Genomic DNA, 71,754 nt, shown 5'->3' on the forward strand with positions numbered 1-71,754 from the left:
ATTATAAAGGTGGTGAGCACTGCAGCCGGCAGGCTATTATTATATTATTATAATATGTCTGAACAGCGGGAGTTCGTTCTATCCACTGAAAGAAGAAAAACCTTTGCCACGCAATCCCAAATAGCTGTAAAATAATCAGTGACTCGCGGATTTGATTTGATAATCGGACAGTTTCTTGAATAACATATAAATGCAAAAATATTATCCTAAAAGATTTCAAGCGGCGCGCCGGTCTCAACTCTCGCGAGATCCCACATTCTTGTGCACTTTGTCAGCAGCGGTCCTCCACCATTTCGCTGCGTAAAGTCTCCTCCCCGCAACCGCTACATTCTGCGCCGAAACCACTCTCTCCCGGACCGTATTTTAACTTCTTCCCACGGACCTACATGTACCTCGTTGGGTACCGAGAGACGGTTTGGATTGTTAGCACCACGGATTGAGTTCGATTTTATGCGGATGACGACTCCTTCAGCAAGAATTTAGTAAAAGAAAATCGGTCGGAAATATCAGGTAGGTGGGAACTTAAGATGGCGGCCTTGAGAGGGGAGGGGGTGGGGGGGTTGTGGAGGAAGTATTAAAGGGGGGCGCTAGGGGGGCTAATACTGAATAGGGCCAGAATAAGACTGCATCATTGCCCTTCGTTTTTTGCAACAGACAAGTCGGAAACGTATGCATATTTAGGTGTCGCTCCACGAAACATCAAATAACAACACAAACACATTGAACACATTTGATTTGAAATAGGTGAGAAGTTAACATAGCCCTGAACAATCTTACCTCCAAGTCACTGCTAAAGAGGCACCTGTGGGGTTCCTTAAGCCCCCCTAAGTGGCCCTTTATAGTCATTGCAAACATTCACATGGAACTTTGTAAAAAAAAATATATAATATTTTTTGTACACTTTCGTGTTTCACAAGGAACATTGGCTGTTAAAGTGTAACAGAATAATGTCATGGCTTTTTTTAATTATTATTATTTATTGTAGCTTTAGTGAGTTGACCCCGCGCTGTGACGTCACGGGCAATTGTTCCCATCAGCCGTGCATGTTGAAGCGGGTTATAATAATGCGACTTTTGGGGACGTTTTTGTCCCCTGTCTTCAGTAAGTTGTTCAGTGTGTTGGACTCGCTAGCATTGTGGAGAGCATTACATTACATAACTGCGGGTGGGATGGATGGATGGGGGCGCCTGCGCACCCAACCAACCAATGCACCCACCACACCATAAGTGACTGTTGGAGCTCGCTGCTTAGCAAAATCATTCAGTTGTTCTGACTTCCAGGCAGCGAGCTACCAGCTAACGTTAGCTAATGTCTAGTCAACTCAACTACCTTAACCAGCGGTGTTGAGCGTTTGAACCATAACCACGTCTACTGTAATACATTAACAGGACTCTGCTCCATGGTGTCATTGTCACCTCGAGACAAGAATAGAAAGGCGGTCGCAGACAGTTTGTACCGCCGCCAATGCGTCGCCACCAAAATAAAAATGCCATTAGGCTTTTCGCTGTAATTCACAACATCATGTGGTTAAGAGTAGCCACGGTGGCTAACATTTCCATTGATGAGTCCATGAAATGAATGAGTTGGGGGGGCCCCCGCGCTTGGTCGCCGGGTGTAACGCCGAAATCGGTTAACTATCGACTATTGCGACGCCAGATGTCGCTGCCGACGAAACAATAGAGAGCACAAGGAGTGAATGCTTTTAAACAGCTTTCGATATCGGTTATTAGGTCACGTTCCCTGTAGCACATGAAGAACAAAACCCAGACACTGTCATCTAGTTTTTTCACTTGTGCAGTAGTATGGATTTTCCATAACAGTGACCGCTGGCGTTACATATCCCGATAGGTAACCAGTTTAGGTGTACCACCGGCTCTTAGCTTTACAGAGCGTGCTGCAGAATTCTAAAGTCATGAAGAGTGTAGTGCAGGAAACTGTGCGTCTACCTCACACAAGATTAAAAAGGTCAGTTGCCTGGTCGTTCAAGCTGAGCGAAAATAAAACTACGCGCTCACCTCATTTTATACAAAGAATCACAATGCTAGCATTAGCCAGCTAATATGCTAGCCACCTGGACACTGTGCTCCTCGCGTGACGTGACAGGATACATACTGTACCGTCCCACACAGTAGCTAATATTTTTGTTTACTAATACTCATCAGACACCCATTTGAACTGATCTGGCTGTACTACGTGAATTTACCCAACCCAAGTAATACAAGCGTAATTATTCTGCCTAAACAATGAAACCATTCATTGGTGCTACCCAACTAGCGTCCAGGTTCAATGAATTGTGGAGAGTTGTGTGTTGCTCATTCGTTTTTCATGAATTGTGTCACCAACCGTAGTGTCTCTGTCTGTTTCGCAGAACATGTGGAAGGGACCCTAATCTCAGCATCCTGGAAGTAGAAAGCACAGAAGATCTGTGTCTCACACCACAGACAGGTGAGAAGTTGTTTTTCTCTGAAAAGATAACATGCATGCTAATCCAAAATGTACTGATAGCCAAGTGGTGGATTCAGACAATGCAGGACAATAGCAGAACATTATAATTATATGTAAGCACTTGGGTTGTGATATTTCATGGTTTGCCTGATGCTTCAGGGTTGCCTGAAGTTGTTACTCACTGCAGCCGCTGACAGTTGAGTGTGTAAAGTTGTCTAAAGTTTTACTGCTATATGGTCTCAATGATTAGTTTCACTTAGGCTGTTGGTTACACCCTGCCTCCTTTGTCTTTACATGTTTAATACTTAATTTAAATATGAGTAACTCCTATAAGTAGTGTAGCTGTTGCAAATATTCAACCCAAATGCATTATTTGATCAAAAGACTCACTAGCTATCACAAATGATGAAGTAGTTTGATTCATAAATAGACAAAATTAGTTTGCTTTTATTTTTTTAAATGTTTGTTTTGTTTGCATTCTTTAATACATAGCATGGTAGGCTTTTAGCGTCAAGATACTGCTGTTTTGTAAAAGTGTCTTAAAGGAAAATACAACAGAGCTTCTGTGCATTCCCTCTCAAGTGTTTTTTTTTTCTATTCCCCCATCTGTCCCTTGTTAACTTGGAACAAGTTGCCTGCTTTATCCCAACATCTTAGTAACATCCTGTATCACCCCATCCAGGTGCAGTGTGTAGCCGGGGAAGCACAGGGGGAGGAAGCTCTGGGGAGGAGGCGGTGCAGCAGTGCGCCCCTCCGGCTGTGGATGTGCTGGGTGGTGACCCCCAGGCTGCACAGAATGTGGCTGGGTTGTCACCTCAGCATGCCCCGCAGCCGGTCGCAGCTGCCTCCCTCCTGGTCCCACGGCTCGCCAACACATCCACCGTGCCGCCGCAGGAGAGTGCCAGCTTGGCACTGGCCGGTGCAAGGAAGACCCCTCCAACTGCCTCACCAGAGATCCTCTCGAACAATAGTGAGGCTAAGGTTCGCCCCCTGGAAGAGGGACCCACGGTGGAGATTACTGCCGAAGGTGTTCGAAGTGGAGGTCCACTGCCATCGTCGTCCCTCGTCAAGGACTGCAGTCTCTCTGCCGAGACACAAAGGAGACCTTCTCCCTCCTCCGACCGCACAGAGCGAGATTTGCATTACGGGTCGCAAACTGATAAAGGAAGAAGCCAGACAAAGCAGACTGACTGTGTCCAAGATCAGGCTCAGGCGCCAGAAGTGGCTGGTGGATTGGTGGTTGTCACGGCCTCAGGTGTGGAGGAGGGACAATCCCTTTCAGACAGACATACATTGGAATATAAACAAGAGACTGGAGCAAACCAGGAACTTGAAGGAGGAGAGCACACAGTCGGAAATATCCTCCCACAGCCCCACTTTCAATCCTGCCCCACCACGCCACCTCCCCTTGTCCCCTGCCCTAGCGCAGATAGTACAGTCAAAGACAACACAGAAGATAGTGGCATGGAGCAATACCGGACGGCTCCTCTTGCTCAGGCCAATCAGGGCAGTCATATACCTCTGTCTAATGCTAAGGAGCAATTGCACCAAAATTTGGAAGAGCCTTCACTCCCAGTATCCCTGTCAGACAATAGTCCTAGCAAACAAACTGACCTCTCGACACAACTCGGACTTATCAAACAGTTCTCGAATGATGACCAGGAGATGCTGGGAGAAAGCACCACAAACGTGGGAGGGAACCTACTTCAAGATCCTTCAGTGTCAAATGAGAGACATGGGCACATTAAAGACCTCATTGACACCTCTCACATAGAAGAGCAACCCTCAACAGCTGAAATACTTGAGACTCCAAAGCTACCAGACACCAGTTCTGGAGTCTACATCTCCTCCCACAATGAAAGCTCCAACTCCGGCAGCTCTGCTGACAGGGTTGTGAGTGAAAACATAGAGAAGAATCAGCATTCGGAGTGGAATGATGCGGAGGAACAGGCCACGGCGGCCACTTCCTTGGTCGACTCTTTCCAACAGGAGAGCTCCACAGAAACACTTTGTGCTCCCTCCCACTTTGAGGCAGAACTAGTAGGCTCAAGGCAGGTGGTACAGTTTGTTGAGGCTGAAACATGTAATCCTCCTGACCACGTCCACACCATTGAGACCCCACTGATGTCTGAGCTTGTACATTCGGCCGGAACACCAGGTATTGTGATTGTCAGGGAGGAGGCTCACATTAGCGGGGAATGGTCTGAGGTGCATGTGAATCAAAGTTACCTTGTACAGCGGGAGGACGGCAGTGTGTGTGAGGCGGCTGTTGTCGATGAGCTGAGCTCCGAGCTTTCTACTGGAGAACCAAAGATGTACGGCGAAAACCTTCAGTCGCACATCGAGATAGACTCCCAACCCATGGAGGTGTACGAGATTTGCCATTTGGTGGAGGAGGTGGCCGAAGAAACCATCTGCGTGGGTAGTGGCGCACAGATGCCTCACTCCCCGGGCTATGAAGTGAACCTATTCAACGCGCTGCTGGACCACTCAGAGGAGTACGTGGACTTCCCCTCATCAGGCGACACAATTGAAACGGAGGTTTGTCCTAATGTTTCCCACAGCCTGTCCACACAAACGGTAGTCACTGTAGGACAGCACTTAGTATTAGATGCAAACCAAGTTGACGTGATGGACTCGGGACAGGTTTGTGTAGTTCAAGCTGCTGTCCTTACATCAAATTCACCCTCTTTCCAAGAGACTGACAACAGTGCTCAAACGGTGGCACCTGGTTTGCAGTCAAATATAGCACTCTCAGATCAGGCAATGCACAGCGTTTCTGCTGCCATTCAAATGCTGCCTGAGAAACGGGAAGCGGAAGTAACAGTTGATGTGTCATCTCTCGTTCCCACGATGGAAGTAGTCGCACAGGAGGAGACAGTGGCGGACTCGTCCCTTCCTGTTTCTCTACCTGCTTTCCAGGCAGGGCAGCAGCAAACTCTAAGTGTCACTGTTGTTAGTGCCACAAAGCCTGAGCCCCATGTTTCTTCACCCGAAGGGACCAAAGAAAACCCTACTTTGACAGAGACTCCATCACAGAATATTCAGAATGTTGCTTTGATCAGAGAGACCAAACCAGAGGACTTGCGTTCCACTCCCTCTGGTGTTATAAATCCAAAGTACCTCCTTCTCAAACCAGGATGCTCTCCTCTACTCAAAACGCCACCCTCTCTTTTGGCACAGGTGTCCAAGCAGCAGAATGTGGCCGTCACGCTGACCAATGCCCATAGCTCTGGCTCTGGCACGGTGGCCGTCGAGTGCCTTCCCCAAACTGTCTCGGCTGCCGAATCTGTGGCTGTTGGCAGCCAGAAAGATCGGCTGCAGAGTTCTGTCAGTACAACTTCTGCACCCACTCCTCCGACCAAGGCACTGCAGCCTAGTATTGCTACTACGAACACCCCACCCCTGCCCGCTCAGCCTGTACCAGATCCCTCCACACCTTCACAAAGCGAATCTGACAAAGAGGCCTTAATTGTGACTAAAATATATACAGTGAAAGCGGGCCCCGTGCCACAAATTGTTGTCACCCCTAAAGCTAGCACCCCTCCTAGTAGAACACAGCCCTCTGATGTGTCCGCTCCATCAGTAGAAGTAACAGACACATCCCCAGCTTCTGCTACTACCACAGCTGTTGTCAGCCAGGCTGACTCCCTTTGTCAGCATGTGGAGGAGGAGGTGGAGGAGGAGGAGGAAGAAGAAGAGGAGGAGAGTGAGGAGATGGAGCAGGGCCGGTCACCAGGAGCAGCAGAGCACAGGGAGGCTGACCCGGGGCCGGACAGCAGTCCAGAGGAGGCCAGCGATGAAGAGGATAATCATGATGACACAAACGAATCTGGCATGGTCACCCCCAGCCCCGCAGAGAAGGTATTTCAAGCTCTTGAGTGCATATGGTCAATCCACTGTTTTTATTTAGTCAAGAGTGCAACAACGCTGAGATGGCTACAGAATAGGATAGATATAGGAGAAGGTTTGGGCAGTCTTTGATCCCAGAGGAGATTGCATATGGTGGGTCCCAAACAGGCAAGAACACATTTGATGGTTCTTAGTTTTCATTACCAATGCATGCTATAGGTATGAGTTTGAGTATGGATGTCAAGCATCATCATCAGATAATGCAAAGTTGACCAGAGGATACACAAGGATTTGACTGTGTAGCACCTGATGGCTTTAGGGTTATAACAGTAGTTAACAGGTCATCTCCTTCAGGTGCCTATAAAGCAGCTGTTGTTTTATCAGATGCAAGAAAGACTGAAGCAGTGGAGGTGACGAGAGTTATTTATAGTTTCTGGCATGGAATATACTGATCCTGGTCATTGGGCTGTGTTTCTATTCTGACACCATCCAGGTCATTAGTTTCTGTAACTTAGCAGTCTGTTTGATCTAATATCATTATTATTATTTGTTTTAAATCTCAATGATAAATTACATTTCCCATAATCCTCACAGAACTAGAGGCAAGTAATGGCTATACTAGTTTGTCTGCTCTGACGAGGCAGGCTGAGGAAAAGGTGTGTGTGTGTGTGTGTGTGTGTGTTTCTTTAATTTATTTTTTCTTTAATTATTTTTCATTTCTTTTGGAAATGACTGTCTGTGTTAATGGAGTTTCCTGTATATTTCTGTATAGTAACCTATGACAGATAGGTTTCCCTCTTGATACAGTTCTGAGAAATTATTTTGAAAAAGAAAAAATGATGGACCAGAAAGTCAAAATCATTCAGATTAGTTATTTGTTGGTTGAAAACAAACGCAATAAAGCAAAACCTTAGGCATGACACAAATATATTTCACACTCCCTTTTATTGGGCATTTTCTTTGTCATGCTGGCATGTTTTGGTTTCAATATTTAGTGTAAGGTATTCCCAGGCATATTTCCAAATGGTACCTTTTATTTTTGCATGTACAGTAGTGCTCTTACAAATACCACAGATAAAAAGTGTCTTTTTTTATTATTTAGTGTTACTTATTTTTATTTAAATTGGCCGCATGCTAAGCCATATGTGTTTTCCAGCATGGAAAGGACAGCACAGACAGAAAGGCACTGTTGCTAAAGGTAAGTGGTGGCTGTGAGACACCCAGATAGGCTAATATTCACGGACACATCTTAATTTGGCACTCTCACTCTGTATGACGCGTGGGGCACTGACTTACTGTCTGACTCTGTATGACATCTGATAAGGATTGAGGCTCTGCATGCCATAGCAGTTTTAAACAGCTAGACACAGGAGATTGATAGATGTCAGAATGATGTTGCGCTGCAGCATGTTCCAGCTACTGCTTTTACCATTTGGCTTTCCTCTAACCATGCATGTCTGCCCGCCCACCATTTTTTAAAAATCTCATCACAGTCACATTATGGTATATCATCATAATAATATACATTGAACATGTATACAGTACATGTAAAATTTACTCTTGGTTCTTCTCCCTTTGCCTTCAGGTACGACAGTGGATAGCAGACAGGGTCACGGTGAGTTCATCTCCTGTCTCGCCGTCCACTTCGTCTCCTTCCCCCTACCCATCATCCACCAGTGACTGGTCCGCCTCGCTGAAAACATCCCCTCTCCGAGGTCCACATGGCAAGTTCCTCTCTCCCTACTCCATGGGAACGGGTAGCAATTTGTCATCACCCTCCCCGATAGACCAGTCGACTCCCCAACGACCCCGCGGGGAGAGACACACCGATATGGCAGAGCTGGCTAAACATGTGAGTGGGTTTTAAGACAAAGGGCACTGACTCAACTTTCTTCTTCAGAAAATGACAGGGACACGGATGGTGCTTAAAGTGTAAAATTCAAGATAGAAAGTTCACAAATCTGCGCCAGAAGGAGGCATGCCCTAACTAACAGTAATACTTACACCTTCTGACGTAGTAATGTTAAACTGCGTCTCTCTCCCTCTCCCCGTCTGTGTCTTCCTGTGCGTGCGCATAAGTGCACAGGGTATGTTGTCACGTTTAGTATGTTTGTGTTCTCTCTCTCCAGCTCTCCATCTCTTTCTCTGTCTTAGCGTGCATCAGTCTGTGTCAGTGTAGGATCTGTGTGCAGGTGCACACAGATCTTACCTTTAGTAAGTTGTTATTAATCAGAGGTGGGTTTTAACTGAACAGCAGGTCTCTTTGTGCGTGTGCACATGCGCCTCATAGGTGCGCAGTCTCACTGTGTCCATCTGGTGCATGTGAACGCATGTGCATCATAGGTGCATGTGGTATGTTGTTATGTTTGTTTTCTCTCTCTCCGTCTCTCTGTTTGAGTTTGCGTCACTGTACGAGCTGCGTGGAATAGACAGATGTATTGATTAGGGGTGTGCCGATATATCGTCCCACGATATATCGCGATACGTTTTCGTGACGATATGTATCGTTTTGGGGGAAAAAAATATCGTTTTGAGAGAATTTTTTTATTTTTTTTAACAATCATAATAATCAGGCATGCAAACAGCCCCGAGGTGAAAAGGGTGACAACATGTTTTTTTTTTTCGGGTCAGGTGTCACACTATTGCCCTATTTGGATTCAAAACGGCTATTGTAGCTGAAAAGCTACAAGTTTGCATGTCTAAATAATGCAAAAACAGAATTATTTGTTTGCATTTGCTTTTTTTCTCCCCCATATATTTTCATAATAAAAAAAGTGCGTATCGATATCCTATCGAAGTTGTGAGCCAAATATCGTATCGTATCGTTTGGTGAAATTAGTGTATCGGCACACCCCTAGTATTGATCTTTACAAACTTCAACAATGACAATATTTCACCACAACAATGTTGGTGTAACTAAGAGATTTGCCAAATATATTTTTTATATCTACAGATTATCAAATGTGAGGCAATAGCTGCCTGCAGACGAAGGGAGGGTCAAATTGGCATATTGTAGATCACATACGCTAGACAGACAGCTTGCACCAGATTGGCTTTCCACAGAATATGAAAGAGTGAGACACATCTACATTTTCTCCCATTTTCTGTGACAGGAAGCAGACACTGAACACCGTATCCAGTCGTTGAAGAGGGAAGGCTTCTGGTCCATGAAGCGCCTGACCCGGCTGACAGAGCCAGTGCGACCCAAAGTTCACTGGGACTACCTCTGTGAGGAGATGCAATGGCTGTCTGCCGACTTTGCCCAGGAGAGGCGCTGGAAAAGAGGGGTGGCCAGAAAGGTACAACAAAGCACTTGCGACCGAAATTTTGTTTAGGATGTTCGCCTTGTAAGCAAATAGTGCACACAGCAAATAACTGTTATGTGTTTACAGGTGGTGCGGATGGTGATGAGACACCACGAAGACCTGAGACAGAGGGAGGAAAAAGCTAAGAGGGATGAACATGCTAAAATCAGGAGAGTTGCTTCTTCCATCGCAAAGGAAGTGCGTGCTTTCTGGAGCAGCGTTGAGAAGGTACAAACAATTTGCTGATCTCACTAAATCTCAAACGAATCGTATGCATTTATAAAGATTTTTAAGGCATTTGCACGGGGAAACAAAATAGTGGACTCCAAACGTAGATGGTGTAGTATATGTACCTCATAGACCTATCATATGAGTTAATTATTTTTGTATCAAATAGTTTTAGATAATGTATTTGCTGTAAAACAAGAAATATATACACATTCCAACAAACACAACTCATTATAGTCACTTTCATACATGCACTGTGTTTTTGAAGTTCTCCAGACTTTAATGTTGCATTCTCGTATGTAAGAAGTTAGATCTCAACATTCCGGCTCAGTAGGATCGGACATGCAACAGACTTTATGCTGGCAGGACCCTTGACTTAAGTCTGGGTAATGTCCGATTTGTCTCAAACTGCTCTGTGTGAATGGATGCGGTTATTGTCCGGTGAATTTACATTTAACGAGTGGACGTGTTGCTGACGATTCTATTATTGAGAAGAGAAGAGCCTCCCCTCTTCACAAGGTGTTTGGAGAGAGATTGAAAATCAGTATTTATTCTGCTTTTTATTAGCGTTTGAGTTGGAATTATTCACCGATTCCATGATCAATGGCTCATAAGCGAAACAAAACACAGTCTCTTTAGTAATTATAGACAACAAGCTACATCTGCGCTTCTCCTTGCAGGGTGCATGTGTCTGTTGAGATACCAATGTTATTATGACAGCTCGTTTAGATCAGTTTCCCAACCTTTTTGGTGCCAAGGGCACACCTAGAGTGTGTGTGTGTGTGTGTGTGTATATTTTTTAAATATATATCTATATATACACACACACACACACACACACACACACACACACACACACACACACACACACACACACACACACACACAGATTATAGGGCAGGTATAAAGAAACCTTGACCATTACAAAATGTCTTTGGCCTACAAATATATAAACTTAGGTCAGTGCAATGAATGGAGAAGTCTGATTTCACCTTCCCAGAGTAAAACTTCTTTGGTACTAAACCCAATATAATTCTGATATCTGATGAATAATAATATCTAATAATCTAATCTAAGCTACACCTTAAAAAATGCTATACTATTAAGTCATTCCTTTTCAACTGGCTGTTCATGTGCTTGCACATGAAAAATTACAGTGAGTCAAAAGAAATGCGAAGCGCTTGGAGATTGTCAGTTTCCTTTACGACGAAGCTCCACCAAGAGGATTGTGTTGCGCTGCGTAACAGTCATCAACGTTGTCAATTTGACATTGGACCTACTCCACAAGGAACGTTCAGAGTGCTTTTCGGTGAGAATCAGAAGAATCTCACGTAGCTACAGCTTCATTTGTGTTAAAATGTTTTACCAGAATGTTGTTGACGTTGAACGCAGCCATCCAAAGCAACGTCGGCAGTGGAGCACTTTTTATTGATTACAAAGGGAACGTACAGTACGCTGACACAACACAACATCCGTGGAGCACAGCCGTTAATGTGATGTCGTTGGTGAGGCTAGGGTTAATGCTGACCTTTCTTCCGTCCTCCACACAGGTGGTGCAGTACAAGCAACAGTCCAGGCTGGAGGAGAAAAGGAAGAAGGCCATGGATCTCCATCTGGACTTCATCGTAGGCCAGTCAGAGAAATACTCTGACCTCCTCAGCCAGTCCCTCGCACCCACAACAGGCACGGAAACCGAGGCTTTGCCACCCCAAAAATCTGTCCCATCTGCTGTTGATGAGGATGGTGAGTCTTTTGGCTGTCTATAAATCCTGTCTAAGGATTCAAAAAGAGACTTCCCTGTCTCTTTGTTGTTTTTTATCAAGATGGCTGTCCTCAATCTGTGTTTCACACAGGGACATGTCACATTACTGGCGTTCTCTTAAACTTTTATAGAGGTGAATGTTTTACTGATATTACTTTAGTTTTTCTAACTCCTACTCCTGATTCCAGGTCCGCTGTAATGGGAACGTACGTATATCTTACCTTGCTTTGTGTTAAACCGAAGGAAAGGAAACAAAATTGATTAATGGGACTCTCTAAAACACTGCATTTCACATGGCGGCTAGTATGTATATTTTTGAATTTCCCAAAAGAGCAGATACCAACATTGTTTCGTATCAGCACCAACATTGAAACCTTTTCAAATGATGACTCAGCCCTACAGCATCTTGGCTCTATTTTAATGGCTAGTCAGTCAAACTCAACACTCTTTAGCCACCTTTGGGTCTGAGACTGGCCTAACCTGTGGGGTTAGCCCGCTAGCCCTGACACTACCAACTGGCATCAGTTCAGAATTGGCATGGAGGTAAACGGTTCCCTTGACACAGCGGCTAGGTCAGCCAGAGATGAAGGAAGAACTTGGCAGCTGTGCACTCCCTGTGTCCAACAGTGCAGGCCTGGCCTCGATTTATTATCTGGCAAGATCCCTGCTAGTATTGGAGTGCAATGCCATTATGCTTAGTCGTTTATGATGGAACAGTGTCACTGAAGTCCAACCAGTCTTAGAATTATTTCACAGAAAATGCACTATGTCAGCTAAATGCCTTACCAAGGCCAACGGGGAAAGGGCTTTTTATTGGCTTTCAGCAAAATGTACGGCCGAAACTCGACTAACTTGAAGTCCTCCCGTCTCCTCTCATTTTTCAACGCCAACCCTTTCCTCGCTCCGTTTACACAGACCGAGACTTTGAGCCTCCATGTGAAGAGGAGGATGATGAGGAGACCATCGATAAGGAGGAGCAGCAGCAGGGCAATGACGCCGAGAGCCACAGGAGGGAGATTGAGCTGCTGAAGGAGGAGAGCATGTTGTCCCTGGACCAGCTGCTCAGCACCCTCAAACGCCCCCAGGTACCGACAATAACAGCTTTGTGTATATATATATATATATATATATATATATATATATATATATATAAAATAGTGTATATACACTTCAATCCTCCAAACCGTATTTATTATCTCGCACTTGCTCATGTGGCTTTTAATGCAAGGCCGTACAATGATAAATATATCTAAAACCTTAGATGAATGCCTCACGCTGGTTGTTCCTCAGGACTCCGGCTCAGAGGGAGAATGTTCTGAAGGAAGTTCATCCACAGTGGAGGAGGAAGATGGGGAGTTCACTGCCAATGAAGAGGATGGTAAGTGTGATCTCAACAAATGTTGAGATGGTCTAAGTTTTCTTGAAGCAGACATTCTGTAAATTTTAATCATGTCTTTGTGAGTAGGGGGTGTTTGTGAAATATCCAGAACTAACTGCTTAATTCGCTTTTCTCCTTTTTGTTTTCAGCCGAGGATGAGGAAGACACAATTGATGCCCAGGAGAAGGTGGAGGGGAATGTAGACCACGCAGAAGAGCTCAATGATTTGAACAGAGAAGGTAGTATATCAGCCATCATAGTGTCAACTTGCAGATTGTTGTGTTGTATACAGTATGTTGTGTATGTGTGACGTCAGGGCAGAACTCAATCAGCGATAGAGAGATGGGGGAAAATATAATTTGCTTGCAATATATATATCCCTGGGGAATTTTGTTTCTGAAAGTCATGTTTGAAGGTCAAAGTAGACCCCGGTAATATATTTATTTTTGTATTCAGGGGTCCTACTTTTTCAGTAATATTATCCATGTGCAGTCATTGGTATTGACTATTGGGGGGGGGGCTGTCCTCGCTGAAACACCAGTCACTGAGCAGCAGTATGCATTTATTTGCCCCCTGTGTAGTGGAACTGGGAGGGATGGTGTGTTCTTCCGCACATGTTATGACAAGGACACACTAAAGCCCTGCCATGTTACTTTCTCTCAGGTGACATGAGCATGGAGGAGCTGCTGGAGAAATACAAAGGAGCATATGCCTCCGACTTTGAGGAGGCCTCCGCCTCCAAAGCCAGTTCAGAGTCTGAGGTGTCTGGAGACGAAGAGGTGGAAACAGAGGAAGACGAGAGTGATGTGGAAAACAACACCTCCTCCTCAGGTAATTAAACAAAAGTAATTGGTTTATCTGGTTTGAAGACTTGTCTGATGCCTTGTGAGCTTGTAGATTTGCTATTTTCACCAAATGTTCGCCTATTATGAATAGACGCTTGGACTCATGTTTGACTGCCAGAGTTTATTCATAATGTACTCACCCCTGTGCCAGCGATTTGCGTGTTTTTTTATTTTGTAATTTTTCATTCAAATAAATTGTCTGACTTTTTTTTTAAACACATACGACAGTTCTACCAGTAGATCTTGGCAATCAATGTGTTAAGCCGCTACATTGAGTCCACATTTTCACCCACCGCCCCCTTGAATTCTCAGATTCACCAGAAGACAGCGAGGAAGATGACGACAGCGAGAAGGATGAAGAGGACAGCGTGGGCGAGGAGGAGGATGACTGTGGAGATGAGGGCATGGAGGTCCTGCTGAAGGAGGGAGACAACAGCCCTCCCTCATCCGGCCCACGGCCCAAAAAGGAGATAAGCCACATCGCTGCCACTGCTGAGAGTCTGCAGCCTAAAGGCTACACTCTGGCCACCACCAAGGTTGGTCTCAGCACTGTAACGGATGAACTGAACAGGGAGGCTTTTGTTATACATGACTTGGCAGCTATGCGTCAATTAATGGTGAAATTGCGGTTCATTATTATGAGCAAGAACCAGCAGGAGATGGCCCGTGGCCCATTTTGAGTCAGGGCTGTTTGTTAAGACAAGCAGGTCCTAATTTATTTTTTTGTTTCATTTCTCATTTCCTGCAGTTCTGCCCTAAATCTCATTTCCTGCAGTTCTGCCCTAAATCACATCTAACAACTGGGGTCTCCTGTTGCTGAAATCGTATGTTTGAGTGTCTGCTCAGTGCTCTCTGTCATGTGAAGATTTAAGCCCAGTTCATACTTTGACGTGCAGCCACATCGCTCTCCACCATCTTGCTGGCACGTGGGTAAAGTTAAGAACTGGGGTTTGATTCCTCATGGTGCCTCTGGCCTGGCCGGGTGCTCCACTGAACATAATTGTCCAGTCTGTTGACTGGCAGGTAGTGGAACTGGGAGGGATAGCGTGTTCTTCCACACATGTTATGCCCTCCTGGTGAAACTCCTCACTGTCAAATGAAAAGAAGCGGCTGGCTACACCATGTGTAAATGGTAAATGGGGGAGACGCATGGTTGTCTACACCCTTCCCAAGACCAACAAGTAGGTGTTGGCAGCAACAGGGACTACACAAACAGGGGGAATTGACAATGACGATATTGGGTAGAAAATGTAATAAATAAATAAACCATGTCGCTCTCTGATAACAGATTTTCGGTGAGTAACATGGTTCAAGTATAGTACAAATGTGTCATTAGGTTCTCCTACTCTATTCAATAAGGAAATGTAATGTGATTCATGTGATCACAGGTGAAGACCCCCATCCCCTTTCTGCTTCATGGTACATTGAGAGATTACCAGCATATTGGTATGGACTGGCTAGTCACCATGTATGAGAAGAAACTCAACGGCATACTGGCCGACGAGATGGGACTGGGTAAGACCATCCAGACCATCGCTCTGCTGGCTCACCTTGCCTGCGAGAAAGGTATGAAATGAACTAGTCACATGCTTTCAGTGCATTTTACTGATATACTAACAAGTAAAGATAACATGTAAACTGTACATTTTGTATATTGGTCAATAGTAGTTATCCCTCTTTTTATTGAAGATCAATTTATATTAATACTATGTATAATTAGCTACTAGTACTGTCACCAGCATTTACATTTCTATGTATGTCCGCGATGAGTCATGAGTTATCACAACAAATTGCAGTTCCATGAAACTTCATAATTAAAAGCGTTTTCTGAGCCTGTTATGCTTGTTCCTGGTCTGGTTGTTCATAAACCTGTCTGAGGCAAGTAGCTATTTAATTTAATTGACAAAGTAGGTGAAAATTACCATTTTCCCCTCCCTTTTGCTTTCTTATCTTGTGTTGTATTCAGGTAACTGGGGCCCCCACCTCATCATCGTCCCCACAAGTGTAATGTTGAATTGGGAAATGGAGTTGAAGCGTTGGTGTCCCGGCTTTAAGATTCTCACCTACTATGGCAGCCAGAAGGAGAGGAAGTTGAAGAGACAGGTTTGTGTTGATTTGGAATGGGTTGTTTTATACCAGTGGAAATATAACAAAAGGTTTTCCATAGTTGGTATATTTATATTCTAAAGATGGATGACTGAGTGAATCTCTGATATGAGCTAATGTCATAAACACATAAGCCCTATTTTATATTTTGGTTATTAGAAGCTAGTAGATCTACAAGCTCAAAACACGTCTGAAATTGTCATAAAATCTTCAGCTATAATGAAATGCCCAAAATGGGGAAGCCAGTGTTAATGTGGTTTATTTCTCTTCCCTTGTCACATGGGAACAGTGATTCCATTTCTACACACAACATGCCTGGTTTGAAAACAGACCGTAACCCCCCACCCCCCCCACACACACACACACACACACACACACACACACACACACACACACACACACACACACACACACACACACACACACACACACACACACACACACACACACATGCAACACACATGCAACACACATGCAACACACACACACACACACACACACACACACATGCAACACACATGCAACACACACACACACACACACACACACACACACACACACACACACACACACACACACACACATGCAGCACACACACACACACACACACACACACACACACACACGTGGAACCTGAAAAAGATTCATAGCAGGGCTTGTTTCTTGAGGTATCATTACAGTTTGGTGAAAAGTAGTACCATACTCCAAAATTCTATATATTATTCACAAGTACTGAAGCAGATCTAATTCTTCCCATTTAGGGTTGGACCAAGCCCAATGCGTTCCATGTGTGCATCACCTCCTACAAGCTGGTGCTCCAGGACCACCAGGCATTCCGACGCAAATCATGGCGGTACCTGATCCTAGATGAGGCCCAAAACATCAAGAATTTTAAGTCCCAGCGCTGGCAGAGCCTGCTCAACTTCAACAGGTCTGTAGAGCATGAAGATTAGATCTTCGGTAAACATGCATCAAGGGCAAAAGAATGAGTCTGTTTCCCAAAGGCAACAAGTTAAACTCCATGCTTACAACGAATTCACACCCGAACTGGCGCATCAGCATTGCAACCATCCGTCCAATCCATACCGCCTCCGATTTCCATCCTGTATTCAAACTATTCACTATTCAAACTACTATAGGCGGTAATAGAGGAAGTTTCATTTTGAGTCTGTGCTGTCTATTGTGTGAGCTAATTTTTGAAAATCCACACGGCAAGGACCACCCCGTCTCTGTCATAGGTACTGGAGATTAAGCAGCCTGTTGAAAATCATAGGAAATATCTTCCAGTGAATACAGAACATATTATTTACCCTTTGAAGCAAGGTCTTGTTATTCACAATAGCTACTTCATATATATGCCATTTTATTTGCTTAGCTTGTAACTGGTTCAGTTAAGATACGAGTTTAGGCACTGTTGGCGAGGCTCAGACTGTTGAACAGCGCAATAGCGTGTGCTTTACCAACTCCGTTGGCAACTCAATCGGATGCCTGAATATCACCAGAGGTAGCAGCGAAGCATAGATCATAATGGTAATTTTGTCATTGAGGAATCATGTCATGAAACAAACTAAATAAGTGTTTTATTTTTTAAGTAATACAATGCAGGTCCACAAATAACGATTTTTAGCAGCCTCTGCTGGTCATTACCGTCACTGCAGCCCGTTCGTTTATTCCTCCGTTTGTTTTCACCGGAATACGGAAGCGTTTCGAAAAGCGTTCTTTTAATTGTTTTATACTATCTGTGGGTCGTTTCTCTTAGCCAGTGGAGCTTTAGTTACCGTGAGCTGTGTTTTCTTTTTCTGTTGTTTTTCGATCTTCAAATCCTACAATCTCTTAAAAACGGCGTGAGATTCCTTTTTGTTATTAGCGCGGTAGTTCCTGGCCAAACAGGAAACCGGTACGGTAGTTCCTGGCCAAACAGGAAACCGGTGCATTTCCGTTTCCGTTTTCCGGCTGGATGACGCCATTTTCGCGGGAAAGGCTCACCGAGCCACCTTTTCAATAGAAATTATAATAGAAAAGGCTTTCGGGGGTGAAATTCATGGAGTGGGTGTTGTGAAACATTTGCCACTGACAAGTTTTTTTGAAAAAGTTACCTAGTATTACTTTAAGTCAAAGTTTCAGGGACAGATGAACAACTGAGAGAGAGGAAGCTTTTCTGCAGTAAAGAGAGCCAACAAGTGAGAGTTTGACTGCACAAGGAGCAGAAGTAGTGCTTCTGTTTAGAAACATTTAATACATTTATCCTTCTAATGCCATCTAGAAAATGACAATGGCACTGGCAATCAGTGTTCTGTGCATAAAAGATAGACTGTATATTGTACAAAACTGGCAGGCCCCATAAAATCAAATTAGCTTTTCCATTTCCTGGAAGAGGATAAAAAAAATGCTGATGACTCATCCTGCACACGGGGGAATATTCTAATTTTGCATCCAATTAAATGTTTTTCTTGATTTTCTTTATTCCCCTCAGTTCTGTCTGTGGACCCTTTTCACAGCAGCCATTTTGACAGGTAAACACAGGATGAAGGTGGTAATGTTAATTGTGGGAATGTGGGTTCATTTAGATGTTTCTGTGTGCCAGCATGAAGTGGACTTTACAGGAGCTGACCATGCTGGCAAACAGACCCAACTGAAACACCCATAATTAATGTTATTGCTTCAGCTGTGTTTTTGGTTGTACTAACGTCCTCAATCCTTTCTCCTTTCCTTCTAACCCTACTACTGTCTGTCTGGCAGAATATGTTGAATCTGCTAACCGTTTCATGGGATCTCTGATTACTCTCAACCTGGCATTCCTATTTCGGGTGTGAAGTAAAAAGGAAAAAAGCGTGTCCCGAACCTCTAGTCTTATCCATATTGAAATTGGCATAAGGGCGGACGGACCTCGTCGTCACGCTCATGTCACTATGACTCGGCCATAATGCAGCTACACCCAAATATGGAGTGTGTTGTCATGGCATCAGGTGCAAACAAATCAGTCAGCTCAATATATGGGCATAAAAGGGGGAATGCCTATATATGGGAATATACTGATGACATCAGCGATCTCCATAGATCGAAGGTGTGGCAGAGACTGTGTGACACACGAATGAAGAAATGTAAAAGAAAAAGAGAAAAATACTTGCATGTATAAAAAAGCAAAGAAGGATCGAGGGAGTCACGTATTGCTGCTTTATCTAGTGGAGTCAGTATGGATTGAACATTAAATGGAAGTGTTCAATGCAATGTATGACTAAGTGCTCCTGGTTTGGATTGGCTTTTATGTTGTAGCCATGTTTTGTACAAATATTCAACTTCAAACAACTATTAATTTCACTACTACTAGGAGCAATTACTTTCGAGAAGCTTGTAACAGAGAAACATATTGGTAACATAACATACATACACTACGATCAATAATATGTGGAAATAAATGATCTTAAACTTTCTTAAGTAACAAGTTAAACATAAGGTAAACTTAATTTAAAAGGAGGGGGAAACACTCAGAGCATTTAAAAGGTGAGGAATAATATAGGTTATGGACAGAAACATCTGTGTACTGTCTAAAAACAACTGCTTCCTATGCATACATATGCATATGTACATAGCTTGAACATTATTCCCTCCTCTCCTCGCAGCCACCGGCGGCTGCTGCTGACAGGAACGCCTCTCCAGAACAGCCTGATGGAGCTCTGGTCGCTGATGCACTTCCTGATGCCCCACGTCTTCCAGTCACACCGCGAGTTCAAGGAGTGGTTCTCCAACCCGCTGACGGGCATGATCGAGGGCAGCCAGGAGTACAACGAGGGCCTGGTCAAGAGGCTGCACAAGGTGCTGCGACCATTCCTGCTCCGCAGGATCAAAGTCGACGTGGAGAAGCAGATGCCCAAGAAATACGAGCATGTGGTGCGCTGTCGCCTGTCCAAGAGACAGAGGTTCCTCTACGATGACTTCATGGCACAGGCCTCGTGAGTTGCTCAACTAATCACTCTCAGAGGGAATTTGAACGTGTACATATGTCATGCATGGTCATGCTCTGGTTTTAACTTAAAATAAAAAATATTTCTAAAATTAACATTCCAGTCTCCTTGCACATGGTAGACCTTTGGTAAAAGTATTTTGTTTGGGTGACAGATCTTTATCTATGTTATTTCTATAACAAAATAATATATATATTATTGAAAATGAACAATACTATATTTTTTGTTAGAATTAACTTTAGAGAAATAATATAAAGATCTGTCACCCAAACCCCTTCACTTCAACATCCAGTCCAGGTAGTGCTGCATGGATGTTGGCCCACAAGAGATGGTTGACATTAGATCCTGTGTATAGGTTAATCATTATCTCTCTCGCTCTCCTTCCCCTCACCTTTTTTTTTTTCATCTACAGCACACGGGAAACATTGGCCGGTGGCCACTTCATGTCCGTGATCAACATCCTGATGCAGCTCCGCAAGGTGTGCAACCACCCCAACCTATTTGACCCCCGTCCCATCCACTCTCCCTTCATCACCCAGCCCATCGTGTTCCGCACAGCCTCCCTGGTGCAAGACGCTCTGGAGGTCCATCCCTTCAAGGTCAGCAATTATGGGCATGTCATAATAGGCAAAAATAGGAAATCTATAAGCTCACTATACTGCAACGCATTGCAAGCAACGTGTTGTGAGCTTGTTTTGAAAGTTTCCCAAAATATGGATGCCAGTGTTAATGTTTAAGGAATGTGAAATGTGTACACTAAAAGGTTTGTTTCAAAAGGTTTGTAAATTATTATACAATGGAATTAGCTCATTTTGAGTTTGACCTTATTGACAGTCTGACATTGTTTGTTCATCTGTGTATCCTTAGCGCTGTGACCAGTCCATGTTTGACTTGGTGTCTTTGGAGGGCTGTGTGTCTCGCTACCAGGCAGACGTCTTTCTGCCCCGCTACAAGGTTGGTCGCCAGCTCATCCAGGAGATTGCGGCGTCCCCTGAACCCCTTCCGAGGCCCAAACCAGTCCGCATGAAAGTTAACAGGTATGCACTTGAGCCTCTCGTCATTTGCTTTCATTCTTCTTAACTCGTTATTTATCCATAAAGGGCTTTTGCTAAGCACACCAAGTTCAAGTGGCTTACAGGTCAATACGACACTTAACCCATTTGGCCTTTTAATTGTAACATTTTTCTATGTTAAATTTGTTCTACTTTTTTTCTTTTTAGGATGTTCCAACCACCTCCTAAGGCTGACGGCCGAACTGTCCTGCTTATGAACAAACCGACCTGCCCTGTTCCCCCTGCTGCACAGACCCCTCTCATTACTGAGGTCACCCCTGCACCTGCACCCGTCGTTCAACAAGGTTGGTCAAACACTCAAGCACTGACTGCTGTAATATCTCAGTGGAAATTGTGTCCAAAAGAAATACTTTTTCGTTCTTTCTTTCCACTTTTCTTCCAATTTAGTAGTTTCCAATTCCCCCCATGTGTACAGTCCCTGTCACTGCCAACCACTACCACCCAGTCTATATGTTGAAGTGTCCCTGAGCAAAACCTGAGGACTAAATTATAAGAAAACAACAGACATGATGTCACAATTGGCATATCTCCTAGAAATCTTTAGACATAAAGTTTTTTTTAATCTCCATGAGCTTTATCCCCCATCCACTCTTCTTGGCTGTCACTCATTCTTCCTCTCTTTCTGTCTTGCCCCCCCCTCCAACATTTTGATATATCTTTTTTTTCCCCCCTCTGCCTCTCTCTCCCTCGCTCTCTCTCAGTGGTGTGTTCTGTGGCGCCCACGCCACTCCCTCGTCCGCCCGTGCCTCCCGTAGCACAGATAGCGGTCAGGTCCCGCGCGCCTGACCGCTATCAGCCTGTGCTGACCGTCCGCCAACCCGCCGTTCCACGCGGTCCCAGTGTGCCGGCTCACTCTACCCCACCGCCCAGCAACATCATGCCCCAGAGAGTGCTTCTCAGTCCGGACATGCAGGCCAGGCTGCCCTGTGAGTATCAACAATGGATGTTGCCATTTATCTGTTTATCCCACATAAAACGTTTTTTATGAAGTCCACTGTCTGAATATATCTCTGCAGTGTCCCATTGCTATAATGTGAGTCCAGTATATCCGCGTACTTTTTCAGTAGTCCTGTATCGAGTGTAATATACGAAAAAAATAATTTCACCCTTTTTTTTTACACCTGTAATCGTGTGACAATAAAGTTGATTCTAATATTGTTTTGTGCTGGGTTGTCAAGACACCATGAAAGCATATTCTTTTGAAATACCTCATCAGTATTTATTACTTGTGGCTGATTTTGCACACGTTGTCAAACTGAGCAGATCTACAAGCTCACTGTGTTGCACTGCAAGCTTGTAGATCAGCTATTTTTGGTGTGTGACCCCAGATAGATAGATAGATGATCTCACAGGTCATCCAGAGGCAGCACAGCAGTTAGAGTTATAAAGTTTACAGAGTAAGGAAAGTATAAAGCAATACAAGGTAAGAAGAACGATAAGAAGCATCATCAAGAACAACACTATACAAAAGTATACACCTATGCAAAATTCTCACATGTATACACCTACTGTATACAAAAGTATAAACCTATACAGCTATCCTGCACTATGCAGAACAAAAGGTGTCTGTGTCAAACCGTGCAAACGGTATAATCATTGCAATGCAAAGAAAAGTGACAGTGTCACTTTACATAGCGTGCAGCTATGTATAAATCACCCTTCATGGATTACTGATTGCGATCCGATGTGCCAATTATTTGACAGAATCAGTTTCGATTGACAAATTGGAAATATGTGTCCTTGTTTTTTGCTGGCCTGATGGGCAGACGGCGGCCTATAACTGTCAATGTCTGTTACTGATTCCACATTGCTGAAACACCCAAGCGTAACAATAACCATCAGTTTGCAAACTGCCAACAATGTGCCAATCCTATTTACCCATTCAGCATTCCTGACCAACCAAAATGTATCCCACAGCCAGCGATGTAGAGGCATTTCATATTTTACTGGGTGCGTTCTTTAATTCAAGTCAAGTAATGTCAGTACAATTTTAGCACAATCGACAAGTAGATGACATGTAGATTGGCTATTTTCTGCAAAGATATTTACTGGGAAAACAGGAGAGGCCTTGTATAGACCTCAGGGGGACTCCAGTTAACTACGTATATAGGGTTTAAAGAGTTAGGAGTGGCTAATCAGCTCTTCCTTCAGGGTTTTATTTCTTCAATTTAAGTTTCTTAGTTCTGAGTTTTATTACAGGGACTTCACCGGTAGCACACACTCTAGCATTCTTTATTTTCTCTGTCAGCAGCATATGCACTGATCGTTCTTCATAAGCCAGCTGTATTTTCACTGGGCTGAGGAAAGGCTTGTCATTAATCCAGAAGACAAAGGCTGATGGGGTTAAATGATTTGTATCCCTCTTTCTGTCATCCTCAGCTGGTGAGGTGGTCAGTATAGCCCAGCTTGCCTCCCTGGCGGGCCGTCCTGTGTCATGCCAGGGCAGCAAACCAGTCACCTTTCAGCTGCAGGGCAACAAGCTCACTCTGTCTGGAGCTCAGATCCACCAAGTTCCTGTGGCCCCACCACGCCCAGTCCAAGGTTAGTGTCAGCGGTGGCATGTTCTTAGTTCTTACTGTTCAATGAATGAAATGAAAGCTGCCATGTCTCACATCTGTCACGATAAAGTGACCCTTTTGTTGAAGAAATAAGTATATAAACTCTATATGTTAACTGTATAAAGGCCAAACCGCACCAATGCAACTAGTCGCAACTCCTTGCAACAAAACAGTTTTAATGTCAGCCACACCAATGCAACTCCTTGCAACTGCCATTGGGGATAATGGTCGCAAGTAGTTGCATGCTGCAAGGAGTTGCATGGAGAATCATTGGTGTGGAGTGGCCTTAAGGGTAGGAATGGCTTCTGTTTCTGGTGTAGAATTGTGCAAATAATTCCAAAAGTGTTTTATGTGGGACTGATATTTCTTTCTCCTCTTCCCTCCACTCCACAGGTAATGTGATGCACCTGGTGTCCAGCGGGGGGCAACACCACCTGATCAGCCAACCTGCACAGGTGGCTGTCCTCAGTACAGCCAACACACACCCTGTTAATACCTGTTCTCCAACTCCCTCTGGGACCCAGCTGCCTCTCAATGTCTCCTCGCAAGGTTCATCCTCCATTCTCTCCTCTCTTTCTATCACACTGCTAGTCAATGAGACCCGGTTAAAACCCTCTCGCTCCAAGATTGATTGTGTCTGACAATCGCTTTAATTTTTCTGTTTCTGATGTGTAAGATAAAGTGCTCCTCATTTAGTTTCGATATTTTAGACCTTTTGCAAATCTGCGCTCTCTGCTCTCTGTCAGTCACTTGCTTGCCTGTGTTCCTTGATTAAAGCTCCTTGTTAATTTCCATGCAGAATACCGGTTTCTCTGCACTAATAATCAGAGTTGCTGTTATTTTTCAGGCTCCTCAAAGAGTCCCTGCAAAGAAAAATAAATGTTGCTGTATGTGCATGCTTTGTGCAACAGACCTAGTTGCTGAAGGTTTACATTGTGTTCTCTCTGTGTTTGTCCTCAGTGCCCTCAACCATGGTGAGCAGTCCAGGGATAGTGAAGATTGTGGTGCGCCAGCATGCAGCAGCAGGCAAGGAGAGCGGGCATGTACCCACCCTGGCAGTGGCCCCTTCCCCTCGTGTGGCCCCCCATCCATCCTTTTCCCTACACCAGCATCCCAACACACCCCCTATCAGAAACCCCATTCCACTTCACATAGCCCAGCGTACCCCTGGTCCTGCCACTGCCACCTATACCATAGCCCCACCCAGAATCCCTTGCTCCACCCCTAGTCACCCTCAGCCCCCTCGCCCTATACTCAAAGTAGTGCAGCCTCCGCCAGCAACTGAACAGCCAGGTGAGCGAAGGAGAAAAAATACTTTTTTCGCTCAAAGCTTCTTGCATGGCAACAGCAGATGTTGGAATAGTTGTAGCAGTTTGTTTGTTTTATTGCACTTGTAGCAGTTCTATTTAGTGTCTTTTCTTTTTCTGCATACTAATCAGGATGTAGACTTAACATTTTCAATCAAAGTATCCATTCAAAATTATTTACTTATAGGTTAGATATGACTCGTGCCAAATTTTACCAGCAGCTTGAAGGAAAAACAAATCTGTGTAATGGACTTATAGAACTTGTTTACATTCACTCTCTTCTGTGCTCTCCTCAGCTCCAGCTCGCGTAAATGCTGCCACCGCATCTTCCTCGTCTTCATCCAAGGCTTCAGCGCCCCCAAATGATGACAGCAGTTCCAGTAAAATTGCACTGCCTATCAAGTCCAGCTCCAGTGCAGCTGGAAAAGCCCCCCATCGGCCTAGGCCTGTACCACCCCCACCTCCACGCTCTCCTTTCTACATGGTGAGGCCACAACATCCTGTTCACACCTCAAATAAACTACACCATTCATAATCCATGTTTCAAACTGTACATGAAACTGCTCCAACTGTGCTTAATTTGTCTTCAAATGATAGACCTTCTGAGAAGACAATTCAACTTCTCAATAGTATATTAAAATTGAAAAATGATGCAGCACTACTTTTTAGATAATTTGTTTATTCTGTCCTACAATTGTAACTAAAAGCAATATTTGAATCTACTGACCTTCAGGCTGTGTGTGTTCCAGTAGTGTTGCACCCTTCCTTTTTAATGCTTAATTTATTTAGCATACCTTTTGAACAGCCTCAGAAATGGTCTTATCATTTGCAAGATAACTGAAATCAAGCGTTCCCCGTGCAACACCTCCGCCCTTTCTACGTGACCAACAGCACGTCCCTCTTTCCCCTCCAGTCGTGGCTGGAAGACAGCCGCAAGCGGCAGCATGCTAGCCGACTGGACCTCATCTCCCGGGTCAATGATCACCACTGCGGGGCCAAGCCCGTCTATGGCCAAGAGGTCCTAGACTTTCTCACCTTCCTTCCCGGACCCTGCCCTTCGCCGGCTCCCCCAAGCCCCCACAGGCACTGGGGTCGCTCGGGTCACAGCAGCTGCCTGTTAGTGCAGTCCCAACAGAAAGGCAACGACTGGAGCCAGAGTGATGCCCTGAGAGAAGCCATCCACACCACAGAGGAGCGACTAGAGCTTCTCCGTAACGTTATAGACAGGTAGGTAGATGGCTGGCTGGTTGGACAGTTGGTTAGTTGTTTCCACATGGACTCAACATATGAAAACCTTAAAGTAATGCCCTGTATTTACATTCAAATAAATGATTCCTGATTATGGTATTCATGTGTCATCATATAGAGCCTTTCATATGAGCCTTTAGCTCATCCACATAATTTCTCTCGTCTCTCATCTCAGGTTTGCATTTGTGATTCCTCCAGTGGAGGCTCCAACCATCTCCATGCACTGCTGCCATCCTCCCCCCTCTCTGAGCCACAAGCAGGCCCTCTTTTCCTCTGAGCTGTCGGCCCGGCTCACCCCTCTCACACACATCCTGCACCGCATTCAGTGTAACATGAGGACCCACTTCCCAGACTTGAGGCTCATACAGTACGACTGTGGTAAGTTATTAAGGGTCGAGCAATTAAACTCGTCCATTGAGGATTTACCTGGAAGCATTAAGGTCTTGAGATGGTTGGAATGGATTATCTCTATAGCGACAAACCAAGTCCTGGAGCTTTTAAGTAGTCGGGTGTCAAGCAGGCATGAGGAGCACAAATACACAGGTTTTGCAGATGTTCAGACTGTTGCAGTCTGTTGCTATTGGCTTGCACACCATCACTGTTAACAACACATTGACTGCCAGATTTACTGTACCTTTGAAAATTCATTCATTCGTAATATTCTCCGTGGCCGGCGTCCCTGCGGAGATCGTCTCATTACATGCACGGGGCGTAATACAGGAAAGAAAAAAAATCTGCTCGTCGTAATCCATTGCAGAGCTGCGGCCACTTCAATGAAGCTTGTTTTTGCCATAAAGCAAGAGGAACGGAGATAAAGCGTTTTTCCCTCAGGAAGTAAACGGGAAGTAAATGAGCTTTTATTTTTTTTAATTACCTGAATTCCGGGTCTGACGTCATCAGGCAGTGAAAGCATCATTCATAGGATAGATCACAGCGCCCTCTGGCATAATCACTGAAAACATGTTTTTTTTTAAAAGGACGTAAATATACGTCCTTGGCAGGCAATGTATTAAGAGCTCAGTTTCCATGGTAATAATACACTGTTTATGCATCTGTCATCAGGATGTCCAGCTATATCAAGTCAAACTATATCAAGTAAATACTGTTTTGGACCTTAACCATCAATGTACGTGCATAGGTAAGCTGCAGACACTCCAAACACTACTGCGAAAGCTGAAGACGGGAGGCCACCGGGTCCTGATATTCACCCAGATGACACGCATGCTGGATGTACTGGAGCAGTTCCTCAACTACCATGGACACATCTACCTCCGTCTCGACGGCAGCACCCGTGTGGAGCAGAGACAGGTCGGGGTTTTGCATGTTCTTATTTTCTTACATTTTAAATGTTTGTTTGTGTCATTTGCCACGATTCCACGCAAATGTGTCGTTTGCCTTGAATCATGATTAATATGGATTACTATGAAAGCAAAAGTGCATTGGCCTGATGTCTTTATTTGAACGTTTTACTGCCATTGGAAAAAGAGCGTTTTATCCAGAAGATGCAGAATATTGTGAATAATTGAGTAGAGTAAGGCCGTTTAATGAGCTACCACTTACATTAAAATCTATTAACACATTATTCATCAACCAAAGGAATCATGTTTGCTGGACCTAACAGAGTGGGGTCCAGTGATCACATCCTGTATTAAGGTGCCATTTAGCATTCTAATGGAACTCCCACTACAGTGACTAATTCCAATACAGATGAATAAATACTTCACTGTCGTTTTAGGTATTTATTATGCTATATGTAGCTCAAATTACTGAGGATGAAACTGGCCCTAGTAATTGAGTGTAGATTAGGGGCATTCAGATATACACAGGGGCAAAGAATTTTGGTTCATGTCATTAAACTACACTTTCAGTGGAAACTTTTGTAAAAAATCATGCACAACTGAACTTTTACTATTACTACTTGTTTTGGCACTAGAAAAAGGAGTTTGGAAATGTGCCATCACTTAAGACAGCCTCCAAATGGAATATTCACACTCCTTTCTGTTACGTTCAGTACGGTACACATACAGTAGTACAGTGATGTATTTACCTAATAGAAAGGTGTATTAATTGTGGAACCCCCCCCCCCCCCTCCCCCCCAGTCCCTGATGGAGCGCTTCAACGCAGACCCGAGGGTCTTCTGCTTCATCCTGTCCACACGAAGCGGCGGCGTGGGCGTCAACCTGACGGGCGCCGACACGGTGGTGTTCTACGACAGCGACTGGAACCCCACCATGGACGCTCAGGCACAGGACCGATGCCACCGTATCGGACAGACCAGAGATGTCCACATATACAGGTACACCGCCTTGGGTCACCTCGGATACATTTAGTTCTACAGTATAATGGAAATGAATTGATATTGAAATGAACCATGTCAAATTTAGTATTCAAATATCCTTATAATGTTTTATTGAAAAAGGTTCACCAAAATCTCTCCATCTTAACCACTTTAAACCTGGCGTCCCTATTTTGGGCATGTCAAAAAAAAATCGAATGGAGAAAATAGCAGATCTACAAGCTTACAACGTTGTGAGCAATCTTCAAATACCATAGAGTCTAGTCTCGCGTAGCCAGACCCAACTGAAAATGAAAAACAGCGACCTCTGCTGTTTGTTCTATGTCTGTTGGGTCTGGCAGGAAGCAAATGTAACACCAGCGCAAGGAAACCGGGGTTTGTGTCTGCCTTCAGCGCATCACTTCCGGTTGGTGCGACTATGTTTTCATTCCCACTAACAATATTTCTACACGGAACACTAACACCACTTCTCCCAGAGAACATGGATGGTTTTGGTTATAAGCCCACTTGTTTCTATGATGAAAGAGTAAGTTAAAATGTGAATATCTTTCCGTGGTTTTGTCTGCTCCGAGGACGCTATTGTTAAATTAGTTTCGGTTAGTTTCGAGAGGGGAAGGGTGGACGGACACGTGAATCCCGCCCACTACATTTGATTGGGTAAAGCGCGGCCTGCTTCCTGATCTGAAGGCACACCCACTTGAAACCAATGCGCACGGGTTGTCAACACGGCTACCGACAGATTCCAACGCAGAGCAGAATCTGTTCTTGAGAGATTATAGAGAGTCTAATTCCAACCCATAAAATTTGAGAATGGGAAGCTATCATCTGCTCTTCAGACCAGAAGCGTATTCAACCAATCACGGCATGGTGTTCACGAAAATATATTTTAAGATATCTTTCAAATGTATTTTGAATTTCTATTTCTGCTTGTAATTTGCCTTGAATCGTGATTCAAGGCTTCAACTAATTTGTTTTTTTTTAAAAACCAGGCAGGACATTGGCTTTATTTTCTACTCGAGCTTCCAAAATACAGTTAGGCGGCCGAATTTGATAATTGTGGGAGCCAATACGTTTGTCTCAAAAACAGTTAAACATCATAGAGCACTAGCTTGAACTCTCTTTGGTCCTTCCTCTTTCTCCTTCAAAGGCTGATCAGTGAGCGCACGGTGGAGGAGAACATCCTAAAGAAAGCCAACCAGAAGAGGATGCTGGGTGACATGGCCATCGAGGGAGGGAACTTCACCACCGCCTTCTTCAAAGAGGTACGTAGGTTTGAACAGATCAGGGTACTGTACTGTATGTATTGATTCTCTAGTTCAGGGGTTCCCAAACTGTGTGCAGTTACGCTGGTGAGACGGGTCCAGGTGTGCCTTGGGATTTTGTGACAAACACACATTATTATTGCAATCTATCCAACTATACAAAAAGTTCTGAATTATTATTTCATTTACTATATCAGTACTTTGTGCACTATTTTCCCAACACAAAGTCAAATCCTATACCCTGAAAAACAACCCCCCCCCCCCAAATAAAAAAACCTATAACCACTTTCAACCTGGTGTCCTTATGTAGAGCATGTCATATAGGTGATTTAGTTTTATCATATTTATTTATTCACATTCTTTGTAAAATAGCAGAGATAATAGATAAAGTAGAATAGAATAATAGTTGTTTGTGCGACACGTTGTAATTTTGGCTATGAATACAGTTGTGCCTTGAGATTTAGCTCTAGTTAATGAGAGGGAATGCATGTCAGAGAACATGCTCACAGTAAATACCATCTACCATCATCATGTTTCAAATCAACCTCTGCTTTTTATGTGTGTGTGTGTGTGTGTGTGGGGGGGGGTATAGTTCAATTATTCATTATTATTAATTATCTTATGTGTCAAGATCAGTTAAACAAAACCATTGTCCACTTGAGTAAAAATCACTGTATACATTTTGTCTGTGCTTCCCTCAGCAAACCATCCGCGACCTGTTTGATGTGAATGAGGGGGAGAGGCGAGAGGTGGCGGTAGAGCTGTCTGTGCCCCAGGGAGAGGAGGAGGAGGCAGCAGTCAACAAACACAGCACCACCATCCTGGAACAGGTCAGACAGAGTTACTGAGTTACGAATGGCTAAATTGAAATGATTTCGATTTTTTTCTAACTTGTATTTGGTGAAACTGATGATACTTTTATAATATTAAATCAAAATGATGATAAATCATTCAGAGACACACTACCAGAGAAATGACCCAGTGTTTGTACTGATACTGACTTAATCTACTTGCTTTCATTACTTAAAATAATTCATGCTAAATTGATGGACCCTAGTTGATATTGCTAGTCTGGTGACTGATGAACCGACGTCTTCCAACATGTCCACCAGGCACTGTGTCGTGCGGAGGACGAGGAGGATATCGTAGCTGCTTCCCAGGCCAAGGCAGAGCAGGTGGCCGAGCTGGCAGAGTTCAACGAAAACATCCCACTGGATGACGGAGGGGAACAGGAGGAGGTTGAAGAGCTCTCTAAGGCTGAGCAAGAAATTGCTGCTCTGGTGGAGCAGGTGAGTTGTCATAATGTCATAATTGGGGACCCCCTTGAAAACGAGATGATACATCTCGAAGGGTTTAACATCTAATGACATTTTGAAATAAATAGAATGTACACGGTCGCTGAAAGCAGCGATGAAATGCTGTTTTTATCTCTATAAGACCCCATTCTAGTTTTACAAGCACATTTTGAGGTGCCACTGGCAATGAAATCTTTGCAATAATAAAAAAAAAGACTTGAAAGGTAGTTGGATCCAAATATTTAGTTTGTTACATTATTTTTCACAATAAGCTATTTGCCAATAGTTCAAAGTTAAGGATTTAATTTAGAATGTGGTATTGCTAAAAATAAATGTGATTCATAATTGTGTTTACAGTATTTGGCAAAATAAAAATTGTGTTAAGTGCGTAACTGTGGATGTAGCAGTTTGGGGTACTAGATGGAAGACAAGCTTCCAACAATAAGGTCATGTTTAATTTTCATGTTAAATTTCTTGCCTATCCAGCTAACTCCAATCGAGCGCTACGCAATGAACTTCCTGGAGGCCTCTCTTGAGGATGTGTGCAAGGAGGAGTTGAAGCAAGCCGAGGTGAGATAACCTCTGTCCTGGATTCAAAAACGAACCAAGATTCTGTGTCTCATTAACATAATACTTAAATAATAATAGATGAATAATAGACAGAAATAGAATTATAGATGCTATTATCTTTTCTTAGTCCACATAAAATACTGACCCATCAATAGAAAACAAAAAAGAAGGGAGGGAGAGGGGGGAAAGGATCCAAAAATGTACTAAAATGCATCCTTCCAGATCTATTTTGGTCCATTTTAACACTCACTGCTTGGGTGCCGCAAGTCGTGCGGTAAGGACTGGGAGATGATGGTAGGTGTTGCACTCCACCTCAGCAATCCATCTCCCAGGGGTCTAGCGCATTGTAACGGGAACAGACTCCCGTGTTATCGGCTAATACAGACAATAAGCCTCTCCCGTCCTACTTATTATTAACACTCTTGGTGTTAAATTAACACTGAGGATTTTATTGTGAATCATATTGGGAGTATTGATAAAGTTCACTTAACTTCACATAGATCTTATGCATCATCCTTTATGTTTTTTTGTTTATCCAGGAGCAAGTGGAGGCTGCCAGGAAGGGTCTGGACCAGGCCAAAGAGGAGGGCCTGAAACTCCACGCCTCATCTGACGAAGACGAGTTCTCGTCCCCACCGGCCTCCGTGGAGACCTCCCAGCCGGCCCCGGCGCGCCGTGGCCGCAAGCCCAAGGACAAGACCGTCACTGCCACCTCCACCAGGACCAGTGGCAGGCTGCGCGGAGCCTCTCCCGACACTGAGCCTGAACCTCCCACCCCCAGAGAAGTGCCTGACAGACACCGCCAGGGTCTGAGAGTACGAGGAGCCGCCAAAGACACCTCTGCTACTGCTGCTGCTGCTGCTGCTACCCTGGCCCGTACAGACCACCCCAGGACGACCACATCAACAAAGTCCCAGGAGTCCTCCAAATCCTTGAAAGCCTCCTCCCCTGCCAGAGACCACCAGACTGTCAGAACCAGGACTTTGTCAAACCGCTCTCTCTCCAGTCCAGTGCCTTCCTCCGCCCCAACCTCTCCTCCTCTTTCTGGGGGAAAACTGCTGACTGTCGGGGAGATGGACAGCAGGTCCGTCAGGAGAGCAGAGCGGGAGAAGGAGAGGGAGAAGGAGGAGAAAGAGAGGGGAGCGTCTGTGGTGTCGCCGGAGTCCAGCTGCCCGGTGGACCATCAGCTGTACTCTGCTCAGGTCAGAGATGAGGAGAACAAAGACCAAGGCTGCATATCTCCCCCGTCAGCTGGCCCCCTCCCCCGCTCGCCTCGCAAAAGGCAGTCGGCTGATGGCGAGGTTCTACGGGGCCTGGCTGAGGATTCGCCGTCAGCCAAAGTCCTGCGGAAGCTGCCTGGGCGGCTTGTGACCGTGGTGCAGGAGAAGGAGCCCACGAAGAGGAGGAGGAGATGCAGCAGTACTGGAGGTGTGGTCTCCTCAGAGGAGACGGTGACAACAGAGGAGATCGCAGGTGGCTCAAACGATGAGCCAAGTAGAGACCCCACGCCCCACAGCCCTGACAGCAAAACTAAAGGGACCCTTTCCAAATCTGCTCAGGACCAAGACCCCAACCCCATTGTACAGCCGCAGCCTGTCAGAGCATACCCTCCTTACTCCCCGCCCCACCACTCCCCTGACATGCCTGTGCTAAGGAACCTACCCGTGAGACGCAGGCTGGAGACCGAGTCTCGCCTGGCTGCCCAGTTGGTGGAGCAGCAGCTGCTTGCGGGTAGGGGCAGGGGAGGGCTCCACACCAGGAAAATGGATACTCCACCCGGCGCTTCTTCCTCTGCAGAGCCCAGTGTGAATTCCCCAGTGGCGCCAGTGAAAAGGAAAAGGGGCCGGCCCCCTAAAACTCCCCTCCGGCCCCCTAAAACTCCCCTCAGTGTGCCTGTGCTTTCGCCTCCCCCGCAGCACACCTCACTAAGTGAGGAGGGGAGCCCCCCTCTATCCCCAAAACGCAAGAGGGGACGTCCTCGGAGGAAAGAGGCGTCAAATGTGCCAGATGCTGATGGTGCAGGACAGAACTCTAATAAGCCCCCTTCAGCCAGCACTACTGGCATATCAAGCCCACTATCAAACTCTTCTGAGCCGCTTGATGCTAGCACAGAGCCAGGGGGCCTGACTGCCCCCACTGAACCCCAGTCCCATTTACCTCTAACTGTCAGCACCAGTCACGGGTCAGTCGGCACCCAATCTGCCAAAGCTGAGGAACAAGACACTAAATCTGGGGTACCTGCCCCAGTTCCAACCACTGATCACAATCCCACACAGAGCTCAGCTCAAGCACCACCAGACTCTTCACAATCCCCAGCCTCAACGTGTGTTCCCCCTGCACCATGCAAAGCTCAAACATCACCCTCAATCCATCAAGCTTCGGTCTCCACAGCCCAGGTCAGCAGTTTGGCTCCATCTCCAGGCATAGCCACAATGTCAGCCCAAGACTCTGCACCTTCCACTAGTCACCCCAACTCAGTCAGTGCTTCTTCAGTCAATAGCGCTGCTGCATCACCAGGACCTGCCACCTCTACTACACCTGTCCCTGCTCCGTCACCATCCACAGACACAAAGACACAGACGGTTTATTCTGCTCCTGCTGCCTCAGTGGCTGTTAAAAAAGGTGCTGCAGAGACAAAACCTACAGTTTCTACAGCACCTGTCCCATCTTCTGCCAAAACAGCGGCCACCACACCTGCTCCTACCACAGCTTTCCAACAATCTACTGCATTACCATGTACTACCAAAGGTGCTCCAGCATCAGCCCCTGCCTCAGCAGCCACTACCACAGTCTCCAAAACGGCAACCCTTTCATCACCTGCTACCACTGCAGCAAAATCTGTCTCAACACCTAAATCTACCATTGTAAAGCGCACACCCCCTGCCTCTGCTCAGCACAGCACCAGTTTTATGCCAGAATCTGTCACTACCAGCACAGCCACCAGTGGGACTGTGGCAGTCACCACTATTAGCCCAACTACAGCCTCAGATAAACCAGGCACAGCAATCCCAGTGACTGCAGAAAAGGTCATCACAGGAAGTACATCAGTGAGGTCGGTCACTGTCACCACCACAATCCCAGCCAAATCTGTCGGTGCTGCTGCATCAGCAACGTTATTGTCCACAACCACTAACGTTACAGCAACTGCAAGAACGCCAGCTTTGGCTAATGTTGCGGCCACCAGCAGTAACTCTGCAAAACCATTAGCAGTGCAGTCAGTGGCAAAGACGGTCACAGCAACCAAGCAGACACCAGTAACAACTGTCACAACAACCAACACATCCCATGTGAAGTCTGAGTCCACTGCTACGACAGCTTCAGCTCCTCCTGTTCCATCTATGACCACGTCAACCAACGTGACCACCACAGCCCCAGTAAAGACGGTCCCAGTTACGTCATCCCTCCCAGTAAAGACGGTCCCAGTAACGTCATCCCTCCCAGTAAAGACAGTCCCAGTAACGTCATCCCTCGCAGTAAAGACAGTCCCAGTAACGTCATCCCTCGCAGTAAAGACAGTCCCAGTAACATCATCCCTCCCAGTAAAGACAGTCACAGTAACGCCATCCCTCCCAGTAAAGACAGTCCCAGTAACATCATCCCTCCCAGTAAAGGCGGTCCCATTAAAGTCATCCCTCCCAGCAAAGACGGCCACAGTCACGTCGCCACTCCCAGAAAAGACGGCTACTGTAACGTCATCCCTCCCAGTAAAGACAGTATCAGTAACGTCATCTCTCCCAGTAAAGACAGTACCAGTAACGTCAGCCCTCCTAGCAAAAACAGTCCCAGTAACAACATCCCTCCCAGTAAAGGCGGTCCCATTAAAGTCATCCCTCCCAGCAAAGATGGCCACAGTCACGTCGCCACTCCCAGTAAAGACAGCTACTGTAACGTCATCTCTCCCAGTAAAGACAGTACCAGTAACGGCATCCCTCCCAGCAAAGACGGTCACAGTCACGCCACCCCTCCCAGAAAAGACGGCTACGGTAACGTCATCCCTCCCAGTAAAGACAGTCCCAGTAACGTCATCCCTCCCAGTAAAGACAGTCCCAGTAACATCACCCCTCCCAGCAAAGACGGTCACAGTCACGTCGCCACTCCCAGAAAAGACGGCCACTGTAACGTCATCCCTCCCAGTAAAGACAGTACCAGTAACATCATCCCTCGCCGCAAAGAGAGTCACAGTAACATCTCCCCTCCCAGCAAAGACGGTCACAGTAACATCACCCCTCCCAGCAAAGACAGTCACAGTAACATCACCCCTCCCAGCAAAGACAGTCACAGTAACATCACCCCTCCCAGCAAAGACGGTCACAGTCACATCGCCACTCCCAGAAAAGACGGCTACAATAACATCATCGCTCCCAGTAAAGGCAGTCCCAGTGACGTCACCCCTCCCAGAAAAGACGGCTGCAGTGACGTCACCCCTCCCAGCAAAGACGGTCACAGTCACATCGCCACTCCCAGAAAAGACAGTCGCAGTAACGTCACCCCTCCCAGCAAAGACAGTCGCAGTAACGTCACCCCTCCCAGCAAAGACAGTCGCAGTAACGTCACCCCTCCCAGAAAAGACGGCTGCAGTAACGTCAGCAAAGACAGCTACAGTAACGTCACCCCTCCCAGCAAAGACCGTTGCAGTAACGTCACCGCTTCCAGATAAGACAGTCACAGTCACGTCACCCGTCCCAGAAAAGACAGCCACAGAAACGTCACCACTCCCACTAAAGACAGTCACAGTAAAGTCACCCCACCCAGAAAAGACGGCTACAGTAACGTCACCCCTCCCAGAAAAGACGGCTACAGTAACGTCACCCCTCCCAGAAAAGACGGCTACAGTAACGTCACCCCTCCCAGAAAAGACGGCTACAGTAATGCCAGCAAAGACAGTCACAGTAACATCACCCCTCCCAGAAAAGACGGCTACAGTAACATCACCCCTCCCAGAGAAGACGGCTACAGTAACGCCAGAAAAGACAGTCACAGTAACATCACCCCTCCCAGAAAAGACGGCTACAGTAACATCACCCCTCCCAGAAAAGACGGCTACAGTAACGCCAGAAAAGACAGTCACAGTAAATTCACCCCTCCCAGAAAAAACAGCTACAGTAACGTCACCCCTCCCAGAAAAGACGGCTACAGTAACGTCAGCAAAGGCGGCTACACTAACGTCACCCCTCCCAGCAAAGACAGTCACAGTAACGTCACCGCTCCCAGCAAAGACAGTCACGGTAACGTCACCGCTCCCAGCAAAGACGGTCACGGTAACGTCACCGCTCCCAGCAAAGACAGTCACGGTAACGTCACCGCTCCCAGAAAAGACAGTCACAGGAACGTCATCCCTCCCAGAAAAGACAGTCACAGTAACGTCACCGCTCCCAGAAAAGACAGTCACAGTAACATCATCCCTCCCAGCAAAGACGGTCACAGTCACGTCACCCCTCCCAGAAAAGACGGCTACAGTAACGTTAGTAAAGACAGTCCCAGTAGCGTCACCCCTCCCAGAAAAGACGATCACAGTATCATCACCCCTCCCAGCGCAAGTAACAATGCCTACAGGCCCATCAAAAAACATTGTAACAACCTCGTCTAAACAAGTCCCGGGCTCTACCCTCATCACAGAAAAGTCTGTATCAGCTACGGTATCATCTGCTGCTACGCAAGCCTGTGCAAAGGTTACACATACTACACAAGCACCCACTGCCACTTCAGCAGTAAGCACTACAGTTTCCGTTTCTACAACCAAGACCAGTCCTCCTCCAACAACCACCCATACCCCAGCAGTCGTCTCCCCTCTGATACTCGACTCGACTCCCACCAACATTCCTCCAGTGGTGTCCAACCCAACACCTGCCCCCTCCATTGTCTCATCTGTTGTGACTGTCTCAGTGAAGCAGTGCTCTAAGACTCAAAAAGAATCTGCAGATGCAAGAGACTCTGTATTGGTGACAGACGTGGAGGTCGATACCATGGCGGACAACAACAGTGGGACAGAGGCGAAGGAGAGCTGCAAGTCTGAGCCCATAAAGAGGAAGGCAGAGAGCTCTCTGGGGGCCAAAGTCTCAGTTAATTCGCCAACTCCCTCCCCGCCTGAGTCAGAGAACCCTGTGGCTCATCAGCAAGAGAAAGCCAAGCAACAGGAGGAAATGGAGAAGGTTGCTGGAGATGAGAGCACCTTTGGTCAGAAGAGACTCATCAGCCGGCAGAGCAGTCAGGAGTCTGCTCGTTCCTCATCTCCATCCTCCAGCTGCTCCTCGTCCACACTCACGCGTCACGCTCATCACAAAAAAACATACGAGAACCGGCATCCTGCTAAGAGGAGGCGAGTGGACAATGCCTCAGAGAAGGCCGAAGAGGAGATACAGAAAGCAGAGATCGAGTGCAAAGAAGACAAGGCGAGGCAAGGAGGCAAGGAGGAGCAGACCACCACCTCTCGTAGGGGGCGTTCCAGATCCCCTTCCTCTTCCTCTGACTCGGACAGCTCCGAGAGCCGAAAGGAGCGTCGGCTAACCCGTTCGGTCAAGCGCGGGCTACAGGACCAGGAGAAGGAGGGAGAGAGCCACCGACAGAAGAAGAGGACGGCACGAAGCTCTGAAAGAAACAAGTCCAACAGTACCGCAGAGTCCGGCAGTGACACATCTTCTGTCCGAGTTACCAGGAAGTCTGCAGGATCTCAGCCCACAACAGAGAGCAAACCACAAACCAACAGCGTGCCCGCCACACCGCCCGAACCAGAAGTTCTGGGCAAGAGGTGTTCGGCCCTCAATGCAGCAGCCAAGCTCTTAGCCATGAAGGGCAGAGTGGACACCCCTGGTCACACCACCAGGAAAGACTATGGGGCTAAGGCTGGGAACTCACCTGCTTCTTCCACTGACAAAAACCAAAAGTCTAAAGGCAAAAGTGTGCCAGCCTCCCCTCAGACCAACTCACTCAACACCAGTAACAACAAACCAGGTGGCAGCAAACCCCCCACTCCCACTCAGACCTCCCGGTCCACCAGACAGTGCCCTGGCTCTCTCCTGCCTCCCCTGGACTTGGAGGTCAAGAGGTGCAGGCTGGACAAGGACAAAGCCAAGGAGAAAGCCAAGGAGAAGGACGGCAGTAAAAAGTCGTCTGAGGGGAAGGAACGGGAAGGAGAGGGTCGGTCTTCGTCGCGGGGCCACAGTGCCTGCAGCAGCATGAGCAGTGACGGGGAAGGCGAGGGTGGTGGCCACAGCAGTAGGAGCCGTAGCAGCAGCAACAGCAGCCAGCGAACACTGAGCGGCAGCTCCCAGGGAACAGAACCCAGGGAGTCCCGCTCCCGAGCCACCTCCTCGGGAAGCGAGCGGGACCGCAGCTCGGAGTGTGGGAAGCACAGGGACAGAAAGGATGGGGAGGGCCAGGCAAGGGACAGCTTCAAGGATGGTAGGCAGTCTCAGAGGTCATCACAAGATGTGGGCAGCAGCTCTGGAGCCGAAGGGACTCCCGACAGGGTGCTGCGCAGTATCACAGCACTGGCAGCAGCGCATGCCCGCTCGCCTGCAGCAAGCACCCGCTCCGGCCAACTGCGTCACAACAAGACATGACAATAGGGACAGAGGGCCAAAAAAAACAAACTGGAAGGGACAGAGAGAGGCAAGTGGGATGCTGTAACAGAGCACAGTAGGAAAATGGAGAAATGTGAACCTCCAAGGTTGCTGCTTTGTCCACACTCAAATGAATGCAAGTAGAACTGTGAGTGTGGTTCAAGCCATGGACCTCCCCGCCTCTCGGGCCCTCTCCCCCTCCAATTGGACCTGGTCCCCTCACCAGCTCAGCCATTGTTAGCTGGGAGAAGGCTCAGGGAAGCCAGACTGGGGAGAGTTGGTGACACTTTCAGTGTCCTCACTGAGGACACTGTAATGATGAGTTTCGACGGTCTGACAACAATAGAGACAGTGGTTTAAAGCACCTTGGGACTTGATACGGGGTTTAAAAAGGTGCAAAAGGTGATATTGGCAAGTTGTTGTTAGTTCACATTATGTACTGTAATCATTTAAAAGACTGGAAAACTCAGATATTATGTGTTGGGGATTAGACTGCACCCTCAGCTAGGGTTATAAATGAAAAATCCTTTGTGCGAAAAAAAAAAATACTTTGGAGTGACCAGATGTATTGTAAGTCGAAGGTTTTAGACAGTTCGTTTCTGAAAATTCTGTCAGTTGTTCTGACTATTGTTTCTTTGCAGTCAGTTTATAAGTTATGGATATTTTATTTCTTCCAGGGTATTAGGAAGACAACAGATCTGTAAATGTGATCTCTGCTGCACTATGCTGGAGCTTGTCTTTCGCTTGGGCCCCCCTACTCCTCTCATCATGTCTTGACTTCATTCTAAATCTAGCCTTTTGCACATCCGATACGTGGCCCACAGTTTTCAAGTGCATCGTGGTGTAGTATTACATATTTTCTTTCTTTTGTTTGTTCTTTTGTTTACATCAACTCAATCAATAATTACGTTAAGGTACCTCAGAGTGTACCGCCGGGAACCCTGAATACGTCCATCTCAAATGCTTGGCTCCTGTCTTGACATGACTTATTTTGCTTACCGGGAGCTGCAGAATAGTATTTTCTTTTGCCTGCCCAAAGCCCGTCTTTCTTATGGCCCATATTGTCACAAAGAAATTCATACAAAAAGGGCAATGAATCTATGTAATAAAAACAAAAAATAACAGTGCCTGTTTGGGCATGGGTTTTGACCCACAGTATGCCTTGTGAAGCACCTGAAACGGGGTGTGAAACGTCATGTTATTGACGATGAAGTAACTACTTAATACGTTAAAGGAGCCTGTGCATCAGTGCTACCAAATTATTTTTTTCACCTGGATTTTTACTGTCATGACTTCATTGTTCCTCTCACATGTAATGTAGTCTGAATATAAAATGTTTGAATTAAAAGATTAACTGGTACAGTACCCAGATGACAATTAATCATCACATTTCCCTTTGGACTTGCAATTTCCCACAGCTGTTTCTAAGCAGGGGGAGGGGGGACAATATGGTGATGGTCTTATTTTGATTATGTCTCTTCATTTGTTACATTCCCTTTGTTCCCTTGTAATTCCACATCGTTTTACTTGAAAGATTAAAAGGACAAAAATGACAGTTGAATAAAAAGACCAAAAATAAGCTGATATCTTTTCGTATTAAGTTTTCATAATTGTGACTGTGGTTGGGTATCTTGAGATAAATTAAACCATGGCAAAAATGTAGGACACAGTATAAACTTTCCTTTTAAGATTTGTAACTTATAGCCTACAACTAGCCAATTTCTGAACTGATAAACCGGCTTTTTGAAGCTATAAAGGGCTAAATAATGTAAAGGATGGCTACATCAGCTCCTGTGTAAACACTTTAAAATAAATTGTGGTGAAACATTGAGTTCCTTAGTTAGGGTATTTGAATTGCTGTTGACTTGAGCACAATACATACTCCTCCCGGTTCGGAAAGGCTTCCCGAAACATAGATCTGGAGTTCGGTCGTCGGAAGGAGTATGCATTGCACTTCAGACAAACAATTGTATCGACTATAGCACTTTACGAGCAGTAAAATACCAAACAAGATTATCGGACCACCGAAACGCTATATAATTATGGTTCAATAATTAAAAGAAAAGCCCCATGTTGTAATAACTTTACACATTCATTGAAGACAACAGACCACTGTAGACCCTCACAAAGCACACACCAAAAACATCCAGACGTTCAAGCCATTTTAATACAAAAGTGCCTCAATCTAGTTAATTGGAATCGTCAGCAAAACAATTGTGCCTTTAACTTAATGAAGAGGCAGGATATCACATTGTATAACATGGCAGTATTTTATTTTAAAAACGGATCATTAAAATAAATGAAATGAGTCCGATACAAAATTCAATAGCCAGATTACAGAGCATAGTTATTGCTCTCTTCTCCCTCAGCTAATGACGCTGTGCAGGATTTTTACATTTCCTTGACATTTAAGTTACATTTCTTCACACGTCACAAAGTGTAAGAAAAATGTTGTCATGGAAAATGATTCAGCAAGGAACTTCAATGCTTACTTTTCAGAGAGTGCAAGGAACAATGGCCTGTTTAGCATAGGAAAATTAAAAACTGAAGACATTAGGGTGTCACAGCTTCACGACTGAAACACTACATAGGAATTCAGATGGAAGAGATGAAAAATGGTTATGGTTCTCAAAGCAGAACAGTAACAGCACACACCGTCCCTCATTAACAATACAATTAGTGCACATGATGGTCTCTGGCCCTTTGAACCGTCTAGTAACGCACAAAGGACTTGAATGACAAGAAAAGGCTCCATTATGACAATTCTTTTAAAAGGATTCTATTGCTGCTGTGGACAAAATATTCACATAGCAGCTCAAAGAACAATGTTCAAGATATATACACAAATGATGGGTGGGAGCCTTGGGGTCAATGCAGTGCTCAGACCCCTTCTCAGGAGTCCTCAAGGAGGCAGGTGGATTCCATATAAAAGAGCTTCTCTATTTACACTGGTTACATGAATGCAGTTTCATACAATGTTCAAGTTTTTCAATCAACTGCATTGCTCACCAAAACTATTGGCTATGTACAATTATATTAGTCTATTTATATGCATTTTAAAAACAAGCCCTGGGCTTATAGAACTATTTACTTTTGTCATTCATTTATAAACAGACACATAATGAGAATCAACATAACTAGCAGGTTTTTCCTGAGTAGATTATGATCAGCGCCATATCAGTGTTGCCAATACTGCATTTTTCCTCACTCACAAACGTGAGTTGAGAGGTGGGTCCAGCAAAATGTGTACCAACACACATGCACACACACAAGCTGACATGACAAGTCCTCCCATCTCATGGTCTTGATGGTGTTCACTGAGGACCAAGTTTGAACAGAGATTCCATAAGCCCCCAGAATTCAATCTGTGGAAGTGTGTAGAATGTGTGCCTATATGTCAATGTATTAGTGTTTTAACAACACGTTAGTTAAAAGATGAGAACAGAGAGGACATGTCTTCCTTTAAAAAGGAAAGGTCTAACATTGGGATGGGGAGTGGGTGTCAGTGAACACAACTCACCAATGTGAAAAAGACTAAAGCATGATAGTGGGCACAGGGGAGAAATGTTGAAAGGCATTGACCTAATTCTCCAACACCCTGTTGGTATGGACATGTGGACATTATCTATACTGTATATGAAATATGACCTTAAGTTCGTGATGTTGTATTTTTCCAGACTGGACTAGAGCCAACACAGGAGCTCATCCGCCAAAGGCAGACGCCAAGGAGATGACTAGAATAAGTATGAGTATGGCGAGACACACCGCAATCCATATTTTTTTCTGTGGGAAAAGGAAGGGGAGGGTAGAAAGAGAGAGTAATGGGTTCAACCGATTCTTCATTCAGTTTTTAATATGGGTCAACTTATAAAAGTGCATGACATTGTACCTTGCGTGCCTTCTGCTGATATGTAACAGCTTGATTTATGTCTCCCTTTGCCTTTTCCACATAGTTCGACGACTGGATGATGTTGGATTCAATGTTGTTTACCATCTCCCCCTGCACGAGAAGGAAGGGAGTGGGGAAGGGGGAACACAAAAACCCAAATCAGACAACTTTGAAAAGCCCCAAATAGCCAAGCGAGAGAGGAGAAGCTTCTCTGATGGAGCGTTACCTGTGCCTCCACCTCCATAGCCAGGTACTGGAACATATCGTGTAGGTCCCTGATGCTCCGCTCTAGCTTCAGAATCTCGTCGTGTCGTGACTCAATCTCATTCAGTGCCTGCCGGGTAGCTTTGGCATCGATCAAGATCTGGATAGGGTGGCGTAGAAAATCATACTGATCAGATGTTGTGTGTAACATGTTTATGTTTTTTTTTTTTTGCTACGGGGGCATTGTCTCCTAGAGCTATGGTAGTCACACTACACTGCTACGTAGGAATTACAGTTTTCCTATGGATATGCTGTTGCTTACCAAGCCTTGAGTCCAGTTTGAGCAATAAGAGTGGCAACAAAACAAGTATGTGATCACATACTCATATCATTTGGAGTCAATCATCGTAACAGTGACAGCAATGATATATTTTAAACACAGCTTCCGTTAGTTACGTAGAGTAACTAGAGTGACTAAGTAGAGGAAGTTATTGTAGAGACTTTCAGATTAACACATGACCTGTATTTGGAAAGAAAGACACTCACGTTCTGTGTAAAAACATCTGTTTGTCCAGTTTCCAACATAGAGTCCAGCTGCTCATCGGTTACATCGTTACCAGCTGAGGGGGAGATTAATATTAGCGTCAAGGGCTTCGGATCGTAAATAATTACTTTTAGAATGTTGTAAGAAACATCACAGCCCTGATCTGGATTTACAGTAAACAGAATTCAGGGATATAATGAGGACCACATAAACCACAACAAGGAACAGAGTCACGTCCCAGTAGAAATGAATGGGGTGGTTGCATGGTCAAATAAAAGCAGTTGAATTCACAAAATGACCCGCTGGACTGCACAAAACGCTTACTGATCTTGAGCTGCCTCTTTATTCTGTCCACGTTCTTGTCTCTGTACTGAGACTGGATGGTGTTACAGTGGCCCATCAGCTCCACAAACTGCCTGGACAAGACGCCATGCTACAGACAGAACGGGAGACCACGTTAAGTATTTAGGCTAGTCAATTGTGTGTTAGCACACACACACACACACACACACACACACACACACACACACACACACACACACACACACACACAGTGTGTCTGCAGTCTTCAGCGTGAAATCGATGTCTATTTCATGTTGTGACTAACTTTATACAAACTACAACCTTAGGTAATGTGAGAACAGCACTGTTGGTAGCAGCTAGAGAATTTGAGATGAGGACTTTCATGCAACACATGAATGAATAAAGATCCAACCTGGGTTCGCTGCATCCTCACGTTTATGGACACATATGGTCCATCATCCGCTCCCTTTTTGGGTTCAATGGCTGAAAAATAACACAAATTAGCGTTATTCTGGAAGCGCAACATCTATTCCGGTGTGATTGGATACAAATAATTTAAACAGTATGCGGATAATCCTCACTCTTCAGTTTCTTTTGGATCTGACTGGCCATCGTTTTGATCTCATCTCGTAGCGTTTGGAGCTCTTTCTTCATATCTAGATCAGGAGGGGGGAAAGTATTGTACTCAGCAACCATCATGTCAGAACACACAAATGAAACCATCCTAATAAGCTCAAGTCTACACAGAATGATGTCATCTGTAACCTGATCTGAGAATTCAGACTTCCAACCTGGCGGTTAGGACGGCAGAGAAGCTGATCTACGTACACGTTACTGCAGACTTTAACTGGTACCGTGGTATAACTCCAAATATAACCACCAAGTCCTAACCAACAGATGAGAGTGTATGATTACTGACCATTCTCTGGTAGTGCTACACCCAGCACTGTTTTCTGTTTGTTCTCGAGGTCAGTGACTTTTCTTCGGACATTCTCCAGTCCCTCGTGTATTTCTTGGACCTTAAAGTAGTAAAGACAGTGTTTAAGGTTTTAGAAACTTTAGAGCATGACTACTAGCCCACTCTACCCCCTGAACAGAGCTACCGTATAATATAGAATATCCAAGTAGTGCAGTATACAATATGAAAATGATACAGTGGTGGTTTATTTAATGAATATTGCAATATGAGCTGATGATGATATTGATATAAATTAGTCTTGTTTTAATATTTTTTTTAAATGAATTTGACAGGGAAGAAAATTGACAACTGATGCTTTTAATTGTTCAATTAAAAGCATCTTTATTATGGCAGGCATGGAGATAAAATATAAGAGCCGTACAGTAGTGCATGCACATCCACTGTAGTATCCAGGTACATGACACACAAAAGATCAATATAAAGTGTACTCACTTCCTAGAACCATCGATGCAATAAACACAAAAATATATATATAACACCAAGAATCATGCGAAGACAATCATAGAGAGGTACAATAATGTAAAGTTAATGATTACATTTAATCTAAATCAGAACCAGTATAGGAAATATCTAAGAACCCCTCTTTCACTGACTAGTTAGTCATCATTTTTCATACGACAATGTGACCAGATTTAATATATGACTATGACTCTTACAGGTTTTTGGGGATGAAGAGTCGAGTGACATGATGAATGGTGCACACATCACACACCACTCAAAAAGTATGTACTGTACTGAATTGATAGAACTGAAACACAATGTAAAAATCACACCCAGTGTGAAGTGGGCGGTGTGGTCACAGTGGTCATAACAGTGGGTGATTCACTTAAAAAAAAACATAAATGTGTATTTTTTAAGTGCACAGTCCTATTTATAGGACTGCACATGTGTCATGTGTTTCACTGGCCAATCACAGTCCTGAATAGAGTCAACCAGTGTACAATGGTGGCCAATCACGGTGCAGGGTTAGGGGGGTGCAATGGGTGGGGGTCCAAACCTCACATATAGGGGCGGTTGCACCGCCCAAAAACCACCAAGTAAATTTTATGATATCTACAGTATATGGTGTAAGAGGGATTTGATGGCTTATTTTACCTTCCTAAAAAAGATTTCATTCTCCTTCTCCTCTTTGCCCGTAGAGGTTCCAGGTTTGATCATGAGGGCTGTACCCTCATCATCCTCATCTGAACCCTCTGCATTCTGTGAGTGGGGAGAAAACATGTTATGATGGGGGGCAAATGTATAATTTATCCATTTGTGACTCTGAGACGGTACAAAATAAATGCACACTTTTGGGTCTATTTGGTGGTTAGATATTGCAGTGTTTCTCAAAGTGGGATCCAGCCAGGGACCATCTGGGTTCCAAATGGATCCTTACAGGGTCTCTAACTCTGAGAGTGTGCACTCTCAGAGTTATGGGGGTCCTTCAAATTTAAAAGTTTGAGAACCACTAATATATTGTACCCTCTGGGAGTTCAATGAACTAAGAAACGTGAATGTACTATGTGTGCCCTGCAGAACAGGACAGTCTGCCCTGCCCTGTCCTGTCACATCCTCTATGGAAAAAATACACAACTCCATTGAAACGGAAGTTGGGGAAATCAACAACATATTTAACATGCAAACTGGTGACTGAATGTCACCGCCAGCATTAACTCAGATAGATTTAGACCAATACGTTAACTATCTGTCAATTCAAGGTTTCAAGTTAGAATCACTGATGTTAGTTAGTTCCAACTTTAGCAAGAGAGGGCTGGCAAGCTAATGCTAAAGTTAGCCATTTTCTCTTGAAACTCACATTTAATTCCTTTGTTCGATCCCGCATTTTCCAAAAGCGATGCAAATAGCTAAAATAAAAGTTGTAATTGAAGTTGACAGTGTAGTGAAGTGTGGAAGAGTTGCTGCTCAAAGAGCAGAAAGGCTAAAAAACTTTCCTCTGGTGTCATTCAACAAGTAAACTACTACTACGACTCTTCTTCGGATGCAGTTGGAAATCGCCTACATCGACATTGCTTGCACACTTCCGCCACCTATCGTGGTAGGGTGGTAGTAGTGGTCCAGACTGGTCCAGACACACCCCTTTCTTTATGTATAGTCTATCTATGCAGGGGTCTTCAACAGGGGGTCCCAGGACCCCTACGTCCTCAAGGATACTGCAGGTTGGCCGCAAAATCTTGTGTGATAGGGTTCTTAATGTTTTTTTTTTACATTAACCACTTGAAGCCTCGCATCCCTATTCTGGGGCGAACGGTAGCCGAAAATATCGGATCTACAAGACACGTTGTGAGCTTGTAGATTGGCTATTTTCGGCAAAGAGGTTTGGTACATACTACATAGGCAAAAAGAGCAGACCAATTACCGAGCCAAGGTCAAAGTTTTAGGGTTTAAGTGGTTAAATGTCTGAAAACACACATTTAACATGAATCCAAGATGTAGTGGGGGTCCCTGGATCATGTCTCTCAGCTAAGCCTGAAACATTGCAATGTAGGCCTATTTCATTTTGCGGTTGTTGGTTCGGGGTAATTAATGACACCTGTACGTCTCTGTTGGGTGTGTTCTCACTGGAGGAAATGTGTGTGAAACCATAACCCTGTGTTTAACTTGTGGGAAAGTAGCGATATTTCGCTACATTCTGCCAGAACCTTCAAATGGATAGGAAACTAGATGACAATTTCTGACCGGACCCAATTCTCAGCAAATAATGAGTGGGTGAGTACAAACGGAGCACTACAACTGTTTATGCCACTGAAGCAGGAGGGCAGCATCATGTAGCCTATATGAGGATTATGAGCACAAACGTAGCACTTCTTTGAGAATAATTTTAATTGAAAGTGCATTATAATGTAAAGTGCATTTAGAGTGTTCAAAGGGACCTAGCTGTTTGGATCTCAAATGGACATTTGGTTCCAGATGTTGCTCTCAGAGTTCTGGGGGTCCTTGAAATGCAAAAGTTTGGTAACAACCAATCTGGGAATCCATCGTCAAAAAAAACAGGAAAAAACAGCGCCCTCTGCAGTAGCGCAGCTCGGAATCTGTTCTTGAGAGATTAGGTAACAACTGAAGTAGAGCCTTGCACGGGTCCAAATCTCCAGCCCAGCCCTGGCCCTGGCCCTGGCCCTGGCCCACCATGGTGATGGTGTTCCAGCCCCATGTGCCATATTTCAACGTCCTCGTCAGAATGATCCTGCTTCACTTGAACGCAAATTCCCTTGTTGTTCTCAGTTCGTGTACTAGATGGCGCCACATAATCTGTTTTCAACACATACACAGAATTCCACTGTTGATACTTAGGTTGATATACTTAACAGACGACGTCACACTGGTTGATACTGGTTGCAAATGAAACCCATAGACCATGTTCACACGGCGGCCTTGTTGGCCTTTTGCATTGAAAAAATCACACCTGTGTGAAGGTAGCGGCGCCTTTGATATATTTTGTCATAGATATGTGTTTCTACTAGAGAAACAATATTAAAAGGCTTCCAGTGGCACTAAATAGTGCCATTGGAAGCGAATCACCAAATGCATTGCAAGGTAAGTGGCAAAAACTGATCTGTCATAGCTGATAGAGTGGGTACCTAAAAAATAAACTTTAGGTACCCACTCTATCAGCTTCTATCTTCGTAGCTTTTTGTAGCAGATATACCTTTAGGTATAGAGCGGATATTAGCCCTCTATACCTGGCTTTTGCGTCAACGTTCTGATTGGTCAGGCTCGCCAAGGTTCTGATTGGTCAGGTCCGTCAACGTTCTGATTGGTCAGGTCCGTCAACGTTCTGATTGGTCACTATTCATGACATCACTATGTTACTATTCATGACATCACTATGATGTCATGAATAGTGACCAATCAGAACGTTGACGGACCTGACCAATCAGAACGTTGACGGACCTGACCAATCAGAACCTTGGCGAGCCTGACCAATCAGAACGTTGACGGACCTGACCAATCAGAACCTTGGCGAGCCTGACCAATCAGAACGTTGACGGACCTGACCAATCAGAACCTTGGCGAGCCTGACCAATCAGAACGTTGACGGACCTGACCAATCAGAACCTTGGTGAACCTGACCAATCAGAACGTTGACGGACCTGACCAATCAGAACCTTGGCGAGCCTGACCAATCAGAACGTTGACGGACCTGACCAATCAGAACCTTATCGAGCCTGACCAATCAGAACGTTGACGCAAAAGCCAGGTATAGAGGGCTAATATCCGCTCTATACCTAAAGGTATAGAGCGGCTAGCGCCGCTAAAAACGGGGTGGCAACGGGGTGGCATTTCATTAACCTAATAGCTAAATGCCCCCCGTGTGAATATGGTCTATTCTGTCAGGTCTCGCTAGGACCCGCGTCGGGGCGCACCCCGAAACAACAGGTTGAGAATTGATTGCGTGAAACAATCACCTGTGCATCCAGTCTCAATGTTGGTAAACAAATAACTGGTATATAGGCGACCCTATGGTGTAAAGTAACTAGTTACAATTTTTCAAGTACTGTACTTAAGTACAATGTTGAGGTACTTTTACTTTAGTTGAGTAGGATTTCCAATTTTCAATACTTTTTCATACTTCTACTCCACTACAAATATTGTAACTTTTTTTTTTTAAAACAAAAAATACATGAACCACTTCAGCCCTAACTTTGGCTTTTTGAAAATAGTCGATCTACAAGCTCACAAACTAGTGTATAGGAAGGGGGCGTGTCTGATAAAAAATAATAACAAATATCTAAATACTGAATCGAGCAACTTAAAAACTGTATGGGGGGCTCACAAAGGCCTGAGTAGACGATAAAATGACAAAACGTTTTTTTGAAAGTGAAATATCCCTTTAAGAATTCAGAATCTGAGACACTGGTGTCTTCATATTGACAAGAAAGAGACAGAGGAGAAAGTGGTAAAGTCAGCTGGGGCATTAAGGGCATCCCATTTTTTTGAGGGTCACAAGGCCAAACTGAGGGGCCAATTTCTGGGAGGCCACGAGGGCCATGCATGGCCCTCGTGGCCTCCCAGAAATTCCTGCCCTGACTCCTATCCATGGGTCTGTTTAGTACTGCTGTTTAATGTGCAAATAAAACAACCACTTTAATGTGTTTAACTGAATTTAAAATGAAATTCATTGCAAGTGATTGATTGATTGAATACTTTATTATTAGCAGTTCGCAAAAAAAAGCACAGGAAAGTACAGTTCAATACACGGTCTGGTAAGAGGATTTTAAACCCAAGAAAGCCTATGGCTTGTTTCCATTGGGGTACTTTGTACTCAATTCATCGAAACATTTAATGACAGACAAATATACACTACTATGCAAAACATCATATAAAACAGTGTACAGTAAACAGTTAGAGGGGGGGGGGGCTAGGCTTTGACTTTTACAGGGACCAGTTTCAAATTGCCGCCATCTGTAAGTGCTCTTAGAGCGGTTTTGAAGGAGAGTAGGGATTAACACTCCTTTACGACTGTTGGTAGAGCGTTCCACATTCTTGTGGCATAGCAGGAGAACAAATTTAACCCCTTGTTAGAGCCAAATCTGGGTTGGACGTGATTAGTGGAGCTTCCTCTGGTGTTGTGATTGTGGACTGCATTGAAGTTTGTGAAGTATTTTGACAGGTACATGGGTGTCTTTGTGGTGTAGTGCAGGGGTTTTCAACAGGTGGTCCGTGGACCACTAGTGGTCTGTGAAGGCATTGCATGTGGTCCCTGACTATGCAGTTGGTAATTGTGAAAGTGAATATTGTCTTCCATGGAACAGTGCACTAAATGATGGTGACAATATGATGATGTGTCAATGTTGTCAGTTACTGGGAAGTCGGAGGTCATCAGGTCAAGAAATTCCACAGAAAATCTCAAGAAGGGGAAATGTACGGGATTGCCTTATTGATTCATCATTATTTGGAAAAGTGCCCATATAATCACATGTGTCTGCTCACTCTTAGTTGTTTAACCCTGTCTTCCACCCTGAGCCAGCCTAGGCTGGCAAAGTGAGTGGGAGAGAGGTGGGTCATGGGCCCCAGTCCGAGAAGTAGTCGAATCAGTTTGTTTTGGGAGGTTTGAAGCTTAGTCTTCAGTGACACTGAGGTGTTGGGAGTACCAAGGGGAGCAAGCATAGTCAAAAAGGGGCTGAATCAGGGCCCCTGAGAGGGTCCTGAGGGCCTGAGGGTTGACTCTGCCCATAAATCGGGTTCTCTGGTTTACTCTTTTGACCACCTTTGTTGCCATGCTTTCTCCTGTCAGGTATTTGTCAAGAATACATCCCAAATAGGTAATCTCTTCAGGGAACACTACCCTGACCCTTCCACTTAGCCTTGCCTACTTGTTGTCAATTATTTGTACGAGCTCTTGTTTTATTGGGTCTTGTTTATTTGATACACTTATTGGTTTGATTTTCCTATTTGTCTCATCTGTTTAAGAAAGTAGGTAGCTGATATATTGCACTTTTACCTTTGCGCTAGGTATAGTCTTAGTTGCTTGTTTTAGAAGAGAATGCACTTTAAAATTTCCGGTGATTAGAGGTTTTCTTGCCTTCCTATGTTGAATGCACTTATTGTAAGTCGCTTTGGATAAAAGCGTCTGCTAAATGACCGTAATGTAATGTAAGTAACCTTGAATGAGTGCTCCTGTTAGAGTCCTCAAAGTATTCTTACTGACCAGAGAGGAGATCCTGTACAAAAATCTTGTTCTTTGGTTGACTTTTTTGATTACTCTAGTTGCCATTTTATCACTGCAAAGATTTGCCTCTAAAATGGAAACTAGGTAGGTAATTTCCTCTTTTCTTGTGATCACATTTTCACTCACTTTTATTGTGGACCGGACTCTGTCCTATCATGTTATTGCCATTGATGTTCGAGGCAGTTTTAATGGTCGTAACATTCTTTTCATGTATAAGGTACCCCAACTTTCAGCAGCTGTCAGTTGAATTTCAATCTTTTTGAAACGTGTTACAAGACAGTAGACACCTTTACAAACACATTTGTGAAGAATTGTTTTTGTAAGGAATTTATTCCAAGATTGGCAAACAATTTGCCAAGTGGAGGAATTTGAAAACCTGAACAAAAGAATCCAACGTATAATCATGCTCAGGTTTGCTGGTGTTGAATGTGTGCCCCAACGAATCATATAAGAGGAGCTGCACTGTGTGAATTAACACAGTGCAGGAATCACCAAGGTCATTCCTGTGTGTTGCCTGTGTGTGTCTCTGTGTTGCCTGATTAGTACAAGGCTACTACTACTTTTCTACCACGGCCAATAATGAGACAAGACCTCAATAAAATGAGTTTGGGAACAGAACTTTATGACAAACCACAAGCCATTTGACAAGATAAAGAAGGAACTGAAGTCCCAACCATACATGTAGACTATACAGTACATGAAACTGTATAAACTGGCCATAAGCCAGCAGCATTCAATCTGTGGAAGTGTGGTAGATAATGTGTGTCTATTAGGTAAAAGATGAGAATAAACAAGAGAGGACATGTCTTCTTTAAAGAAAAGGGAAAGGTCCAACGTTGGGATGGGGCTGGGGGTGTTAGGTGGACGCAACTCTGCTATGTGAAAATGCAAAAGCATGATAGTGGGGAGAAACACCCTGTTGGTATGGACATGTGCACATCGTCTATGCTGTATATGAAAGATGACCGTGAACTCGTAATGTTATATTTGTCTGGATTGGTCTAGAACCAATGCAGGAGCTCAGCGGGCAAAGGCAGATGCCAAGGAGATGACTAGAATAAGTATGAGTATGGCGACAGACCCTGCAATCCAAATTATTTTCTGTGTGAAAAGGAAGGAGAGGGTAGAAAGAGAGAGAGTAATGGCCTGGTTTCAACATCCAATTTTACATTCAATTTCTATGGTTCAAGTGCATGACATTACTTATATTTAACAGCTTTTCCTAAGTCTCTCGTTGCCTTTTCCACATCGATCGACGACTGGATGGTGTTGAATTCGATGTTGTTTACCTTCTCCCCCTGCACGAGAAGGAAGGGAGTGGTGAAGGGGGAACACAAAAAAAGAATAATCCAAATCAGACAACTTTGAAAAGCCCAAAAAAGCCAAGGGAGAGAGGAGAAGCTTCTCTGATGGAGCGTTACCTGTGCCTCCACCTGCATAGCCAGGTACTGGAACATATCGTGTAGGTCCCTCATGCTCCGCTCTAGATTCAGGATCTCGTCGTGTCGTGACTCAATCTCATTCAGTGCCTGCCGGGGAGCTTTGGCATCGATCAAGATCTGGATAGGGTGGCGTAGAAAATCATACTGATCAGATGTTGTGTGTAACATGTTAATGGTTCTTTTCTTTTGCTACGGGGACATTGTCTCCTAGAGCTATGGTCACACTACACTGATACGTAGGAATTACAGTTTCTTGGATATGCTGTTGCTTACCAAGCCTTGAGTCCAGTTTGAGCAATAAGAGTGGCAACAAAACAAGTACAGTATGTGATCACTTATCCACCCACCCTAATAGAGAAGGCCGTACTTCGTTTATCCCGTTCGCCTCCTACTAGCACAGCAGTAGTGCAGATGCCTCCAAAGTATGCACAAATATAGTGCATGCCATGGGAAATCCAATAAACTACATTTCATGCGTGCAACTTTCATATTTTCCATACACTTTGTATTTGTATGAAACTAAATGATTGCGCAACACGGAAGTCCTCTTATGCGATATGCATCAAACTTTATGTTGCCACTGATTTTGTCGGGAGCGTACTCAAGTTCCCTCAGCCCTATGTTCCCTCAGCCCCATGTCCCCCCATCCCAAATTAGACCCTATGCTCCCTCAGCCCTATGTTCCCACTTCTCAAATTAGACCTTATGTTCCCTCAGATGAGTACAAATGAGCTGATGTTTTTGCTCCTGTTTGTTTGTTCATTAACCTGTCTGTCTGTCTGCATCAGATATCTTTTAGCAAGATATCTAAAAAAGTTATAGACAGATTTTTACACAGGCCAAGGAAAAACTGTAAAATCCACACATACTAGTCCGTACACTGATGTGCGCAGCCAAACTATGCAGACTTTTTGGTTATGTGCTCAATATGTATAGTTACGTTTTGGACAGGGATTTAATCCTGTTGGAGTGTGGTGTGTGTGTGTGTGTGTGTGTGTGTGTGTGTGTGTGTGTGTGTGTGTGTGTGTGTGTGTGTGACAACCCGATCATTTACGACCCGACGTGGAATTGTTGCAACCCACAACCATGAGAAGTTGATGTTTACATTATTTCAGTTAAGCTATGTGTGCTAATAAGACAACCTGGATTCGAAAATTGCACATGTCAGTCTGTGTGCTAGTCAGTGGTGTGTTCTAGATTTTTTTGGAGGGTATACTATGGTTATTTCCTGCCTCCCACACGCACGGCATGCGCACATGCGCGCGTCTATAATTGATTAAATGTAAACATTTTGCACGCACGCTTTGCGCTTTGCCTCATATGTGTCTTCTTGTTTCTGCATAGTGGACACGCGCTTGTGTGTGCGCACACAGCCAGAGAACCACTTTTACTGCTATTTAGAACCATTTACAGTATATCTAGTGTGAGATATGATCTACTGGTCCACAAATTTCAACATAGAGTTGATGATGAAATTGACCACTTCTGTAACTGCTTACTTCTCTCTTATTTTTGTTGTAATCAGTTTCCTACCATAACACAAAAAAGGCAAGTAGTGTCAAACAGCCATTTCGAATTTCTCGCTTCCTTACTTCCTGTTCAATATTTTTTGGGGCACCCCTTATAGCATATAATATGGGCCACTCAATGTATGTTCCAAATTGTACGTTTTTATGATGTCCGTTTTGTGCTTTATCTTAATAGCTAAAGTGGCCATTTTTTATTTATTCTACATCTCACTACCTGTTTGCACATCCTATTTGGGTGGGACATTTGTGCCAAATTATCGAGCTGGGCAAGACCTAGCCTGTTGAGGGTCCAAACGGAAGTACTGGAATTTGGTCCAAGGAAATTATATTGAGGCTTGCTTTACATTTCTGTGCATGAAACCGGTGTTGTGATTGGTTGGAAAAGACAATTTATGAGGGAATTGGATAGATCCCGCCTTACAGACAGACACTCTTTACATTAGGTCGTTACCAGGCTTTTCTCCAGGGAGATAAGAAAAAGGCTGGTCTGGCTGGGAATGAGGCTATGCTTTTATGAGATTCTGTGTGTCTTTTGAATCAACCTCTAAGACTTTTTGGGCACCCCTTCTAGGATGTCTTGGATCACCCAATAAACATGTGTGCCACATTTTATGCTTTTATGAGATCTGTTTGGTGTCTTTTGAGTCAACTGCCAACAGTTTAGGTGGCCATTTTGACTTTATTCAATAACTCACTTCCTGTTTAAGAGTTGTTGGGCACCCCTTCCAGGATGACTTAGGATCACCCATGGGACATGTGTGTCAAATTTAAAGTTAAACTGTAAAAAGATATAAACTATCTACACTTTTGCTTGAATGGTCTACATTTATTAATTTCACTGTTTTCTAAATTTGCTACTGTCCTCCATGCAGTGGGGAGTCTAATTAAAGATAATCACAATAGCTTGTGACTCTGAGGACCCCCTAGGGGTCACGGCCCCCCTGTTGAATACCCCTGTATTGTGTCCTTGCGTCATCTCTGTCAGCTAAGGGGTCCTTGGCAGCGGCGGAGCTACGCAATGTTTTCTCCAAAGCCATCGATCAAAACAATTTGATTATATATATTTTTCTATAATATGAATGACAGGGGTCACAGGGAGAAATTAACGGTAATTTTGCTGTCCTGCTCGGCTGCTCCCATTCCTGTCTCTCTCTCATTACTGTGTTTACTGTGTGAGCTCCATGTGAGAGTCTGCATGGGGATCTGGTGCCATCAGCTCATTGCATCCAGCTCATTGGCTCATTTACTCATGACATCAATGAGAAATCGCTTTCAGTGTTGCTAAGATACGACAGCCCTTCCTGTCTGTAGGATATTAGGCTGCGTCCCCCATTCAAAACACAACACAAACAAGCATGGAGACGACCGGGACACTCTGCATCGCCAAACTGAGAGATACAAGAAGTCACCAATAGCAACTCTAGAAATATATATATATTGACTATACATTACTCAAGGTGTATTTCTGTTTTCATGAAAGATGTTGAGGCAAGTTCACACCGATGCAACTAGTCGCAACTTGCAACCAGTTGCAAGACATTTCAGCGGTTTGGACTGACCGGTAGCGGGCCTGTGCCTTTGGGGAAATGGTTGCAAGTTGTTGCAAGTATTGCAGTTGCACAATTGTGTTGCGAATCATTGGAGTGGACTGGCTTACACAAAGGTTTCCACTGTAAATAACCTAAAGATTTAATACCATGTTTAGCCTACATGATTCTAAGGAAATTATGAATTATGAATTATGAAATTCAATAAACAAAATGTTGTATGTGTGTAATGCATGGGATAACTTTTTACTTTACCATTACATACATGAATATCACCTTTGCAGCAGGTGCTTTTTCCACAACATTTGTTTACATGCAAAGCACCTCTATGTCTTGCAGAATCGCTAATTCATTCATTTTTAGCGGTGCCAACCGCTCTACACTTGTTAGCGGTGCCAACCGCTCTACACTTGACTTTGTCCGTATGTCCGTCCGTCCGTCCGTCCGTCCGTATCAGCACGGGATGAGCACGGCAAAGAAGCAACACATACAAACACACGCACACACACACACACACACACACACACACACACACACACACACACACACACACACACACACACACACACACACACACACACACACACACACACGGACTTGGAGATTGCCTATGCCATCTCTCCTCTCATTGGCCACACGTGCCACTGCTTATCAAAGCGGGGTCCAGGGACCCCCAGCGTATGTTATGTCCGTCCGCCCGTTTAAGCACGGGATGAGCACGGGATTTTAAACAGCTATAACTCCAGTTTGCAGCATGCCACCAAGTCCAAATATGGTATGTGGACTTAGACCACCAATAGGGACGAGCATGAATTGCTGAAGTAATCAAAGAGGGGTCCAGGGACCCCCAGCGTATGTTATGTCCGTCCGCCCGTTTAAGCACGGGATGAGCACGGGATTTTAAACAGCTATAACTCCAGTTTGCAGCATGCCACCAAGTCCAAATACGGTATGTGGACTTAGACCACCAATAGGGACGAGCATGAATTGCTGAAGTTATCAAAGAGGGGTCCAGGGACCCCCAGCGTATGTTATGTCCGTCCGCCCGTTTAAGCACGGGATGAGCACGGGATTTTAAACAGCTATAACTCCAGTTTGCAGCATGCCACCAAGTCCAAATTTGGTATGTGGACTTAGACCACCAATAGGGACGAGCATGAATTGCTGAAGCCCCGCCCCCTCTGTCTTCCCATTGGCTGGCCTTTAAACAGCCATAACTCAAGTTCGCAGCATGCTAGGGAGTACAAATTTTGTACATGGACTAAAACCACCAATAGGGACGAACTGTAATTACTTAAGCCCCGCCCCCTCTGTCTGCCCATTGGCTGGCCTTTAAACAGCCATCATTCCAGTTTGCAGCATGCTACCAAGTAAAAATTTGGTAAGTGGACTCAGACCACCAATAGGGACGAACTGAAATGAGTTAAGCCCCGCCCCAAAGGCACCGCTTCCTTCACACAGGGTGTGATTTTTTTTACCTACAGTAAGTGGGACAAATCGAATATCATGCAGGTTCCACCCTCAGTTCATGTAGTCCGTAAGCTAGGACCCCGAATTTACCATCTAGGGGGAATAATTCTCATAGTGATTTTTGGGAAGATTAATATTGCAGCGGTGGTAGCTTACTGTGTGTAATCAATCCATTCATAACCCCATGCCAAAACACACTTTTCAAATTTAGCCTATACCTGTACATAGAGCCAAAGCATTCTACTTCAAACTGATGGTTCTCTCTAATTATCGACCCTCTCTTTTAAAAAAAACGGTGGGTAATGGGTATAGTTCAGACTATATATGTTCTCTATTACTGGCAGTGGCAACATAGTGACGATACATTACACAAGATGTACTTCTGGTTTCAAGATGTTACACAAAGGTTCCTCTGTAAATAACCTAAAGATGCAATACCATGATTACATAGATTCTAATGAAATTATGAAATTCAATAAACTAAATATAGCCTAATGTAAGTGTGTAAGTAATGGATTCTATAAATGCCTTCTAAATCCTAACAGTTCTCTGAAAAAACATGTTGCTATAAATATTTAGGCTAAAGTCTAAAATGACACTGATGCTTTCCCGGATTGAATGGGTTAACATTACTGTACATGAATATCACCTTTGCAGCAGGTGCTTTTTTCACCTCTATGGCTGGCAAATTGCTAACTCATTCATTCATTCTTGAGTAAATATTAAGAATCGATTATGCAGCAGGTTCCAGCCCCAGTTCATTTAAGCCAGGACCCCAAATTTGGGCCATCTGGGGGGAATAATTCTCATGGTGATTTTTGGAAAGGTATACACGCACCCCTAGTGCTAGAAAATATGTGATAGTATTGCATAAGGAAATGTATTATGACCCACTGTACCACTGTACTATTTGCAAAAGGTTAATAAAGTATACAATCAATAAAACAATAATTTAAAAAACATTCACTCTACCACTTTCTACTCGTGCCAAACACATTCACGATCCTCTCTATCCCCAACCAGTCAATAATATTATTTTCGTATAGGCTATTGACCCGTCTCATGTTCTGGTAGTGTTATAATACAAGACAGCACACATACTCAAAGATGGCGTGTAAGATGGTGGCTGGAAAACTAGTTGCGATGATGTGATCTATAAAACATAGAAATAAAGTTTTTGTGTCTATACATGTGTTTTTGGGGTTGCAGATTCCAATAGACATATTAGTTTTCTTGTCGGAGCACAATTTAGTAGGTGGAGGAAAGCTTATAATAGTGAATGTCATTGCACAACCAGGGCACAATGGTGACATCACTCCTGTGTAACTCAGCATGGGGTTCAGTGTCAGCTGATCTAGTTTTACTAATACTGTAGTAATAGTGTAGCTTATCGGTGTCACAAATGCTGTCTAACAGCCCCGATCGATTAGCTAGTAATAGTAGATGTAGTTAGATAGCCGTGCCTGAATTGACAGGGTGTGCATGGGAGAGCCGGGCCAAGGGTAAGCAGGGCTATTCATGACTTGTTCATGTATACTTACCCGGAATGTGTGCAGATTACACAGGACTTAAAGGCACTGGATGAATGATCGGGTTAGGTGTAGGTCACTCGAACCTAGTTGTATCCCATACCTGAATGTGCGGTATCACTTTGATTAAGTTGATAAAAGTATAGCCCCTTGGCGTTAATCAGAAATCAATCAACCCAAACGCATTAAAAGGGACACAGACTGACAGAGATCTCCATATATAGGCATATCGGATCGGCGGTGCAACGTAGCTGTGAGACCACGTAGCGGCCCGAACCTCTAGTCATATCATATGTGGAGTCAATCATCTTAACAGTGACAGTAATGATATACTTTAAACACATCTCCAGGTAGTTACTAGTAGAGTGACTCAGGTAGTTATTGTTGTCAGATTAACACGTAACCTGTGTTTGGATAGAAAAATACTCACATTCTGTGTAAAAACATCTGTTTGTCCAGTTTCCAACATAGAGTCCAGCTCGTCATCGGTTACATTGTTACCAGCTGAGGGGGGAGATTAATATTAGTGTTAAGGGCTTCGGATCGTAAATAATGACTTTTAGAAAGTTGTAAGAATAATCACGGCCCATGATCTGGATTTTAACAGACAAATTATCAGAGATATAATGAGGACCACATAAACCACAACAAGGAACGGAGTCACATCCCAGTAGAAAAGAATGGGAGTTGCATGGTCAAATAAAACAGTTGAATTCACACCCGCTGGACTGCACAAAACGCTTACTGATCTTGAGCTGCCTCTGTATTCTCTCCACGTTGCCGTCTCTGTACTGAGACTGGATGGTGTAACAGTGGCCCATCAGCTCCCTAAACTGCATGGACAAGACGCCATGCTACACACAGAACGGGAGACCACGTTAAGTATTTAGGCTAGTTGATTGAACCACACACACACACACACATACACACACACACACACACACACACGCACGCGCGCACGCACCGTGCAGCCTAATGGATGCTAAATTTGCAGCTGCAGTATTTATCAACAATGGGCTGAAATCAATGTGTATTTCATGTTGTGACTAACTTTATACAAGCTACAACCTTAGGTAATGCGAGAACAGCACTGTTGGTAGCTGCTAGAGAATTCGAGGACTTTAATGCAACACATAAATGAATAAAGATCCAACCTGGGTTCGCTGCATCCTCATGTTTATGGACACATATGTTCCATCATCCGCTCCCTTTTTGGGTTCAATGGCTGAAAAATAACACAAATAAGTGTTATTTTGGAAGTGCAACATCTATTCCAGTGTGATTGGATACAAATAATTGAAACAGTCTGCAGATATCCTCACTCTTCAGTTTCTTTTGGACCTGACTGGCCATCGTTTTGATCTCATCTCGTAGACTCTGGATCTCTTTCTTCATATCTAAATCAGGAGGGGGGAAAGTATTGTACTTATTGTAGCAACCATCATGTCAAAACACACAAATGAAACCATCCCAGGTCTACACTGAATGCTGTCATCTGTAACCTGAAGAATTCAGACTTCCCATCAGGCAGTTAGGACAGCAGAGAAGCTGATCTACGTACACGCTACTGCAGACTTTAACTGGTACCCTGATACAACTCCAAATAACCACCAAGTTGTGACCAACAGATGTGAGTGCATGATTACTGACCATTCTCTGGTAGTGCTACACCCAGTACTGTGTTCTGTTTGTTCTCGAGGTCAGTGACTTTCCTTCGAAGACTCTCCAGTCCCTCGTGGATTTCTTGGACCTGAAAGTAGTAAAGACAGTGTTTAAGGTTTTAGAAATAAGAGCATGACTACTAGCCCACTCTAACCCCTGAAAAGAGCTGTGTAGACTATAGAATATATAAGTATACAATATTGAAAATTATACAGTGTTGGTTTATTGAATGAATATTGCAATACGAGCTGATGATGATATTGATAAAGTAGTTACTCAATTATGGCAGGCATGGAGATGAGAGATATATAAGCACTGTACAGTAGTGCATGCACATCCACTGTAGGTACAGTACACACAAAAGATCAGTATATAAAGTGTACTCACTTCCTAGAACCATCGATGCATTAAACACAAAAAAATATAAATATGTAATACCAAGAATCATGCGAAGACAATCGTAGAGAGGTACAATCATTACATTTAATCTAAAATTTAGAAAGAGGGGTAGATATCCTATACTGGTTCATTTAGCTTCTAAATGAACCAGTATAGGATCTCTAAGAACCCCTCTTTCATGCACAGACTAGTCACCATTTTAATGTGACAATGTGACCAGATTTATTATATCACTATGACTCTTACAAGTTTTTCAGGATGAAGAATGTCATTTTCAATAATGTTAAGAAAAGCCAAAACATAACCAAGGAAGGCCTATCTGTGATTCTACAGTGCAAGTATTTTCAATGTTTAACACATGTTGGTTGTGCTATTGTAAACAATAACTCATTATTGTAAACAATTGTGCTGTTGTAAACAATAACACAACCAAATGCAACGCATTGGACAAAGAAGGATGGACAAAGTTACGCCCATAGACTCTACAGACCATAAATGAAGCCTATGTTTCAGCAATTTCAAATCCGCCATCTTTTTCCGACCATAATTTACCAAAACGCATATCATGGCGATTGAAAGAAGACTTTAAACTACTGTAGCGACTGGAAGCATATAGTATTTATGACAATGTTTATTAAGGTAACAAAACTACAGGCCATTCATATGAACTGTTACTTCCTATACAGCCTCAATTTACAACTCAGAAGCTGGCCTCTTGCTTGTAACACACACACACTCAAAAGTATGTAATTAATTGATAGACCTGAAACACCATGTAAAAATCACCACGTCATTTAATGATATCTACAGTATAGTGTAAGGCAGTGGTTCTCAAACTTTTTCATGTCAAGGACCCCCAAAATTATATGTATTTGTCCGCGGACCCCCATCTAGGGATGTTAATAATCTATAATCGATTAACTGCCGTTAAGAATTTACTTGATTCAATTTGTTTTGGAATTATTATTTTTGAAAACGTTTTTTTTATTCGATCGATCGATTTTTTCGGTTAATCGATCGATAATGTTATCAACTATCAATTAATGAATTAATTGATAATTTGCATCCCTACCCCCATCTCTAAATATGTTGTGCCAGGGACCCCCAAAAGTCAAGATTTGTGTTAAAAGTGTTCTTAAAAAAAAAGAAAAAAACTTTAAGTTTTCGATTTTTCTATAATAAATAGCAGATCCACGAGCGCAGCTTTTAGATCTGCTATTTTTGAACAGTCAAAGTATAAAATATGGTTAAAGTGGTTAAAATGATTGTAATACTAATTACACTGGGGACCCCCTGAATATTTTGTGCCAGCATATACGTTTTGTGTTCTTAAAATGTTTCAAAAATATACAAAATGTTCTGATTTTTTTATACAGGGTTAAAGTGGTTAAAATGAATGTGATGCTATATTAACTAATTCTAATGGGGACCCCCTGTAAATCCCCTCAAGGACCCCACTTTGAGAACCACCGGTGTAAAGGATTTGAATGGACCATTTTACCTTCCTAAAAAGGATTTCATTCTCCTCCTCTTTGCCCGTAGAGGTTCCAGGTTGGGCTGTACCCTCATCATCTGAACGCTCTGCATTCTGTGAGTGGGGAGAAAACATTTTTATGCTGGGACAAATGTAATTTACCCATTTGTAACTCTGAGATGGTACAGATTGACACACTTAGGTCCATTTGGTTATATATTCAATATATAACCAAATCGATTTCTTAGTTAATTGAACTCCGAAAGGGTAGGCTACAATATATTATATTGTACCCTCTCGGAGTTCAATTAACTAAGAAATGTGAATGTACTGACAGTACTGTAAATTAACTCTCCATAGCCACGGACCCCGTACAAGTGCCAGGGACCCCGTACAAGATTTGTGTTGTTAACCTTAATGGGAACAAGTCCACTGGACTTTTTTGTGTGTGATCCTTTTAGACGTTTGACTGTACTTGTGCTGTTTGCTGTCTAATACAATATTCAATCAATCAAAATATTTCAAAATGTTCCTCTTTTTTTTCAAAAACAATTGCTGAGCTACAAGCTCACAAGGCATCATGCAAATAGCCAATGTACATATACGGTTAAAGTGGGTAAACTGATTTTGACTATATTGGCTAATTTTGCTGGGGACCACCTGGAACCCCCTCAAGGACCCCTGGGGGTCCCCGGACCCTACTTAATAATAATGGATTTTATTTATAATGCACTTTACATTTGTGAAAATCTCAAAGTGCTACAGTAAGCATTTGCATAATAATAAAATAAAATAAAGAATCATCACACCACTATATTACAAGATCTAAGAAACTGAAAACTTTGAGAACCAGCGTTCTATATGGCATATATAGAGGATGTGCCAGAACAGGTTTGACACCCAACATGCATAGAGTCAAGAAAATACACAAGTTCATTGAAACGGAAGTTACCAATAATTAACTTATTTAGACCAAACGTTTCTAGCAACAATGATGATGTTAGTTCCAACCAAGTTTAGTAGGATAATGCAAAAGTTGGCCATTTCTTCTCCTTTGAAATTCTAACAGTATTGAATAGGCCTACTGTCATAGAATGATAGGTCAACATTATAGGTCATCATGATTTGTGTGCATGGGGATCTCATTTTAAACAAGTGCTTTATGAGTCTTCCAGTTTAGTAGACCTTGTATTGTGAAGTTGTACTTCCATGTTGTTCTCATGTCTTACTAAATAAAGTACATCAATCAATCAAAAGGGAAAAGAAAGAAACTCACTTTTAATTTCCTTGTTCGATCCCGCATTTTCCAAAACGACATACCTAAATGCCTGCAAACGTTCGTAATAAAGTTGACGCATGAAGAAAATTAACAGATGCCGCTGGGGTGAGATGATATACTATAAGGCTCTGGGCGGGGCAGGACATCCGATGGGGGGTAGGCCTAGAGACCTAGATCAACTGATCTCTCGAAACAGTTTTTCTTTTTTGCTCCCATTAGCCACACGATGGTGCTGTTTACCTGCATAATGTTTAGGTTAAGCTTTCTTTTACCAGGTTTGAATAGCCTAATGTTCATCATGTATATTTGAACTAACACACTGCTTATCGAAATTAAACCTTGCACAAGCCTTGCTGCCATCACTGTATTTTTAAAAATAGACGCACACTGGTCCTAATAGGCTGCGTAAATGCAGATGAATGATGAAGAATTTCAGGTAGGCCTACAGTATGTGCAATTTATTTTTTGAAAAAACAGACGTCTGTAATTAAAGTTGAGCCAATCTGCTGGCCAGGAAGGCTGATGAAAGATACATTAATGCCTAGGATTTTTCTTTATGTAGGCTACTGTAGAAATGTAGGATTGTCTGGGAAAAGCTAATGTACTACTATTAACTCTGAGCATGAACATCATTTTCTTAGAAAATTACTATTAACCACCACTTTAACCCTCTTTGCCCCCCATTTTCGAAATAATGTTTTTTGTGGTTAAATGGTTGTCAGCTGGAAGGTGGAAGGAATCAAAAATGATGTAGACTACAAGTTGTTGTATGACGTTTTGCCATAGAGTTATGCAAGTTGTTGTATGACGTTTTGCCCTCAGTAGTTTGAATGAACTTCATTTCCCACAGTGCACCGGCGAACGGTGTCATCATCATCGTGAGCTGTCACTCTCACTGCCCAGGGAGAAATCGGTCCAGCAGCATCTCCGAACAGCGGAGTGGAGGAGAGACAGAGGCCGTCAAAATGCATAGAAATCAGCTCACGTACACGTCTCTTTATTGACCATGTGTTTCCTATAGACGTGTAAAGCGTGGACCTTCTTGTCGGTCACACCTCTTGTTGTGGAGACGTGACTTTCTGTCAATGAGATAATGTGGAGTCGCTCTGCCCATCGGTGTTAACGCAGAACAAAAATACGAGATGAAGAAGCAATTCAATCGAATGCGACAGCTCGCCAACCAAACAGTGGGCAGGTAAGAGCAAAATATCATCAAATATCATCAAATGTTATCAAATGTGATCTATTAGTCACATCAGAGCTTGATATGTAAACCATGTTGGGGCACATCATTGACCCAAATGGCCAATACGTAGTTAGTCAGCAGGGCATCATAGTACACAGTAAAATCCTCAGTGTTGATTTAACTCTAAAGACTAGCTATACAAATGTAACCAAAATAGACCCGCCCATTTTGGTTACATTTGTATACATCGAGAGTTACAAATGGATACATTTAACATTGAGGTAGACAGTAGGCTATGGCTATATTTAACCTACTCATTCATTCATGTCGGACTGCGTGTAGTATTATTGTTGTTGTTGTTTCCCATGGTTTGGACATGCACTTGTGAGTGGGTCATAGTTGATCAACATTGTTTGTTTGATTGATTGATTGATTGATTGATTGATTGATTCAGCACAGCAGTGACACCCAACCAACCCAATCAATGCATCACAGGGCAGCCAGTTATAGCCTACCTGATCATTGTGAAAAGTATAAGAAAAAGGCTGCAGTGTGCAGTCATTACATTGCTGAGTGCACACAAACCAAGCTATAGGTTGTGTTGTTAATGCTTTAACTTAAGCTTCCCATTGCTATAGACACCCATATTTAAACTGGCTAGGCTGTTGTAGAACCTTGGTTACAGAGTCAACAGCTACTTCAATTGTTGGCATACCAATCAGACATGACTGTTGTATGATGTCAGCATGCCATGATTAATGAAGGTACATTTTGGCCTAATTGAGAATTATTGGCAATCTCACCTTATGGTAGGCATTGTTCTGCAACACTGCAATGTTTTGCTTTCACAGGCTTACCTGGGGCTCCACAGCAATAGTACAATAATCAATTAGATCCCCACTCAGCACCCACAGTGTAATAAACCAAGCCTCATGCCTTCTTTTCAGCCAGCAGGGTAAACCTGTCTCTTGACAGTGGAATTTTACAGCTGAGTCAGTGGTGGTGGTTTTATGTCAGAAGAGAGGTGTCGATGTCAGGTATTGGTGTGTTCCTTGAGGCCTTCAGTCAAACTGAAGTGTTGTGACAAGACTCCAGCAAAGGAGCACAGGTCAAGAGGTGTGTGTAACTCCAGCACTATTCCCAACTGGAGTCAGGTGGTATGTTATTGTCTCTCTCCCTCTGTTTGTCCACCACACCCTTCACCTCATAACAATAAGTGAATGTCATATGTCAACATTAGTGACCTACAGGGATTTTCCCTTTGTGCATATTGCATCATCTTAGAACAGAACATAATCTATGTCAGGTTTGTTCCACCTCAGTAAAAGTGCATACAGGACCTGCCCAATTAGAGCGAGAAGGTTTATCGACCAGAAGAACTTGTTTCAGTTCTCGGCTTATGAAGCCTAGATGTGTTTATTGTATGTTACGGATTATGCAGGCTTGTTTGTTTTCCCTGGCTGACAATGGTAACTGATGAGGCTGGCACAATGAAAAGATTTAGTGTCATGCCATGATCCCATATTGCTTGCCTGCTCACACTCAGGCTACTGGGAGAGAAGCCGATCCAGTCAGTGATCAATACAAAATGTATTACTGTTGCCAACTCTCAACAGAGTGGACCTGGCAGGGGTAATACGAAACCTCGATGCTGATAACCCAGCTTTAATGGTTTAGGAGCTTTCTGAATCTGGGCACGCCTTGAAGTCTGTTTGCGTGTTGATGCATGCGCGTGTAGGTGTGTGGGTGTGGGTGTTGGTGTATCTGACAGATGCAGATAGCATACGTACAGTATGTGCATACGATTTGGGGTCATGTGCATTCACGTGTGTGTGTGTGTGTGTGTGTGTGTGTGTGTGTGTGTGTGTGTGTGTGTGTGTGTGTGTGTGTGTGTGTGTGTGCGCGCAAAAATGTGTGATAGTTGTGTGTGCACAATACAGTAAATATAGAGTAAAATACAGTTAAGTCTTGAGTGTGTATACAAGTGCAGGTGCTGGTCTGTTGTTGTCCATTAGCACTATAACCCTGTGCGGCATAATGTTGTGGTAATGAGTTTTAACCTGCATGTTGAGATGTGGAACAGCAGGGCCAATTAGTCATATTTAGAGGGCAGAAGGCCAGAGGCTCCAGCGCTACTCCTGACTGCTGGCCAATGATGTAATTGGGGGTCTTTCCACAACCTTGGCAGCCTACTCCACCTGCCTTGCCTTAAGGCTCACACGTACACGCGCACACATGCACGCACGCGCGCGTGCGCGCACACACACACACACACACACACACACACACACACACACACACACACACACACACACACACACACACACACACACACACACACACACACACACACACACACACACACACACACACCAGCCCATCCCGACTTTAATTGTATGTTTCACCTGTAGAAAGTTCCCATGGATTCATGAGATTTAATTATCAATTCAATCACCTGAAGGGGAGCATTAAGGTTAAAGAAGGATCTTTAACCTGTAGTATGGCAAGAACTGGATTGTACAGAAGGACCTACAACTCAGAATTAAGCAACATGTTGTCAAGAACTGGATTGTACAGAAGGACCTACAACTCAGAATTAAGCAACATGTTGTCAAGGTTTTATACACTGCACATCTCGAGGACTGAGGAGGTAACTGTTAAACTGATAAAGATATGTAGGCTATGTACGTGTTTCGTGTAATATGTAATATAATCTCTAGAATCTCTATAATGTGTTATAACCTCATTTATAATGCATTATAATGCACTTATAACATAAGGCATTATAACACTTGTTATAAATGTTTATAATTATGCATGACAACTTATAACAAGGTTTATTAAGTATCATAACTTATAATAATATGATGTATAAGTGCTGGTCTTAATACATTATAAACTGGAACAGCACATTATAACTACCAGGTAACACTTTGCTTAAAGGTTGGGGTCTATAATGCATTATGATCATACATATTTTATATTTATATTTTTGCTTCATAACACTAGTTATACATGTTTAAAACAAAGACACTTAATAACTAAGTTAGGGTTACAAGTTATAATGTGCTGTTCCACTGAGCTTATAATGCATTGTGACTAGCACTTATATGCATTATAGACCTGACCTTTAAGTAAAGTGTTAAGGCGGTTACACACCGGCGAATATGCGAATATACGCAAAATTCGGACTCGTTCCGAATAATTAAAAGACGCTTTTTCGCTTCGCTTTTTCGCTCCATGTAAGCTTGCATTGACTTTATAAGGTTTTAAAAAAAAACATATTATTCGCATGAAAAAAATCGCCCCGGTGTGTAAGGACCTTTACCGTAATATCTTTTCAGCTTTTCACAATTTCACTTTAGACGGAAAAAGCATACAGAACTAGGGCAGTTGCTTTCAACTGGGCCACCTGTTGTTCTCTGGGCCCTGAAATGTGTTGATTATGAAACTGCAGGACCCAATTTAGTCATATAATAATATATATTACTATAACATTTTTGTCTTAATGATCCGCTTCACAGTACCGACCCACTGGTTGAGAAACCCGGGCACAAAGGCATTTTTTAATTATCAAAACATTTCCTTTTAGATGGCTAAACATTGCTGCTCAAAATAAGGATATACTGTAGGCCAATGGAGGTTAAGTTAGTCAAACTATCCTCTAAAACCCTGGACAACCTTAGTCCTGTGTATCAGCACATAATGCTGCATGAACTGCGACTGAATGAAAATGTGTCTGTCTGTGGCCATCAGGAGGTTATGTCAGGAAAGGAAAGAAACCGCTACAAATAACTTTTTGGCTCAGTCAATACTTTATCGTACATATTTTTAGTTCATCTTCTCATTGACAGTTTTTGTGTTTACTCTCATGATGACCGTGGCATGTACAAGCATTAGCTGGAGGACGAGGAGCTGTTTATGTTAGTGGAGGGCTGTTTGACGGTCATTTCTTTTGAAAAAAGGATGTGTCCTCATGGAAAACGGAATGAAGCGATTTGAGTCTGCATAGAGCTGCTGCTTGGTCAGCAGAGGAAGTAGAGGAATGTAGAGCAGGAGATACAGACTGAAAGGAGAGGGAGAAAAATGTTTTTCCAGGGATGCTTGGGGAAATGGGTTTGTAATCCCTGACAGTAGACTGGGAAATTACCTCCTATTGTCACTCAGTAGTGTGGAGGTTGCAGGCCACAATGCTCCTAGACTAGAGGCATTCTTTGTCCCTGCTCATACTCATTCCATTTCAGTCCTGAAACCATTATCGACTGACAGCCCCTCAGCTTCTGTGATCGAAGACTGGGTTGTAAATTACGTGTTGTAGGCTATTCACAGGGAAAGAAATGCAGGCGTGCCATTAATGGCTTCATCATTCTTTTGTTAGCTATTTCACGCAGCATTGTTTCCACTGCCAGCTTCCGTGGCGGGTTGATGCACAGCCACACATGGACAAGGGAATCACCATTTGATTGATGGACGGATCTGTGACACTCTGGTTCTTCCGTTTTTTGCCAACATGGAGACTGTTGCTTCTTTTCTCTGGCCCTTGACAACAGCAACCTGAGGCTCACGCTGTGTGAATTGTTTTGGTTGGTTGTTAAGTCAGGCAACAGCATGAAGCCTGAGTAACACCTGGGGCGTCCAACCTTCCTATGGTAACTTTTGTTTCAATAATGATGACAGGACAGGTGACGTCAGCCTCCAACCAAGGTACACATAGGGTAGCTGAGTGAATGAAAGACTTTACATCTGTCTGACATAGTGTGCACAAGTACTGTCTGGCACAGCTGTTAAAATCAGTTATTTCTTGCACACATGGTTGCTGCTGATGACAGTCACGTGTTGCCACCCTATAGGGTTTCCTGAATCAATGACAGAAACAGCGGATAATATGGAAACATGCTGTATCTAGGGTTTCTTTCATTCGTGTAGCCGTTACAACTGGAAATTCAGCATTTCCTCTGTGGTGATTCTATACACTGTTAAACAAGCCCCACACAATGACATAGGTCTCCCAGTATCTTCAGCTCTTTAATGAACAGAAAATTCATTTTGAGGTAGGTGACAAACTTTCAGCCAATCATTAGAGAGTACCCATTTATCAGCTTCCTTTTTATGTTGTTCAAATGTTGTCTGCTTTATTTCTATGTGTCATCACTTCCAATTTCACTTGGTTAATCTGTATCCTGACTGAGGTCTTTATCCTGATCGGATAAAATTGGTATCCCGACCTGAAAATGCATTTTCTGTTTAATAAAGAGCTGGAGAGACACGGAGACTCCTGTTACTGAACAAACACTCCATTGCAATGAGTACTATCAGAATATGGAGCTATTTAACACTTATTTTAACCTAAGAAAATCACTTTATTTGATTGTGTAGACAGCATGCGTGTCTGTGTCAGGAAGGATGTAGAGTAGTTCAAAGGAACCAGTCTGGTATTTCCATGAATCTTTGATCTGCCATCATCCCACTACTGCCTGGACACCTCATGGTCAACGATGCCACTTCCTGACGCACACTTTTCTTGACAACCAAGGCTATGGAATATGAGCACTTTGTTCTGAAGCCTTCTCCTCAACTGTTTTTGTACTAATAAAGAGCTTCTTGCTTGTGTGTGTTTTAGATGAAAACAAATGGACCCATAGGGCTGAACATAATTTATGGTAATCTGTTTTTCATCCTCCTTGACTGCTGGGCCATTCAGTGGAAAGATAATGAAGCTCATTTGTCAAACATGTTGCACGTATTTATATGCCCGCCCATGTACTGTAGTGTATGTGTTTTAATTCTACTAACATCCCCGGCATTTGAGAATGGATTGCCCCTTATTTAGAACACTGGTTCTCAACATGTGGGTTGAGAACCCTATGGGGGTCTGGGGACCCCCATAGGGTCCTTTAGGGAGTTCCATGCGGACCCCAGCTAAATGCTTGATAGCTAAGAACCGAATGGACCCTGATGGGTCTGTAACTCCGAGAGTGTAGTGCAAATAGAACCAAATGGTTTAATTTGGTTACATTTGTACACTTTCATAAATGTGTTAAATTATCGCAAGGATTTTACAGTGTGTATAGATTGGGGTCCCAGAGTAAAAAATCGTATCAAATGGGGGTCCATGGCCTAATAAATATCAAACTGGGATTCCAATAGAGAAAGGTTGAGAATCACTTATTTGGAACATATGAATTAGTATTCACGGGCACTTTGGGGTGTTACAGTTTGAATGAATATGTATGTTATATGAAATAATCATTTACATTAGTGTTATTAGCTCAGCCTGCAGGGCACTGCTCAGCTCACCACCACACAGTGTTCAGCACTGAATGGCTGGACAAAGTGACACAGCTAACAAGACCCGACATGGGTGACGTTCCGTTTATAGTGTGAAGTGCTGCGTGCGTCTCTCTCTGGACGGTGGTGGTGAGAGCAGGGTGTGTGCGAGACAAAAGTGCAATCATTACCGTCACCATTATTTCCATTATTGTCGTGCTGTGTGGATGGTGAACGGCCATGCATGGGCGCGCACGGGTGCACTATGGGCTCGTGTTCATTTCGCAACGGGGGGCCTTCGTCGTTAATCACGGTGATAGTGTGTCAATG

General features: G+C 43.9%; 4 protein-coding genes across 6 annotated transcripts in view; 2 read left to right on the forward strand and 2 right to left on the reverse strand.

Annotated features, from left to right (window-relative positions):
- Positions 1 to 1,875: 1,875 nt before the first annotated feature.
- srcap (Snf2-related CREBBP activator protein) lies at positions 1,876 to 40,624 on the forward strand. Of its 2 annotated transcripts, none has more exons than XM_084079275.1 (33): positions 1,876 to 1,965; positions 2,369 to 2,445; positions 3,128 to 6,309; positions 7,883 to 8,149; positions 9,411 to 9,596; positions 9,690 to 9,830; positions 11,381 to 11,573; positions 12,508 to 12,677; positions 12,883 to 12,970; positions 13,120 to 13,209; positions 13,634 to 13,801; positions 14,128 to 14,351; positions 15,204 to 15,381; positions 15,782 to 15,918; positions 16,683 to 16,852; positions 19,542 to 19,871; positions 20,296 to 20,482; positions 20,751 to 20,920; positions 21,104 to 21,240; positions 21,658 to 21,882; positions 23,336 to 23,497; positions 23,908 to 24,063; positions 24,475 to 24,807; positions 25,118 to 25,305; positions 25,735 to 26,048; positions 26,245 to 26,447; positions 27,208 to 27,377; positions 28,169 to 28,365; positions 29,513 to 29,627; positions 30,329 to 30,457; positions 30,740 to 30,916; positions 31,409 to 31,492; positions 32,032 to 40,624. In XM_084079275.1, exons 1-33 carry the CDS (start codon positions 1,913 to 1,915, stop codon positions 39,049 to 39,051), a joined length of 15,621 nt encoding a protein of 5,206 aa, XP_083935401.1. In that variant the 5' UTR covers positions 1,876 to 1,912; the 3' UTR covers positions 39,052 to 40,624. The 2 variants fall into 2 exon arrangements, with proteins under 2 accessions (XP_083935401.1, XP_083935402.1); XM_084079276.1 differs by having other exon boundaries at positions 25,124 to 25,305.
- A 576-nt stretch (positions 40,625 to 41,200) lies between these two features.
- LOC311060917 (syntaxin-4-like) lies at positions 41,201 to 46,940 on the reverse strand. Its single transcript, XM_084079316.1, has 10 exons — positions 46,769 to 46,940; positions 46,066 to 46,170; positions 44,911 to 45,010; positions 44,573 to 44,647; positions 44,404 to 44,474; positions 44,013 to 44,121; positions 43,691 to 43,764; positions 43,167 to 43,304; positions 42,941 to 43,051; positions 41,201 to 42,834 (listed from the first exon to the last, which is right to left on the reverse strand). Exons 1-10 carry the CDS (start codon positions 46,793 to 46,795, stop codon positions 42,754 to 42,756), a joined length of 891 nt encoding a protein of 296 aa, XP_083935442.1. The 5' UTR covers positions 46,796 to 46,940; the 3' UTR covers positions 41,201 to 42,753.
- A 5,341-nt stretch (positions 46,941 to 52,281) lies between these two features.
- On the reverse strand, positions 52,282 to 64,034 carry LOC311060919 (syntaxin-4-like). The gene is made up of 9 exons (XM_084079318.1): positions 63,969 to 64,034; positions 62,720 to 62,806; positions 60,808 to 60,907; positions 60,480 to 60,554; positions 60,312 to 60,382; positions 59,903 to 60,011; positions 59,588 to 59,661; positions 53,062 to 53,199; positions 52,282 to 52,938 (listed from the first exon to the last, which is right to left on the reverse strand). Exons 1-9 carry the CDS (start codon positions 64,008 to 64,010, stop codon positions 52,840 to 52,842), a joined length of 795 nt encoding a protein of 264 aa, XP_083935444.1. The 5' UTR covers positions 64,011 to 64,034; the 3' UTR covers positions 52,282 to 52,839.
- An 847-nt stretch (positions 64,035 to 64,881) lies between these two features.
- LOC311060901 (rho GTPase-activating protein 44-like) overlaps positions 64,882 to 71,754 on the forward strand; it is an 83,898-nt gene continuing 77,025 nt past the window's right edge. For both annotated transcript variants that reach the window (XM_084079289.1, XM_084079293.1), the window contains exon 1: positions 64,882 to 65,166. In XM_084079289.1, the coding sequence (XP_083935415.1) occupies positions 65,114 to 65,166 (53 nt within the window). In that variant the 5' untranslated portion in view covers positions 64,882 to 65,113. The remainder of the gene's footprint in view (positions 65,167 to 71,754) is intronic.

Source organism: Gymnoscopelus microlampas (genome assembly GCF_963454915.1).
Source record: "Gymnoscopelus microlampas genome assembly, chromosome: 14".
NCBI classification, from domain to species: Eukaryota; Metazoa; Chordata; class Actinopteri; order Myctophiformes; family Myctophidae; genus Gymnoscopelus; species Gymnoscopelus microlampas.

Coding starts and splice junctions, on each gene's coding strand:
- srcap (XM_084079275.1), top strand. CDS start 1,913: ATGAAGAGTGTAGTGCAGGAAACTGTGCGTCTACCTCACACAAGATTA. Junction 1,966..2,368: donor CCTCACACAAGATTAAAAAG/GTCAGTTGCCTG, acceptor TCTGTTTCGCAG/AACATGTGGAAGGGACCCTA. Junction 8,150..9,410: donor TGGCAGAGCTGGCTAAACAT/GTGAGTGGGTTT, acceptor TTTCTGTGACAG/GAAGCAGACACTGAACACCG.
- LOC311060917 (XM_084079316.1), bottom strand. CDS start 46,795: ATGCGGGATCGAACAAAGGAATTAAAT. Junction 44,648..44,910: donor TGTAGCACTACCAGAGAATG/GTCAGTAATCAT, acceptor CTCCTGATCTAG/ATATGAAGAAAGAGCTCCAA. Junction 43,052..43,166: donor CTATGGAGGTGGAGGCACAG/GTAACGCTCCAT, acceptor CTTCTCGTGCAG/GGGGAGATGGTAAACAACAT.
- LOC311060919 (XM_084079318.1), bottom strand. CDS start 64,010: ATGTCGTTTTGGAAAATGCGGGATCGAACAAGGAAATTAAAA. Junction 60,908..62,719: donor ATGAAATCCTTTTTAGGAAG/GTAAAATGGTCC, acceptor TACTACTTTCAG/GTCCAAGAAATCCACGAGGG. Junction 60,555..60,807: donor TGTAGCACTACCAGAGAATG/GTCAGTAATCAT, acceptor CTCCTGATTTAG/ATATGAAGAAAGAGATCCAG.